This window comes from Pavona decussata, unplaced genomic scaffold (assembly GCF_977016875.1).
Source record: "Pavona decussata unplaced genomic scaffold, jaPavDecu1.1 SCAFFOLD_90, whole genome shotgun sequence".
Classification (NCBI taxonomy): Eukaryota; Metazoa; Cnidaria; class Anthozoa; order Scleractinia; family Agariciidae; genus Pavona; species Pavona decussata.
This window is the reverse complement of record NW_028145507.1, coordinates 1,345,698-1,417,786: the sequence shown is the minus strand read 5'-3', so window position 1 is coordinate 1,417,786 and position 72,089 is coordinate 1,345,698. Positions and strand designations below refer to the sequence as shown.

General features: G+C 37.9%; 3 protein-coding genes and 4 pseudogenes across 3 annotated transcripts; 4 read left to right on the top strand and 3 right to left on the bottom strand.

The window, feature by feature from the left end:
• Positions 1-12,888: 12,888 nt before the first annotated feature.
• LOC146474377 (uncharacterized) lies at positions 12,889-15,126 on the bottom strand (annotated as a pseudogene).
• Positions 15,127-23,396: 8,270 nt separating this feature from the next.
• On the top strand, positions 23,397-24,275 carry LOC146474376 (uncharacterized). Its single transcript, XM_085117157.1, has one exon. The coding sequence runs from the start codon at positions 23,469-23,471 to the stop codon at positions 24,273-24,275; it is 807 nt and encodes a 268-aa protein (XP_084973283.1). The 5' UTR covers positions 23,397-23,468.
• Positions 24,276-28,890: 4,615 nt separating this feature from the next.
• LOC146474375 (uncharacterized) lies at positions 28,891-30,891 on the bottom strand (annotated as a pseudogene).
• A 6,972-nt stretch (positions 30,892-37,863) lies between these two features.
• On the top strand, positions 37,864-39,114 carry LOC146474374 (uncharacterized). The gene has a single exon (XM_085117155.1). It carries the CDS (start codon positions 37,907-37,909, stop codon positions 38,498-38,500), a length of 594 nt encoding a protein of 197 aa, XP_084973281.1. The 5' UTR covers positions 37,864-37,906; the 3' UTR covers positions 38,501-39,114.
• A 3,921-nt stretch (positions 39,115-43,035) lies between these two features.
• On the bottom strand, positions 43,036-45,016 carry LOC146474373 (uncharacterized; annotated as a pseudogene).
• Positions 45,017-45,035: 19 nt separating this feature from the next.
• LOC146474372 (uncharacterized) lies at positions 45,036-65,787 on the top strand (annotated as a pseudogene).
• Positions 65,788-65,866: 79 nt separating this feature from the next.
• LOC146474371 (uncharacterized) lies at positions 65,867-69,057 on the top strand. The gene is made up of 2 exons (XM_085117255.1): positions 65,867-66,232; positions 67,192-69,057. Exons 1-2 carry the CDS (start codon positions 65,867-65,869, stop codon positions 68,245-68,247), a joined length of 1,422 nt encoding a protein of 473 aa, XP_084973381.1. The 3' UTR covers positions 68,248-69,057.
• The last annotated feature ends 3,032 nt before the right edge of the window (positions 69,058-72,089 follow it).

Below are 72,089 nucleotides of genomic sequence, written 5' to 3'. Positions count from 1 at the left end.
TTTTTTATCCAAAATGAAGCAAAGCACAGTTTTTAAGAAAAAGTTGTATTCCATGAGTGGATTTGATGCCAAACGCATTTTTCAGCGAGAAATGGTGAAAATTTGGAAAAACGCTTTTGTCAACCCAAAATGAAGCAAAACAAAGTTTTCAGCAAAGACTTGTATTCCATGGGGGACTTTGATGCAAAAGGCATTTTCAGAGAGAAATGGTGAAAATTTTGGCAAAACGCTGTTTTCAACCCCATATTACGGAAAACACAGTTTTCAAGAGAGAGTTGTATTCCATGAGTGGATTTGATGCAAAACGCATTTTTCAGCAAGAAATGGTGTAAATTTGGCAAAACGCTCTTCTAAACCCCCAATTGAGCAAAACACAGTTTTCAAGAAGCAGTTGTATTCTATGAGTGGATTTGATGCAAAACGCATTTTTTAGAGAGAAATGCTGAAAGTTTGTCAAAACGCTGTATTCAACCCAAAATGAAGGAAAACACAGAGTTCAAGAAACAGTTGTATTCTATGAGTGGATTTGATGCAAAACGCATTTTTTAGAGAGAAATGATGAAAGTTTGGGAAAACGCTGTATTCAACCCAAGATGGAGGAAACAACAGATTTCAAGAAAGAGTTGTATTCCATGAGTGGATGTGATGGAAAACGCCTGCGAAAAATGGTGAAAGTTTGGGAAAAAGCAGTTTTCAACACAAAATAGAGCAAAAGAGAGTTTTCAACAAAAAGTTTTATTTACTCAGTGGATTTATTGCAAAACTCTTTTTTCGGCGAGAAATCGTGAAAGTCTGGCAACCCAAAATGGAACAAATCACAGTTTCTAAGAGTGGATTTAATGCAAAACGCATTTTCAGAGAGAAACGGTGAAACTTTTTTAGAAACGCTGTTTCCAACAACCAAAATGGAGCAAAACAGAGTTTTAGAGACGGAGTTATTATCCAAGAGTGGATTTGATGCAAAACGCCTTTTTTAGCGAGAAGTGGTGAAAAATTGGAGAAACGCCGGTTTCAACCCAAAATGGAGCAAACACAGTTGTCAACAAAGAGTTGTATTCTATGAGTGGATTTGAGGCAAAATGCATTTTTCTGCATTTTTTGGCGAGAAATGGTGAAAGTTTGGCAAGTGAGTTGTGTATTCAATGAGTGGATCTGTTGCAAAACGCATTTTCACGCTAGACATGGTGTCAATTTGGCAAAACGCTCTTTTCAATCCACAATGAAGCAAAACACAGTTTTTAAGAAACAGTTTTATTCCAAGAGTGGATTTGATGCAAAATGCAGTTTTTAGCGAGAAATTATGAAAATTTGGCAAAACGCTGTATTCAACCCAAAATGGGATTTGTTGTAAAACGCATTTTTCAGCGAGAAATGGTGAAAGTTTGGAAAAAGACTGTTTTAAAACCAAAATGAAGCAAAACACAGTTTTTAAGAAACAGTGTTATTCCATGAGCGGATTTGATGCAAAACGCATTTTTCGGCGAGAAATAGTGAAATTTGGAAAAACGCTGTTTTCAACACAAAATGGAGCAAAACACAGTTGTGAACAAAGTGTTGTATTCTATAAGTGGATTTGAGGCAAAATGCATTTTTCTGCATTTTTTGGCGAGAAATGGTGAAAGTTTGGAAAGAGAGTTGTGTATTCAATGAGTGGATCTGTTGCAAAACGCATTTTTCAGCGAGAAATTGTGTAAATTTGGCAAAACGCTTCTTTCAATCCCCAATGGAGCAAAACACAGTTTTTAAGAAACAGTTGTATTCCAAGAGTGGATTTGATGCAAAACGCATTTTTTAGCGAGAAATGATGAAAATTTGGGAAAAACGTTGTATTCAACCCAAAATGGGATTTGTTGTAAAACTAATTTTTCAGCGAGAAATGGTGAAAGTTTGGAAAAAGGCTGTTTTAAAACCAAAATGGAGCAAAACACAGTTCTTAAGAAACAGTGTTATTGCACGAGCGGATTTAATGCAAAACGCATTTTTCGGCGAGAAATGGTGGAAATTTGGAAAAACGATGTTTTCAACACAAAATGGAGCAAAACACAGCTTAAGTTGTATTCCATGACTGGATTTGTTTCAAAACGCCTTTTTTAGCGAGAAGTGGTAAAAATTTGGCAAAACGGTTTTTTCAACGGCCAATGGATCAAAACAAAGTTTTCAAGAAACAGTTGTAATCTATGAGTGGATTTGAGGCAAAACGTATTTTTCAGCGGCAAATGGGGAAAATTTGGCAAAACGCTTTTTTCAACACACAATGGATCAAAACACAGTTTTCAAGGAACAGTTGTATTCAATGAGCGGATTTGAAAATTTGGCAAAAGGCTGTTTTATACCCGAAATGGAGCAAAACACAGTTTTCAAGAAAGAGTATTATTGCATGAGTGTATTTGATGCAAAACGCATTTTTAGCGAGAAATGGTAAAAGTTTGTAAAAACGCTGTTTTCAACCCAAAATGGAGAAAAACACAGGTGTCAACAAAGAGTTGTATTCCATGAGTGGATTTCATGCAAAACGCATTTTTCAGCGAGAAATGGTGAACATTTCGCAAAACGCTGTTTTCAACACAAAATGGAGTAAAACACATCTTTCAACAAAGTTGTGTATTCCATGAGTGGATGTAATGCAAATTGCATTTTTCTGCGAGAAATGCTAAAAATTTGGAAAAATGCTTTTGTCAATCTAAAATGAAGCAAACAAAGTTTTCAGCAAAGACTTGTATTCCATGAGGGGATTTGATGCAAAACGCATTTTCAGCGAGAAATGGTAAAAACTGTATTTTGCGCCATGGTGAGTTGATTACAGCCTTTCGGCACATTTTTACCAAATCTTGCTGAAATACGGGTTTTGCATTAAATCCACTCATGGAATACAACTCTCCTGAAAACTGTATTTTGCGCAATGGTGAGTTGAAAACAGCATTTCGCCACATTTTTATCAATTCTCGCTGAAATATGGGTTTTGCATCAAATCCACTAATGGAATACAAATCTTTCTTGAAAACTGTGTGCTTCATTGTGGGTTGAAAACAGCGTTTTCTAAAATTTTTACCATTTCTCGCTGTTTTTTCCTCCATTTTGGGTTGAAAAGAGCGATTTGCCAAATTTTCACCATTTCCAGCAAAAAATTGCGTTTTGCATTAAGTCCACTCATGGAATACAAATCTTTTGCGAAAACTGTGTCTTGCTCCATTGTGGATTAAAAGCCGCGTTTTACCAAATTTACAACATTTCTCACTGAAAAATGCGTTTTACATCAAATCCACTCATGAAATAAAACTCCTTTTTGGAAACTGTGTTTTGCGCTATGTGAGTTGAAAACAGCGTTTGGCCAAATTTTTACCAATTCTCGCTGACAAATGGGTTTTGCATCAAATCCAGTCATGGAATACAACTCTTTCTTGAAAACTGTCTTTTGCGCTATGGTAAGTTGAAAACAGCGTTTGGCCAAATTTTTACCAATTCTGGCTGAAAAATGGGTTTTGCATTAAATCCACTCTTGGAATACAACTCTTTCTTGAAAACTGTATGTTGCTTTATTGTGGGTTGAAAACAGCTTTTTTCAAAATTTTCACCATTTCTCGCCAAAAATGCGTTTTCTATCAAATCCACTCATAAATACCAACTCTTTCTTTAAACTGTTTCTGCCGCCATTGTGGGTTGAAAAGAGCGATTTGCCAAATTTTCACCATTTCTAGAAAAAAAAATTGCGTTTTGCATTTAATCTACTCATGGAATACAAATCTTTTTGGAAAACTGTGTCTTGCTCCATGTCGGTTGAAAGCTGCGTTTTGCCAAATTTACACCATTTCTCATCAAAAAATGCGTTTTACATCAAATCTACTTGTGAAATTAAACTCTTTCTTGAAAACTGTGTTTTGCACTATGGTGAGTTGAAAACAGCGTTTCGCCAAATTTTTACCAATTCTCGCTGAAAAATGGGTTTTGCATTAAATCCACACTTAGAATACAAATCTTTTTTGAAAACTATGTAGGTTAAATAAAATGTTATGTTTTCCTCCATTGTAGGTTTAAAAAAGCGTGTTGCCAAGTTTTCACCATTATTCGCTGTAAAATGGGTGTTGCATTAAATCCAGTCAAGGAATACAAATATTTTTTTAAAACTGTGTTTTACTTTATTTTGGGATAAAAACAGCGTTTTTCCAAATTTTCACCATTTGACCCTTATAAAAGCGTTTTGAATCAAATCCACTCATGGAATACAAATCTTTCTTCAAAACTGTGTCTTGCTCCATTGTGGGTTCATAAGAGCGTTTTGCCAAGTTTTCACCATTTCTCGCTAAAAATTGCGTTTTGCATCAAACCCAGTAATGCAATATAACTCTTTCTTGAAAACTGTGTTTTGCTCTATTGTGGATTGAAAACAGCATTTTTCAAAATTTTCACCAATTCTCGCTGAGAAATGGGTTTTGCATTAAATCCAGTCATGAAATACAACTCTTTCCTGAAAACTGTGTTTTGCACTATGGTGAGTTGATAACAGCGTTTCGCCACATTTTTACCAATTCTCGCTAAAATACAGGTTTTGCATCAAATCCACTCATGGAATTCAACTCTTTCTTGAAAACTGTGTGTTGCTTTATTGTGGGTTGAAAACAGCGTTTTTCGAAATTTTCACCATTTCTCGCCGAAAATGCGTTTTTTATCAAATCCACTCATGGATTAAAACTCTTTCTTTAAACTGTTTTTGCCTCCAGTGTGGGTTGAAAAGAGCGATTTGCCAAATTTTCACCATTTCTAGCAAAAAATTGCGTTTTGCATTAAATCCACTCATGGAATACAAATCTTTTTCGAAAACTGTGTCTTGCTCTATTGTGGGTTGAAAGCCACGTTTTGCCAAATTTACACCATTTCTCATCAAAAAATGCGTTTTACATCAAATCCACTCGTGAAATAAAACTCTTTCTTGAAAACTGTTTTGCACTATGGTGAGTTGAAAACAGCGTTTCGCCAAATTTTACTAATTCTCGCTGAAAAATGGGTTTTGCATCAAATCCACTCTTGGAATACAAATCTTTTTTGAAAATTATGTTTTCCTCAATTGTGGGTTGAAAACAGCGTGTTGCCAACTTTCCACTATGTCTCACGGAAAAAATGTGTTTGACATCAAATCTACTCGTGAAATAAAACTCTTTCTTGAAAACTGTGTTTTGCGCTATGGTGAGTTGAAAACAGCGTTTCGCAAAATTTTTACCAATTCTCGCAGAAAAATGGGTTTTTCATCAAATCCAGTCATGGAATACAACTCTTCCTTGAAAACTTTGCTTTGCACCATGGTAAGCTGAAAACAGCGTTTCGTCAGATTTTCGCCAATTCTCGCTAAAAAATGGGTTTTGCATCAAATCCACTCTTGGAATACAAATCTTTTTTGAAAACTGTGTTTTCCTCAATTGTGGGTTGAAAACAGCGTGTTGCCAAGTTTTCACAATTTCTCACAGAAAAATGCGTTTGACATCAAATCCACTCGTGAATTAAAACTCTTACTTGAAAACTGTGTTTTGCGCTATGGTGAGTTCAAAACAGCGTTTCGCCAAATTTTTACCAATTCTCGCAGAAAAAAAGGTTTTGCATCAAATCCATTCATGGAATACAAATCTTTTTTGAAAACGATGTTTTCCTCCATTGTGTGTTGAAAGCTGCGTTTTGCCAAATTTAAACCATTTCTCACTGAAAAATACGTTTTGCAACAAATCCACTCCTGGAATAAAACTCTTTCTTGAAAACTGTGTTTTGCGCCATGGTGAGTTGAAAACAGCGTTTCGCCACATTATTACCAATGCTCGCTGAAATATGGGTTTTTCATCAAACCCAGTCATGGAATAAGACTCTCTTGAAAACTGTGTTTTGCTCCATTGTGGGTTCGTAAGAGCGTTTTGCCAAGTCTTCACCGTTTCTCGCTGAAAAATCGGCTTTGCATCAAACCCAGTCATGCAATATAACTCTTTCTTGAAAACTGTGTTTTGCTCCATTGTGGGTTGAAAACAGCGTTTTTTTAAATTTTCACCATTTTTCGCTGAAAAATGCGTTTTGCATCACACCCAGTCATGCAATATAACTCTTTCTTGAAAACTGTTTTTCTCCAATGTGGGTTGAAAACGGCGTTTTTCAAAATTTTCACCATTTCTCGCTGAAAAATGCGTTTCGCATTAAATCCACTCATGAAATAAAACTCTTTCTGGAAACTATTTTTTCCTCCATTGTGGGTAGAAAAGAGCAATTTATTAAATTTTTTACTATCTCTAGCAAAAAAATGCATTTAGCATCAATCCACTCATGGAATACAACTCTTTTTTGAAAACTGTTTTCCTCAATCGTGTGCTGAATGCCGCGTTTTGCCAAATTTAAACCATTTCCTACTGAAAAATGCGTTTTGCATCAAATCCACTCATGGAATGCGCTATTTTGGGTTAAAAACAGCGTTTTTAAAAAAAAAAACCATTTTTCGCTGAAAAATGCGTTTTGCATCAGATCCAGTCATGGAAAACAACTCTTTTTTTAAAACTGTCTTGCTCCATTGTGGATTGAGAAAAGCGTTTGGTCAAATTCTTACCATATGTCGCAGAAAAATGTGTTTTGCATCAAATCCACTCATGAAATAATACTCTTTCTTGAAAACTGAGTTTTGATCCATTTTAGGTTGAAAACAGCGTGTTGCAAAAGTTTCACCATTCGTCCCTTAAAAATGCGTTTTGCATCAAATCCACTGATAGAATAAAAAACTTTTTCCAAAACTATGTCTTGCTCCATTGTGGGTTAATTAGAGCTTTTTGCCACGTTTTAACTCGTACTCGCTGAAAAATGCGTTTTGCATTAAACCCAGTCATGCAATAAAACTCTTTCTTGACAATTTTTTTTTGCTCCATTGTGGGTTGAAAACAGCGTCTTTAAAGATTGTCACCATTTCTCGCTGAGAAATGCGTTTTGCATCAAATCCACTCATGGAATAAAACTCTTTCTTGAAACTATTTTTTCCTCCACTGTCGGTTAAAACAAGCGTTTTGCCAAATTTTAATTATTTCTAGGAAATAAATGCGTTTTGCTTCAAGTCCACTTATGAAATACAAATCTTTTTTGAAAACTGTGTTTTCCTCCATTGTAGGTTGAAAAAAGCGTATTGCCAAGTTTTCACCATTATTCGCTGTAAAATGGGTGTTGCATTAAATCCAGTCAAAGAATAAAAGTATTTTTTTAAAACTGTGTTTAATCTATTTTGGGATGAAAACAGCGTTTTTCCAAATTTTCACCATTTGACCCTTAAAAATGCGTTTTGCATCAAATACACTCATGGAATACAAATCTTTCTTCAAAACTGTGTTTAATCTATTTTGGGATGAAAACAGCGTTTTTCAAAATTTTCACCATTTCTCGCTGAAAAATGCGTTTCGCATCAAATCCACTCATGAAATAAAACTCTTTCTGGAAACTATTTTTTCCTCCATTCTGGGTAGCAAAGAGGAATTTAACAAATTTTTTACTATCTCTAGCAAAAAAATGCATTTAGCATCAATCCACTCATGGAATACAAATCTTTTTTGAAAACTGTTTTCCTCAATCGTGTGCTGAATGCCGCGTTTTGCCAAATTTAAACCATTTCCTACTGAAAAATGCGTTTTGCATCAGATCCAGTCATGGAAAACAACTCTTTTTTTAAAACTATGTCTTGCTCCATTGTGGATTGAAAAAAGCGTTTTGTCAAATCTTTACCATATGTCGCAGAAAAATGTGTTTTGCATGAAATCCACTCATAAAATAATACTCTTTCTTGATAACTGAGTTTTGATCCATTTTAGGTTGAAAACAGCGTGTTGCAAAAGTTTCACCATTCGTCGCTTAAAAATGCGTTTTGCATCAAATCCACTCATGGAATAAAAAACTTTTTCCAAAACTATGTCTTGCTCCATTGTGGGTTAATTAGAGGGCTTTGCCACGTTTTAACCATTTCTCGCTGAAAAATGCGTTTTGCATTAAACCCAGTCATGCAATATAACTCTTTCTTGAAAACTGTGTTTTGCTCCAATGTGGGTTGAAAACAGCGTTTTTCAAAATTTTGACCATTTCTCGCTGAAAAATGCGTTTCGCATCAAATCCACTCATGGAATAAAACTCTTTCTGGAAACTATTTTTTCCTCCATTGTGGGTTGAAAACAGCAATTTATTAAATTTTTACTATCTTTAGCAAAGAAATGCATTTAGCATCAATCCACTCATGGAATACAAATCTTTTTTGAAAACTGTTTTCCTCAATCGTGTCCTGAAAGCCGCGTTTTGCCAAATTTAAACCATTTCCTACTGAAAAATGCGTTTTGCATCAAATCCAGTCATGGAATAAAACTCTTTCTTGATAACTGTGTTTTGCGCTATTTTGGGTTAAAAACAGCGTTTTTAAAAATTATCACCATTTTTCGCTGAAAAATAAGTGTTGCATCAGATCCAGTCATGGATAACAACTCTTTTTTTAAAACTATGTCTTGCTCCATTGTGGATTGAAAAAAGCGTTTTGTCAAATTTTTACCATATGTCGCAGAAAAATGTGTCTTGCATCAAATCCACTCATGAAATAATACTTTTTCTTGAAAACTGAGTTTTGATCCATTTTAGGTTGAAAACAGCGTGTTCCAAAAGTTTTACCATTCGTCGCTTAAAAATGCGTTTTCCATCAAAACCACTCATGGAATAAAAAATTTTTTCAAAACTGTGTCTTGCTCCATTGTGGGTTAATTTTCACCATTCCTCGCTGAAAATTGCGTTTTGCATCAAACCCAGTCATGCAATATGACTCTTTCTTGAAAACTGTGTTTTGCTCTATTGTGGATTGATAACAGCGTTTCGCCACATTTTTACCAATTCTCGCTGAAATACAGGTTTTGCATCAAATCCACTCATGGAATACAGCTCTTTCTTGAAAACTGTATTTTGCGCTATGGTGAGTTGATAACAACGTTTCGCCACATTTTTACCATTTCTCGCTGAAATACAGGTTTTGCATCAAATCCACTCATGGAATACAGCTCTTTCTTGGAAACTGTATTTTTGCGCTATGGTGAGTTAAAAACAGCGTTTCGCCGCAATTCTCGCTAAAATGTGGGTTTTGCATCAAATCCACTCATGGAATACAACTCTTTCTTGAAAACTGTGTGTTGCTTTATTGTTGGTTGAAAACAGCGTTTTTCAAAATTTTCACCATTTCTCGCCGAAAATGCGTTTTCTATCAAATCCACTCATGGATTAAAACTCTTTCTTTAAACTGTTTTTGCCTCCATTTTGGGTTGGAAAGAGAGAATTGCCAAATCCTTTACCATTTCTAGCAAAAAATTGCGTTTTGCATTAAATTGACAAAAACTTTCAAAAACTGTGTTTTGCTCCATTGTGGGTTGAAAGCCGCGTTTTCCCAGATTTACACCATTTCTTATCAAAAAATGCGTTTTACATCAAATCCACTCGTGAAATTACACTCTTTCTTGAAAACTGTGTTTTGCACTATGGTGAGTTAAAAAAGGTGGTTCGCCAAATTTTTACCAATTCTCGCTGAAAAATGGGTTTTGCATCAAATCCACTCTTGGAATAAACATCTTTTTTGAAAACTGTGTTTTCCTCAATTGTGGGTTGAAAACAGCGTGTTGCCAAGTTTTCACCATTTCTCACGGAAAAATGCGTTTGACATCAAATCCACTCGTAAATTAAAACTCTTACCTGAAAACTGTGTTTTGCGCTATCGGGAGTTCAAAACAGCGTTTCGCCAAATTTTTGCCAATTCTCGCAGAAAAATGGGTGTTGCATCAAATCCAGTCCTGGAATACAACTCTTTCTTGAAAACTGTGTCTTGGGTCATGGTAAGTTGAAAACAGCGTTTCGTCACATTTTCACCATTTCTAGGAAAAAAATACGTTTTGCGTCAAATCCACTCATGGAATACAAATCTATTTGGAAAACGGTGTTTTCCTCCATTGTGTGTTGAAAGCCGCGTTTTGCCAAATTTAAACCATTTCTCACTGAAAAATACGTTTTGCATCATGAAATAAAACTCTTTCTTGAAAACTGTGTTTTGAGCCATGGTCAGTTGAAAACAACGTTTCGCTAAATTATCACAAATTCTGGCTGAAAAATGGGTTTTGCATGAAATCCAGTCATGCAATACAACTCTTTCTTGAAAACTGTGTTTTGCGCCATAGTGAATTAAAAACAGCATTTCGCCACAATATCATTAATTCTCGCTAAAATATGGGTTTTGCATCAAACCCAGTCATGGAATAAAACTCTCTTGAAAACTGTTTTGCTCCTTTGTGGGTTCGTAAAAGCGTTTCAACAAGTCTTCACTGTTTCTCGCTCAAAAATGCGTTTTGCATCAAACCCAGTCATGCAATATAACTCTCTCTTGAAAACTGTGTTTTGCTGCATTGTGGGTTGAAAACAGCGTTTTTTTAAAATTTTCACCATTTGACCCTTAAAAATGCGTTTTGCATCAAATCCACTCATGGAATACAAATCTTTCTTCAAAACTGTGTCTTGCTCCATTGTGGGTTCATAAGAGCGTTTTGCCAAGTTTTCACCATTTCTCGCTGAAAATTGCGTTTTGCATCAAACCCAGTCATGCAATATAACTCTTTCTTGAAAACTGTGTTTTGCTCTATTGTGAGTTGAAAACAGCATTTTTCAAAATTTTCACCAATTCTCGCTGAGAAATGGGTTTTGCATTAAATCCAGTCATGAAATACAACTCTTTCTTGAAAACTGTATTTTGCGCCATGGTGAGTTGATAACAGCGTTTTGCCACATTTTTACCAATTCTTGCTGAAATACAGGTTTTGCATCAAATCCACTCATGGAATGCAACTCTTTCTTGAAAACTGTATTTTGCGCTATGGTGAGTTAAAAACAGCGTCTCGATGCAATTCTCGCTGAAACGTGGGTTTTGCATCAAATCCACTCATGGAATACAACTCTTTCTTGAAAACTGTGTGTTGCTTTATTGTGGGTTGAAAACAGCGTTTTTCAAACTTTTCCCCAATTCTCACCGAAAATGCGTTTTCTATCAAATCCACTCATGGATTAAAGCTCTTTCTTTAATTTGTTTTTGCCTCCATTGTGGGTTAAAAAAAGCGATTTAACAAATTTTCACCATTTCCAGCAAAATATTGCGTTTTGCATTAAATCCACGCATGGAATACAAATCTTTTTCGAAAACTGTGTCTTGCTCCATTGTGGGTTGAAAACCGCGTTTTCCCAGATTTACACCATTTCTTATCAAAAAATGCGTTTTACATCAAATCCACTCGTGAAATTACACTCTTTCTCCAAAACTGTGTTTTGCACTATAGGGAGTTGAAAACAGCGTTTCGCCAAATTTTTACCAATTCTCGCTGAAAAATGGGTTTTGCATCAAATCCACTCTTGGAATACAAATCTCTTTTGAAAATTATGTTTTCCTCAATTGTGGGTTGAAAACAGCGTGTTGCCAAGTTTTCACCATTTCTCACGGAAAAATGCGTTTGACATGAAATTCACCCGTGAATTAAAACTCTTTCTTGAAAACTGTGTTTTGCGCTATGGTGAGTTCAAAACAGCGTTTCACCAAATTTTTACCAATTCTCGCAGAAAAATGGGTGTTGCATCAAATCCAGTCATGGAATACAACTCTTTCTTGAAAACTGTGTTTTGCACCATGGTAAGTTAAAAACAGCGTTTCGTCACATTTTCACCATTTCTAGCAAAAAAAATACGTTTTGCGTCAAATCCACTCATGAAATACAAATCTTTTTTGAAAACGGTGTTTTCCTCCATTGTGTGTTGAAAGCCGCGTTTTACCAAATTTAAACCATTTCTCACTAAAAAATATGTTTTGCATCAAATCCACTCATGGAATAAAACTCTTTCTTGAAAACTGTGTTTTGCGCCATGGTCAGTTGAAAACAACGTTTCGCTAAATTACCACAAATTCTGGCTGAAAAATGGCTTTTGCATCAATTCCAGTCATGCGATACAACTCTTTCTTGAAAACTGTGTTTTGCGCCATGGTCAGTTGAAAACAACGGTTAGCTAAATTATCACAAATTCTGGCTGAAAAATGGGTTTTGCATCAAATCCAGTCATGCAATACAACTCTTTCTTGAAAACTGTGTTTTGCTCCATTGTGGGTTCGTAAGAGCGTTTTGCCAAGTCTTCACCGTTTCTCGCTGAAAAATTCGTTTTGCATCAAACCCAGTCATGCAATATAACTCTTTCTTGAAAACTGTTTTGCTCCAATGTGGGTTGAAAACAGCGTTTTTCAAAATTTTGACCATTTTTGAAAATTGCGTTTTGCATCAAACCCAGTCATGCAATATAACTCTTTCTTGAAAACTGTGTTTTGCTCCATTGTGGGTTGAAAACAGCATTTTTCAAAATTTTCACCAATTCTCGCTGAGAAATGGATTTTGCGCCATGGTGAGTTGATAACAACGTTTCGCCACATTTTTACCAATTCTCGCTGAAATAAATGAGGAGAAGTCCAAAGACTACTGCAAAGCTGACACAACGTAATATATTTTAAAACAATATTTCGGCTGGCCAAACCAGCCTTCTTCAGGTTTAGGTGTTAATAAATTATATAAATGAAGTTACAATATTATATTATGGAGGATGTTGCAATACATAGGAGCGGCGGAAATGACGTTTACAAGGCGGTACCAAAGGAAAAGGAAATAAGTAAAATAAAATAAAAAAATTACAATTCATCACGTCTATTCAAACCCTGGGGTTCCAAGGTCCCCGCTAAATCTATAAGAAAAGACTCTCTGGCTTTTCTGATTGAATCACGTGAGGAGTGGATAACTTCAAGTGGTATTAGTTGCATGTCAGTGTGGCAGTGGTTAGGTTGAGAAAGAAAATGTTCAGAGACAGTAGTTGGTTTAAATGTAATGTTAGTTTTGTCAACTGGGCGTCTATGTTCGTTGAATCTGTCTTTGAGACGTCGCTTAGTTTCACCTATGTATTGTAGATGGCAGCGGTTACATTGTACCATGTAGATTAAATTTTTGGTGTTACAGGTTATGTGTGAAGTGATGTTACGGGTTTCGCCTGTGGAAGAAAATGTATAATGTTTAAGACCGTTAGTAATGTAAGGACAAGTGGCGCAATTTTGTCCACAGCGGAAAGATCCTGGTGGTGAATTAGTGTTGTTAGGAGCGGTGACAGTCGGTAGCTATGCTTTAACTAAAATGTCGCGAAGGTTGGAAGTGCGTCTGTAAGCGACGATAGGTGGGTGTTTAAAAACGTCCCTGCAACGGTCGGAGGAAAGTAATATGTTAAAATGTTTGCGTAATATATTAGAGAGGTGAGGAAGTGCTGGGTTATATGTAACGACAAAAGGTATGCGGTTAATAGAGTCGTTGCGGTTAGTTTGCAGAGCGTCAGTGCGAGAAATATTAGCAGCTCGTAGGAATTGTGAGTCAAGGAAGGTGTTATGATATCCTCGTGCGAGGAGATAAGCTTTTAATTCATTAATGCGGAGTTGAAATGTAGCGTTAGTAGAAGAGATACGGCGGATGCGAAGAGCTAAGCTAAATGGAATAGATGTTTTAGTATGTTGAGGATGGCATGATGAACTAAGATGTTGGTGTTTATCTGTAGGTTTAGTGTATAGGTCAGTTTGTATCGTGCCGTTATGTAGAGATACCACTACCTCGAGAAAAGGAACGTTAGTTAATGAGTGACTGCTAGTGAATTTAATAGTGGGATGAATATTATTGAGGTAATCGATGAAAATGTTAAGATGATCTAGACCTTCAGTCCAAATCATAAAAATATCATCAAGGAACCTCCACCAGGTATGGACATAAAAAGGAGCATTAGAGAGAGCGTTAGTTTCGAAAATGCCGAGAAAAAGGTTAGCAAATAAAGGAGCCATCTTAGTACCCATGGCAGTACCATGGACCTAAAGATAGTGTTGCTGATTAAATGTGAAGTTATTCATGGTCAGTATTATGCGTAAAAGGTCACAAAGTGTCTCAGTAGGAATGTGTTTGTCCGTACGAGTTTCAAGGAAATGACGGCAAGCATCAATTCCTTCGTTGTGTGGGATGTTGGTGTACAATGATGAAACGTCGAGAGTGACAAGCATGGCGTTACTAGGTAGAGTCTCAAGGCTAGAGAGTTTGTTAAGAAAGTCAGTAGTGTCTTTAATGTGCGAATCCAAGGAAGAGACGAGAGGGTTAATGTGGTAGTCAACGAATTGTGAGATGCGTTCTGTAGGGTGGCTGTTAGATGAAACTATGGGGCGTCCTGGGTTTCCAGTCTTGTGAATTCTAGGTAAAATGTAAAAGCGCCAGGTTTAACGTCAGTTTGTATAAGGTATTGTTTCGTCTTTTCGTCAATGTAGCCGTCTTTGAGCATGCGTTGAACGTAAATAGTAACTCGTTGTTGAATTTGGTTAGTTATGTCTCCGTCTTGTTTTCTGTAGAATTTAACGTCGTTAAGCTGTCGATTACATTCGTCTATGTACCAGGTTTTGTCCATCACTACCGTCCCAGAGCCTTTGTCGGCCGGTTTGATAACGTTGTCTTGTCGTTTCTTAAGATTCCCTAATGATTGTCGTTCGTGTGGGGTTAAGTTGTCGGTTATATGATTGAGATTAGAGGTGGAGATGTCATGTTTAATAGCATCTATGTATACGTTTAATGCTGAATCTCTGTTAGTGGGAGGCGTCCATGAGCTTTTGTTGCGGAATGGGTTAGTTGGGTTAGGATTAGAGGCGTTGTTATAATCGTGAAAGTATTCCGTAAGTCGCATGCGTCGTGTGAAGTAGAATTTAACGTAGTAAAGCTGTCGATTACATTCGTCTATGTACCAGGTTTTGTCCATCACTACCGTCCCAGAGCCTTTGTCGGCCGGTTTGATAACGTTGTCTTGTCGTTTCTTAAGATTCCCTAATGATTGTCGTTCGTGTGGGGTTAAGTTGTCGGTTATATGATTGAGATTAGAGGTGGAGATGTCATGTTTAATAGCATCTATGTATACGTTTAATGCTGAATCTCTGTTAGTGGGAGGCGTCCATGAGCTTTTGTTGCGGAATGGGTTAGTTGGGTTAGGATTAGAGGCGTTGTTATAATCGTGAAAGTATTCCGTAAGTCGCATGCGTCGTGTGAAGTCATTAATGTCAGCTGACACTTCTGACCAGTTAATACGTCTGGGTGTAGGGCAAAAGGTTAAACCGCCAGCAAGAACTGATGATTCGTCGTTAGGAAGTGGAGTTTGTGACAGGTTAATGACAGAGGTTGTGTCAAGTGTGATGGTTGTGCGAGTGTTACGTGGTTTGCGTTTACGGCGATTACGTGTACCGTTGGAGGCTTGTGAAATACAACTCTTTCTTGAAAACTGTATTTTGCGCTATGGTGAGTTAAAAACAGCGTTTCACCGCAATTCTCACTGAAATGTGGGTTTTGCATCAAATCCACTCATGGAATGCAACTCTTTCTTGAAAACTGTGTTTTCCACCATGGTAAGTTAAAAATAGCGTTTCCTCACATTTTCACCAATTCTCGCTGAAAAATGGGTTTTACATCAAATCCACTCTTGGAATACAAATCATTTTTGAAAACTGTGTTTTCCTCAATTGTGGGTTGAAAACAGCGTGTTGCCAAGTTTTTACCATTTCTCACGGAAAAATGCGTTTGACATCAAATCCACTCGTGAATTAAAACGCTTTCTTGAAAACTGTCTTTTGCGCTATGGTGAGTTCAAAACAGCGTTTCGCCGCAATTGTCGCTGAAATGTGGGTTTTGCATCAAATCCACTCATGAAATACAACTCTTTTTTGAAAACTGTGTGTTGCTTTATTGTGGGTTGAAAACAGCGTTTTTCAAAATTTTCACCATTTCTCGCCGAAAATGCGTTTTCTATCAAATCCACTCATGGATTAAAACTCTTTCTTTAAACTGTTTTTGCCTCCATTGTGGGTTGAAAACAGCGATTTGCCAAATTTTCACCATTTCTAGCAAAAAATTGCGTTTTGCATTAAATCCACTCATGGAATACAAATCTTTTTCGAAAACTGTGTTTTGCTCCATTGTGGGTTAAAAGCCGCGTTTTGCCAAATTTACACCATTTTTCATCAAAAAATGCGTTGTACATCAAATCAACTCGTGAAATATAACTCTTTCTTGAAAACTGTATTTTGCGCTATGGTGAGTTAAAAACAGCGTTTTGCCGCAATTTTTCGCTGAAATGTGGGTTTTGCAGCAAATCCATTCATGGAATACTCTTTCTTGAAAACTGTGTGTTGCTTTAATGTGGGTTGAAAACAGCGTTTTTCGAAATTTTCACCATTTCTCGCCGAAAATGCGTTTTCTAACAAATCCACTCATGGATTAAAACTCTTTCTTTAAACTGTTTTTGCCTCCATTGTGGGTTGAAAAGAGCGATTTGCCAAATTTTCACCATTTCTCATCAAAAAATGCGTTTTACATCAAATCCACTCGTGAAATAAAACTCTTTCTTGAAAACTGTTTTGCACTATGGTGAGTTGAAAACAGCGTTTCGCCAAATTTTACTAATTCTCGCTGAAAAATGGGTTTTGCATCAAATCCACTCCTGGAATACAAATCTTTTTTGAAAATTATGTTTTCCTCAATTGTGGGTTGAAAACAGCGTGTTGCCAACTTTCCACTATGTCTCACGGAAAAAATGTGTTTGACATCAAATCTACTCGTGAAATAAAACTCTTTCTTGAAAACTGTGTTTTGCGCTATGGTGAGTTGAAAACAGGGTTTCGCCAAATTTTACCAATTCTCGCTGAAAAATGGGGTTTTGCATCAAATCCACTCATGGAATACAACTCTTCCTTGAAAACTGTGTTTTGCGCCATGGTAAGTTGAAAACAGCGTTTCGCAAAATTTTTACCAATTCTCGCAGAAAAATGGGTTTTTCATCAAATCCAGTCATGGAATACAACTCTTCCTTGAAAACTTTGCTTTGCACCATGGTAAGCTGAAAACAGCGTTTCGTCAGATTTTCACCAATTCTCGCTAAAAAATGGGTTTTGCATCAAATCCACTCTTGGAATACAAATATTTTTTGAAAACTGTGTTTTCCTCAATTGTGGGTTGAAAACAGCGTGTTGCCAAGTTTTCACAATTTCTCACAGAAAAATGCGTTTGACATCAAATCCACTCGTGAATTAAAACTCTTACTTGAAAACTGTGTTTTGCGCTATGGTGAGTTCAAAACAGCGTTTCGCCAAATTTTTACCTATTCTCGCAGAAAAGAAGGTTTTGCATCAAATCCACTCATGGAATACAAATCTTTTTTGAAAACGATGTTTTCCTCCATTGTGTGTTGAAAGCCGCGTTTTGCCAAATTTAAACCATTTCTCACTGAAAAATACGTTTTGCAACAAATCCACTCGTGGAATAAAACTCTTTCTTGAAAACTGTGTTTTGCGCCATGGTGAGTTGAAAACAGCGTTTCGCCACATTATCACCAATGCTCGCTGAAATATGGGTTTTGCATCAAACCCAGTCACGGAATAAGACTCTCTTGAAAACTGTGTTTTGCTCCATTGTGGGTTCGTAAGAGCGTTTTGCCAAGTCTTCACCGTTTCTCGCTGAAAAATGCGTTTTGCATCACACCCAGTCCTGCAATATAACTCTTTCTTGAAAACTGTTTTTCTCCAATGTGGGTTGAAAACGGCGTTTTTCAAAATTTTCACCATTTCTCGCTGAAAAATGCGTTTCGCATTAAATCCACTCATGAAATAAAACTCTTTCTGGAAACTATTTTTTCCTCCATTGTGGGTAGAAAAGAGCAATTTATTAAATTTTTTGCTATCTCTAGCAAAAAAATGCATTTAGCATCAATCCACTCATGGAATACAACTCTTTTTTGAAAACTGTTTTCCTCAATCGTGTGCTGAATGCCGCGTTTTGCCAAATTTAAACCATTTCCTACTGAAAAATGCGTTTTGCATCAAATCCACTTATGGAATGCGCTATTTTGGGTTAAAAACAGCGTCTTTAAAAATAATAACCATTTTTCGCTGAAAAATGCGTTTTGCATCAGATCCAGTCATGGAAAACAACTCTTTTTTTAAAACTATGTCTTGCTCCATTGTGGATTGAGAAAGGCGTTTGGTCAAATTTTTACCATATGTCGCAGAAAAATGTGTCTTCCATCAAATCCACTCATGGAATAATACTCTTTCTTGAAAACTGAGTTTTGATCCATTTTAGGTTGAAAACAGCGTGTTGCAAAAGTTTCACCATTCGTCCCTTAAAAATGCGTTTTGCATCAAATCCACTCATGGAATAAAAAACTTTTTCCAAAACTATGTCTTGCTCCATTGTGGGTTAATTAGAGCGTTTTGCCACGTTTTAACCATTTCTCGCTGAAAAATGCGTTTTACATTAAACCCAGTCATGCAATATAACTCTTTCTTGAAAACTGTGTTTTGCTCCATTGTGGGTTCATAAGAGCGTTTTGCCAAGTTTTCACCATTTCTCGCTGAAAATTGCGTTTTGCATCAAACCCAGTCATGCAATATAACTCTTTCTTAAAAACTGTGTTTTGCTCCATTGTGGGTTGAAAACAGCGTTTTTCAAAATTTTCACCATTTCTCGCTGAAAAATTCCTTTTTCATCACACCCAGTCATGCAATATAACTCTTTCTTGAAAACTGTTTTTCTCCAATGTGGGTTGAAAACGGCGTTTTTCAAAATTTTCACCATTTCTCGCTGAAAAATGCGTTTCGCATCAAATCCTCTCATGAAATAAAACTCTTTCTGGAAACTATTTTTTCCTCCATTGTGGTTAGAAAAGAGCAATTTAACAAATTTCTTACTATCTCTAGCAAAAAAATGCATTTAGCATCAATCCACTCATGGAATACAAATCTTTTTTGAAAACTGTTTTCCTCAATCGTGTGCTGAATGCCGCGTTTTGCCAAATTTAAACCATTTCCTACTGAAAAATGCGTTTTGCATCAGATCCAGTCATGGAAAACAACTCTTTTTTTAAAACTATGTCCTGCTCCATTGTGGATTGAAAAAAGCGTTTTGTCAAATTTTTACCATATGTCGCAGAAAAATAGGTTTTGCATCAAATCCACTCATGAAATAATACTCTTTCTTGAAAACCGAGTTTTGATCCATTTTAGGTTGAAAACAGCGTGTTGCAAAAGTTTCACGATTCGTCGCTTAAAAATGCGTTTTGCATCAAATCCACTCATGGAATAAAAAACTTTTTCCAAAACTATGTCTTGCTCCATTGTGGGTTAATTAGAGCGTTTTGCCACGTTTTAACCATTTCTCGCTGAAAAATGCGTTTTACATTAAACCCAGTCATGCAATATAACTCTTTCTTGAAAACTGTGTTTTGCTCCATTGTGGGTTGAAAACAGCGTTTTTCAAAATTTTGACCATTTCTCGCTGAAAAATGCGTTTCGCATCAAATCCACTCATGGAATAAAACTCTTTCTGGAACCTATTTTTTCCTCCATTGTGGGTTGAAAACAGCAATTTATTAAATGTTTTACTATCTCTAGCAAAAAAATACATTTAGCATCAATCCACTCATGGAATACAAATCTTTTTTGAAAACTGTTTTCCTCAATCGTGTCCTGAAAGCCGCGTTTTGCCAAATTCAAACCATTTCCTACTGAAAAATGCGTTTTGCATTAAATCCACTCATGGAATAAAACTCTTTCTTGAAAACTGTGTTTTGCGCTATTTTGGGTTAAAAACAGCGTTTTTAAAAATTATCACCATTTTTCGCTGAAAAATAAGTTTTGCATCAGATCCAGTCATGGAAAACAACTCTTTTTTTAAAACTATGTCTTGCTCCATTGTGGATCGAGAAAAGCGTTTTGTCAAATTTTTACCATATGTCGCAGAAAAATGTGTTTTGCATCAAATCCACTCATGAAATAATACTCTTTCTTGAAAACTGAGTTTTGATCCATTTTAGGTTGAAAACAGCGTGTTGCCAAAGTTTTACCATTCGTCGCTTAAAAATGCGTTTTCCATCAAACCCACTCATGGAATAAAAAACTTTTTTCTAAAACTGTGTCTTGCTCCATTGTGGGTTAATTAGAGCGTTTTGCCACGTTTTAACTATTTCTCGCTGAAAAATGCGTTTTGCATTAAACCCAGTCATGCAATATAACTCTTTCTTGAAAACTGTGTTTTGCTCCATTGTGGGTTGAAAACAGCGTCTTTAAAGATTGTCACCATTTCTCGCTGAGAAATGCGTTTTGCATCAAATCCACTCATGGAATACAACTCTTTCTTGAAAACTGTGTTTTGCTCCATTGTGGGTTGAAAACAGCGTTTTTCAAAATTTTCACCATTTGACCCTTAAAAATGCGTTTTGCATCAAATCCACTCATGGAATAATACTCTTTCTTGAAAACTGAGTTTTGATCCATTTTAGGTTGAAAACAGCGTGTTGCAAAAGTTTCACTATTCGTCGCTTAAAAATGCGTTTTGCATCAAATCCACTGATAGAATAAAAAACTTTTTGCAAAACTGTGTCTTGCTCCATTGTGGGTTTATTAGAGCGTTTTGCCACGTTTTAACCATTTCTCGCTGAAAAATGCGTTTTGCATTAAACCCAGTCATGCAATAAAACTCTTTCTTGAAAACTGTGTTTTGCTCCATTGTGGGTTGAAAACAGCAACTTTAAACATTGTCACCATTTCTGGCTGAGAAATGCGTTTTGCATCAAATCCACTCATCGAATAAAACTCTTTCTTGAAACTATTTTTTCCTCTACTTTCGGTTAAAACAAGCGTTTTGCCAAATTTTAATGATTTCTAGGAAATAAACGCGTATTGCTTTAAGTCCACTTATGGAATACAAATCTTTTTTGAAAACTGTGTTTTCCTCCATTGTAGGTTGAAAAAAGCGTGTTGCCAAGTTTTCACCAATATTCGCTGTAAAATGGGTGTTGCATTAAATCCAGTCAAGGAATAAAAGTATTTTTTTAAGAATGTGTTTAATCTATTTTAAGATGAAAACAGCGTTTTTCCAAATTTTCACCATTTGACCCTTAAAAATGCGTTTTGCATCAAATACACTCATGGAATACAAATCTTTCTTCAAAACTGTGTCTTGCTCCATTGTGGGTTCATAAGAGCGTTTTGCCAAGTTTTCACCATTTCTCGCTGAAAATTGCGTCTTGCAACAAACCCAGTTATGCAATATAACTCTTTCTTGAAAACTGTGTTTTGCTCTATTGTGGGTTGAAAACAGCATTTTTCAAAATTTTCATCAATTCTCGCTGAAAAATAGGTTTTGCATTAGATCCAGTCATGAAATACAACTCTTTCTTGAAAACTGTATTTTGCGCCATGGTGAGTTGATAACAGCGTTTCGCCACATTTTTACCAATTCTCGCTGAAATACAGGTTTCGCATCAAATCCACTCATGGAATACAGCTCTTTCTTGAAAACTGTATTTTGCGCTATGGTGAGTTAAAAAAAGCTTTTCGCCGCAATTCTCGCTAAAATGTGGGTTTTGCATCAAATCCACTCATGGAATACAACTCTTTCTTGAAAACTGTGTGTTGCTTTATTGTGGGTTGAAAACAGCGTTTTTCAAAATTTTCACCATTTCTCGCCGAAAATGCGTTTTCTATCAAATCAACTCATGGATTAAAACTCTTTTTTTAAACTGTTTTTGCCTCCATTTTGGGTTGAAAAGAGCGATTTGCCAACTTTTTACCATTTCTTGCAAAAAATTGCGTTTTTCATTAAATTCACGTATGGAATACAAATCTTTTTCAAAAACTGTGTTTTGCTCCATTGTGGGTTGAAAGCCGCGTTTTCCCAGATTTACACCATTTCTTATCAAAAAATGCGTTTTACATCAAATCCACTCGTGAAATTAAACTCTTTCTTGAAAACTGTGTTTTGCACTATGGTGAGTTGAAAACAGCGATTCGCCAAATTTTTACCAATTCTCGCAGAAAACAAGGTTTTGCATCAAATCCAGTCATGGAATACAACTCTTTCGTGAAAACTGTGTTTTCCACTATGGTAAGTTGAAAACAGCGTTTCGTCACATTTTCACCAATTCTCGCTGAAAAATGGGTTTTGCATTAAGTCCACTCTTGGAATACAAATTTTTTTTGAAAATTGTGTTTTCCGCAATTGTGGGTTGAAAACAGCGTCTTGCCAAGTTTTCACCATTTCTCACGGAAAAATGCGTTTGACATCAAATCCACTCGTGAATTAAAACTCTTTCTCGACAACTGTGTTTTGCGCTATGGTGAGTTCAAAACAGCGTTTCGCCAAATTTTTACCAATTCTCGCAGAAAAATGGGTGTTGCATCAAATGCAGTCATGGAATACAACTCTTTCTTGAAAACTGTGTTTTGCGCCATGGTAAGTTGAAAACAGCGTTTCGTCACATTTTCACCATTTCTAGCAAAAAAATACGTTTTGCATCAAATCCACTCATGGAATACAAATCTTTTTTGAAAACGGTGTTTTCCTCCATTGTGTGTTGAAAGCCGCGTTTTGCCAAATTTAAACCATTTCTCACTGAAAAATACGTTTTGCATCAAATCCACTCATGGAATAAAACTCTTTCTTGAAAACTGTGTTTTGCACCATGGTCAGTTGAAAACAACGTTTCACTAAATTATCACAAATTCTGGCTGAAAAATGGGTTTTGCATCAAATCCAGTCATGCAATACAACTCTATCTTGAAAACTGTGTTTTGCGCCATGGTGAATTGAAAACAGCATTTCGCCACATTATCACCAATTCTCGCTTAAATATGGGTTTTGCATCAAACCCAATCATGGAATAAAACTCTCTTGGAAACTGTGTTTTGCTCAATTGAGGGTTGGAAGAGCGTTTTGCCAAGTCTTCACCGTTTCTCGCTGAAAAATGCGTTTTGCATCAAACCCAGTCGTGCAATATAACTCTTTCTTGAAAACTGTGTTTTGCTCCATTGTGGGTTGAAAACAGCGTTTTTTAAAATTTTCACCATCTCTCGCTGAAAAATGCGTTTTGCATCAAACCTAGTCATGCAATATAATTCTTTCTTGAAAACTGTTTTGCTCCAATGTGGGTTGAAAACAGCGTTTTTCAAAATTTTGACCATTTCTGAAAATTGCGTTTTGCATCAAACCAAGTCATGCAATATAACTCTTTCTTGAAAACTGTGTTTTGCTCCATTGTGGGTTGAAAACAGCATTTTTCAAAATTTTCACCAATTCTCGCTGAGAAATGGGTTTTGCATTAAATCCAGTCAGGGGGTGTCATGCGTGGACTCGACCCGAGGGTGCGCGTTTTCTGATCGGTGCTAAAAACCTTCGCAAAATCGTAAATGTTTAACCGACATAATCTCCTAGAACGTTGAGAATTGCCGTAAAAAATAACTTGATACCCCAATGACAAGAGGAGGCCGCAAGATTAAACGAAGCGACCGTAGTTCGACTGAAGAAGAACCACATGAATCTAAACGGCAAAACATGGCGGCCAAGAGCCAACAAGAAAAGACAAGAGAAGAAGCGGAAGAGCCGAGTTTGGCCGATATTAGAAACATGCTCGGTGGAATCGAATCCAAGATATCCGCTATCCTGCCATCAAATAACGAATTATCCAGCGAACTAGCCGAACTGAAGAATGCACTCGAAGCTCAAAAGAGGAAATTAAATGACACGAAAGAGTTACTTGAGAAGACGATGAATCTTAACTTACAACTGAAAGAAGAACTTGGTCAGGCTCCAGATAAAATCAAGGAGCAGGCCGAAGAAATAGCGGAACTATATGATTTTCAAGATGAATTGGAGCAATATACAAGGAAAAATTCAGTGGAGATATGTGGCATCCCTGAGAGTGCTTACGAATCAACAGAGAAGGCGGTGTTGAAAATCTCTGGAGCTCTCAACGTTGCAATATCGCCTGAAGACATCGAGATTACCCATCATCTTAATAGGAAAGGAGTTGAAAAAGGTATCAGACCTATTATAGTAAAATTTATTAGCCACAAAGTTAAATCTAAATTGTACAAATCGAGAGCAAAACTTAAAGACGTTTGCGTACATCAGCTTTTTCCAAATTATTCGGCGGCAGTCAGCAGCAAGGAGGGCGGGCGTATCTTCATAACTGAAAACTTAACTAGTTCTAGGAGAAAGGTATTGATGAAGGCAAATCAAATGCGTAAAGACGGATTATTAGTTAGCTGTTGGACATTAGATGGGAAAATCTACATAAAAACATCGCCAGATGGAAATCCTGTCAGGATTTATGCAGAAGACGACCTTAAAAATATCTAATCCAGTAGTTCTTCTTTAAGATTGTTAAATAATTTATTGCCTTCTATATTTCTTAATTAACTTTGCGAAGGAACAGGCTAAGGTTATCGAGGAAGGGACCTCGTATATTTAGTTAATTGTTTAAGTGTATTTTGTAAGTCGCTGCCTCGACGTGTAAGTGTTAAATTTTACTGTTGTGTTTGTGTGTGAATACCATTTATAATGCAAGCAAATGAAAAATGTGCAGTTTTATCCCTTAATGTACGGGGAATAAGGGACAATGTCAAAAGGAGGAGTATCTTTTCATATCTTAAAGACCAAAATGCCTTGTTTTATTTTCTTCAAGAAACTTTCTCAGATATTAATGATGAAGCGCTCTGGAAAAACGAATGGGGAGGTGAAATTATTTTCTCTCACGGGAGTCACCATAGTAAGGGTGTTTGCATTCTCATCGCGCCATCATTACAGCTCAAGATAGATTACACATATAAGAACAATTCAGGAAGAATAGTGCTCATTAACACTACTCTCAAGTCGTTAAAGTTAACACTCTGCAATATCTATGCTCCTAATGGCCAGTCTGAACAACTAGAATTTATTCAAGAACTAAATTGGTGTCTAATTGACAAATCGGAGCTTACCACCCTTATAGTTGTCGGTGACTGGAATTATTCTTTGTCAAAGAAAGACAAAACAGGTGGTGCACCGTGGAAGGCAACCGATTATAGAAATCTTATACTAACAACCATGGAAATGCTTGATTTAGTTGATATCCAACGAGCTAAATACCCCAAATTGCGAAAGTACTCGTATGAGTCCAAGTCGCTTGGTGTGAAATCAAGAAAAGACTTCTTCTTCATCGCCAAAAATTTGGAGAAATATGTTAAAACTTGTGCAATTGTGCCAGCAATTGCACCAGATCATAAAGCGGTACAGATATCACTCTCGTGGCCTAAGGAAACTAGTCGAGGACCAGGCTTTTGGAAATTTAACAATACCTTGTTGACTGATGAGAGTTATGTGAATACAGTTCGCTCTGTTTATGCCCAAACTTGTGAACTTAGATCTCAAATCGAAGACAAACGTCTTTTTTGGGAGTTATTAAAAATGGAAATAAGAGCGGCGACGATCACATTTGCTAAAAGAAAGGCTCAAATGAATCATAATAAGGAAAATGAAATCAAGCGCCAGCTCGATGAACTAGACAACAGTTTTCCAAGAAAGAGTTGTATTCCAAACTTAAAAAGGATTTTGAGTTAATTTACGAACAAAAAGGAAAAGCAGCGATGTTTCGATCGAAATGCCGTTGGCTGGAGAACGGAGAACACCCAACTAAATACTTTTTTAACTTAGAGAAAAGGAATCACAATAAAAAAATCGTTACTGAACTTATAACCGAGAATGACAGCGCAATAAAGGATGAAAATCTAATTCTAGACAAAATTGAGTCCTTCTTTAAGGACCTCTATACGTCCAATATATCCTTTTCTGAAACAAAATACAACGAATTTATTGAAAATTTAAATATGCCGCGTCTCTCAGAGGATGATCGTGAGAAGTGCGAGGGCCTTTTAACTGACGAAGAATGTAAAAAATCGCTTGAAACCTTTCAAAATGAAAAATCTCCGGGAGAAGACGGATTCACAGTTGAATTTTACAAATTTTTCTTTGAACTATTGGGTACTGATATTGTCGCAAGTTTAAATGCCGCTTACGAATTGGGTGAGCTCTCCATCTCGCAACGGAGAGGAGTAATTACTCTCCTTCCGAAAGAGGACGGTCCTTTGTCAGCGCTCTCTAACTGGAGGCCCATTACTCTACTAAATACTAATTACAAAATAGCATCAAAAGCAATCGCTAAAAGATTAGAAACAGTTCTCTGCATCCTTGTACACACTGACCAAACTGGTTTTATAAAAGGACGATACATTGGCGAAAATATTAGACTTATTAATGACGTAATGGAACACACTAGAACCGAAAAAAAAGGAGGAATTCTAATTTCGCTTGACTTCAACAAAGCGTTCGACTCTTTAGAATGGCCGTTGATAATAAAAGTGTTAAATACTTTCAATTTTGGAACGAGCCTCAGAAAATGGGTAACAGTATTCTACTCCAACATCGAGAGTGCATTGATCAACAATGGATTTGCAACAAATTGGTTTAAATTGTCCAAGGGGGTGAGGCAGGGCTGTCCTCTTTCCCCGTATCTATTTGTATTGTCTGCGGAAATCTTGTCCAACAAAATTCGCCAGAGTAGAGATATCAAGGGAATAACGATCTTTGGAAATGAGATTAAAATAAGCCAATTCGCGGACGACACTAACCTTTTTTGTGATAATGTAACCTCTGCAGAGAACTCTCTGAAAACTGTAAACGACTTTACAGACATCTCCGGGCTGCGTCTCAACACCAAAAAAACCAAAGCGATATGGCTGGGAAAATGGTCAGCAAATAAGTCGACGCCGTTAAATGTGAAGTGGTTGCGTTGCCCCGTTAAAGTTTTAGGCGTTTATATTTCATACGATGAAAAGAAAAATGACGAACATAATTTCATGTTAAAATTAAGGAAATTGCAAACAAAATTGGATATGTGGAAAGCCCGAGACTTAACTTTATTTGGTAGAGTTATGATCATCAAATCTTTAGGATTAGCCAAATTAATTTATTCAATCTCCAACCTCAATGTACCTGATGAAATCATTCCCAATGTTAAGAAGAGATTATTTAACTTCATTTGGAAAAATAAGCGGGACAAAATAAATAGGGAAAGTCTTTACCAGGATATAACAGCAGGGGGAATTCGCATGATCAATTTTGATGTGATGATTAAAGCTCTAAGGCTAGCCTGGATTCCGAGACTACTGTCAACAGAGACTCGAAACTGGAAAACAATTCCGGATCATTTCTTCAAAAAGTGTGGTGGCCTAAATCTTCTCTTAAGATGTAATTATGATCCAAAACGTTTACCCCAAATGCCAACTTTTTATAAAGATATCCTTACCTTTTTCAATGATCTGAAAGGCTTGTATAGTGGTGACGGATTTCAAGAACTGATCCTATTCAATAACAAAGACATTTTAACTGATGGAAAATCTTTTTATTATGATGAGTGGCTAAAAGCGGGCATTCTTACAATTAAGGATCTGCTGAATGAAAATGGCGCTTTTCTTTCATTTCAAGAGTTCAGTCAAAAATATTCTTGCCGTTCAAACTTCCTTCAACTCTACTAAGTTACTAGCGCTATACCCAGGCACCTATTGATCAAAGCTAGAAGCTGTGAACAGGCAATCACGGATAATTTGCGTATGGACAACACCTTTAAATTCCTGCTTAATGATAACACTCAATTAAACCTAAACAAAATAAAGGCAAAAGATTTTTACTGGTTGTTCATCAATGGCAGTCCCCGCTGTCATACTGGCCCGATGAAATAGAGCAGGTCTCTGTCAGTAAGTGACAACGATTGGCAAACAATTTTTAAATCATTGAAGACAATTTGTAAGGAGAATAAACTCAGGGAGTTCCACTTCAAATTCATACACAGAATCATTGTAACTAAGATGAGTGCCTCTATTGTGGTGACCCTGACTCTATTGATCATTTGTTTTTCCATTGTCACTTCACAAAAGTGTTTATGGCTAATGTAATTCAATGGTTCAATAACTCAAATAATTCACATTTCTCCCCCTCGATAGAAGAAACGCTATTAGGGATGCTTTCTAGCCAACATGAGAAAAAAGTTACCAGAAAATTAAATTATACCCTTTTATTCATGCGATATTATATTTATTCTCGTAAGCTACATTCCCAAGCAATAACTCTTGAAGGTTTCAAAGATGATATCACTCTCAAATATCAAATAGAAAGCTTTTCATAACTTATATCCTAAATACTCACTTTAAAGGATGCTCTTACCTATTAAAAATGTCCTTCTCCGCGTACATTACATTATTAGAAATGCATTTACTAGATCATTTTTCTTTCTTTTCGCGTTGTAAACTGCAAAACTGTAACATTTAGTCATTAGTATTTTCAAATGTATTGTAATATGTGTCTTTCGTACTCTTGTTTTTTGTTTTTTTGGTAACGTGCGTGGTGAAAATAAAGATGCAAAGTATTTAAAAAAAAATTAAATCCAGTCATGAAATACAACTCTTTCTTGAAAACTGTATTTTGCGCCATGGTGAGTTGATAACAGCGTTTCGGCACACTTTTACCAATTCTCGCTGAAATAGATGAGGAGAAGTCCAAAGACTACTGCAAAGCTGACACAACGTAATATATTTTAAAACAATATTTCGGCTGGCCAAACCAGCCTTCTTCAGGTTTAGGTGTTAATAAATTATATAAATGAAGTTACAATATTATATTATGGAGGATGTTGCAATACATAGGAGCGGCGGAAATGACGTTTACAAGGCGGTACCAAAGGAAAAGGAAATAAGTAGAATAAAATAAAAAAATTACAATTCATCTCGTCTATTCAAACCCTGGGGTTCCAAGGTCCCCGCTAAATCTATAAGAAAAGACTCTCTGGCTTTTCTGATTGAATCACGTGAGGAGTGGATAACTTCAAGTGGTATTAGTTGCATGTCAGTGTGGCAGTGGTTAGGTTGAGAAAGAAAATGTTCAGAGACAGTAGTTGGTTTAAATGTAATGTTAGTTTTGTCAACTGGGCGTCTATGTTCGTTGAATCTGTCTTTGAGACGTCGCTTAGTTTCACCTATGTATTGTAGATGGCAGCGGTTACATTGTACCATGTAGATTAAATTTTTGGTGTTACAGGTTATGTGTGAAGTGATGTTACGGGTTTCGCCTGTGGAAGAAAATGTATAATGTTTAAGACCGTTAGTAATGTAAGGACAAGTGGCGCAATTTTGTCCACAGCGGAAAGATCCTGGTGGTGAATTAGTGTTGTTAGGAGCGGTGACAGTCGGTAGCTATGCTTTAACTAAAATGTCGCGAAGGTTGGAAGTGCGTCTGTAAGCGACGATAGGTGGGTGTTTAAAAACGTCCCTGCAACGGTCGGAGGAAAGTAATATGTTAAAATGTTTGCGTAATATATTAGAGAGGTGAGGAAGTGCTGGGTTATATGTAACGACAAAAGGTATGCGGTTAATAGAGTCGTTGCGGTTAGTTTGCAGAGCGTCAGTGCGAGAAATATTAGCAGCTCGTAGGAATTGTGAGTCAAGGAAGGTGTTATGATATCCTCGTGCGAGGAGATAAGCTTTTAATTCATTAATGCGGAGTTGAAATGTAGCGTTAGTAGAAGAGATACGGCGGATGCGAAGAGCTAAGCTAAATGGAATAGATGTTTTAGTATGTTGAGGATGGCATGATGAACTAAGATGTTGGTGTTTATCTGTAGGTTTAGTGTATAGGTCAGTTTGTATCGTGCCGTTATGTAGAGATACCACTACCTCGAGAAAAGGAACGTTAGTTAATGAGTGACTGCTAGTGAATTTAATAGTGGGATGAATATTATTGAGGTAATCGATGAAAATTTTAAGATGATCTAGACCTTCAGTCCAAATCATAAAAATATCATCAAGGAACCTCCACCAGGTATGGACATAAAAAGGAGCATTAGAGAGAGCGTTAGTTTCGAAAATGCCGAGAAAAAGGTTAGCAAATAAAGGAGCCATCTTAGTACCCATGGCAGTACCATGGACCTAAAGATAGTGTTGCTGATTAAATGTGAAGTTATTCATGGTCAGTATTATGCGTAAAAGGTCACAAAGTGTCTCAGTAGGAATGTGTTTGTCCGTACGAGTTTCAAGGAAATGACGGCAAGCATCAATTCCTTCGTTGTGTGGGATGTTGGTGTACAATGATGAAACGTCGAGAGTGACAAGCATGGCGTTACTAGGTAGAGTCCCAAGGCTAGAGAGTTTGTTAAGAAAGTCAGTAGTGTCTTTAATGTGCGAATCCAAGGAAGAGACGAGAGGGTTAATGTGGTAGTCAACGAATTGTGAGATGCGTTCTGTAGGGTGGCTGTTAGATGAAACTATGGGGCGTCCTGGGTTTCCAGTCTTGTGAATTTTAGGTAAAATGTAAAAGCGCCAGGTTTAACGTCAGTTTGTATAAGGTATTGTTTCGTCTTTTCGTCAATGTAGCCGTCTTTGAGCATGCGTTGAACGTAAATAGTAACTCGTTGTTGAATTTGGTTAGTTATGTCTCCGTCTTGTTTTCTGTAGAATTTAACGTCGTTAAGCTGTCGATTACATTCGTCTATGTACCAGGTTTTGTCCATCACTACCGTCCCAGAGCCTTTGTCGGCCGGTTTGATAACGTTGTCTTGTCGTTTCTTAAGATTCCCTAATGATTGTCGTTCGTGTGGGGTTAAGTTGTCGGTTATATGATTGAGATTAGAGGTGGAGATGTCATGTTTAATAGCATCTATGTATACGTTTAATGCTGAATCTCTGTTAGTGGGAGGCGTCCATGAGCTTTTGTTGCGGAATGGGTTAGTTGGGTTAGGATTAGAGGCGTTGTTATAATCGTGAAAGTATTCCGTAAGTCGCATGCGTCGTGTGAAGTCATTAATGTCAGCTGACACTTCTGACCAGTTAATACGTCTGGGTGTAGGGCAAAAGGTTAAACCGCCAGCAAGAACTGATGATTCGTCGTTAGGAAGTGGAGTTTGTGACAGGTTAATGACAGAGGTTGTGTCAAGTCTGATGGCTGTGCGAGTGTTACGTGGTTTGCGTTTACGGCGATTACGTGTACGTGTGGAGGCTTGTGAAATACAACTCTTTCTTGAAAACTGTATTTTGCGCTATGGTGAGTTAAAAACAGCGTTTCACCGCAATTCTCGCTGAAATGTGGGTTTTGCATCAAATCCACTCATGGAATACAACTCTTTCTTGAAAACTGTGTTTTCCACCATGGTAAGTTAAAAATAGCGTTTCCTCACATTTTCACCAATTCTCGCTGAAAAATGGGTTTTGCATCAAATCCACTCTTGGAATACAAATCATTTTTGAAAACTGTGTTTTCCTCAATTGTGGGTTGAAAACAGCGTGTTGCCAAGTTTTTACCATTTCTCACGGAAAAATGCGTTTGACATCAAATCCACTCGTGAATTAAAACTCTTTCTTGAAAACTGTCTTTTGCGCTATGGTGAGTTAAAAACAGCGTTTCGCCGCAATTTTTCGCTGAAATGTGGGTTTTGCAGCAAATCCATTCATGGAATACTCTTTCTTGAAAACTGTGTGTTGCTTTATTGTGGGTTGAAAACAGCGTTTTTCGAAATTTTCACCATTTCTCGCCGAAAATGCGTTTTCTATCAAATCCATTCATGGATTAAAACTCTTTCTTTAAACTATTTTTGCCTCCATTGTGGGTTGAAAAGAGCTATTTGCCAAGTTTTCACCATTTCTAGCAAAAAATTGCGTTTTGCATTAAATCCACTCTTGGAATACAAATCTTTTTCGAAAACTGTGTCTTGCTCCATTGTGGGTTGAAAGCCACGTTTTGCCAAATTTACACCATTTCTCATCAAAAAATGCGTTTTACATCAAATCCAGTCGTGAAATAAAACTCTTTCTTGAAAACTGTTTTGCACTATGGTGAGTTGAAAACAGCGTTTCGCCAAATTTTACTAATTCTCGCTGAAAAATGGGTTTTGCATCAAATCCACTCCTGGAATACAAATCTTTTTTGAAAATTATGTTTTCCTCAATTGTGGGTTGAAAACAGCGTGTTGCCAACTTTCCACTATGTCTCACGGAAAAAATGTGTTTGACATCAAATCTACTCGTGAAATAAAACTCTTTCTTGAAAACTGTGTTTTGCGCTATGGTGAGTTGAAAACAGCGTTTTGCAAAATTTTTACCAATTCTCGCAGAAAAATGGGTTTTTTATCAAATCCAGTAATGGAATACAACTCTTCCTTGAAAACTTTGCTTTGCACCATGGTAAGCTGAAAACAGCGTTTCGTCACATTTTCACCAATTCTCGCTAAAAAATGGGTTTTGCATCAAATCCACTCTTGGAATACAAATCTTTTTTGAAAACTGTGTTTTCCTCAATTGTGGGTTGAAAACAGCGTGTTGCCAAGTTTTCACAATTTCTCACAGAAAAATGCGTTTGACATCAAATCCACTCGTGAATTAAAACTCTTACTTGAAAACTGTGTTTTGCGCTATGGTGAGTTCAAAACAGCGTTTCGCCAAATTTTTACCAATTCTCGCAGAAAAGAAGGTTTTGCATCAAATCCACTCTTGGAATACAATTCTTTTTTGAAAACGATGTTTTCCTCCATTGTGTGTTGAAAGCCGCGTTTTGCCAAATTTAAACCATTTCTCACTGAAAAATACGTTTTGCAACAAATCCACTCATGGAATAAAACTCTTTCTTGAAAACTGTGTTTTGCGCCATGGTGAGCTGAAAACAGCGTTTCGCCACATTATCACCAATGCTCGCTGAAATATGGGTTTTGCATCAAACCCAGTCAGGGAATAAGACTCTCTTGAAAACTGTGTTTTGCTCCATTGTGGGTTCGTAAGAGCGTTTTGCCAAGTCTTCACCGTTTCTCGCTGAAAAATCCGTTTTGCATCAAACCCAGTCCTGCAATATAACTCTTTCTTGAAAACTGTGTTTTGCTCCATTGTGGGTTGAAAACAGCGTTTTTTTAAATTTTCACCATTTTTCGCTGAAAAATGCGTTTTGCATCACACCCAGTCATGCAATATAACTCTTTCTTGAAAACTGTTTTTCTCCAATGTGGGTTGAAAACGGCGTTTTTCAAAATTTTCACCATTTCTCGCTGAAAAATGCGTTTCGCATTAAATCCACTCATGAAATAAAACTCTTTCTGGAAACTATTTTTTCCTCCATTGTGGGTAGAAAAGAGCAATTTATTAAATTTTTTACTATCTCTAGCAAAAAAATGCATTTAGCATCAATCCACTCATGGAATACAACTCTTTTTTGAAAACTGTTTTCCTCAATCGTGTGCTGAATGCCGCGTTTTGCCAAATTTAAACCATTTCCTACTGAAAAATGCGTTTTGCATCAAATCCACTTATGGAATGCGCTATTTTGGGTTAAAAACAGCGTTTTTAAAAATAATAACAATTTTTCGCTGAAAAATGCGTTTTGCATCAGATCCAGTCATGGAAAACAACTCTTTTTTTAAAACTATGTCTTGCTCCATTGTGGATTGAGAAAAGCGTTTGGTCAAATTTTTACCATATGTCGCAGAAAAATGTGTTTTGCATCAAATCCACTCATGAAATAATACTCTTTCTTGAAAACCGAGTTTTGATCCATTTTAGGTTGAAAACAGCGTGTTGCAAAAGTTTCACGATTCGTCGCTTAAAAATGCGTTTTGCATCAAATCCACTCATGGAATAAAAAACTTTTTCCGAAACTGTGTCTTGCTCCATTGTGGGTTAATTAGAGCTTTTTGCCACGTTTTAACTATTTCTCGCTGAAAAATGCGTTTTGCATTAAACCCAGTCATACAATATAACTCTTTCTTGAAAACTGTGTTTTGCTCCATTGTGGGTTGAAAACAGCGTCTTTAAAGATTGTAACCATTTCTCGCTGAGAAATGCGTTTTGCATCAAATTCTTTCCTCCACTCGTGAATTAAAACTCTTTCCTGAAAACTGTGTTTTGCGCTATGGTGAGTTCAAAACAGCGTTTCGCCAAATTTTTACTAATTTTTGCAGAAAAATGGGTGTTGCATCAAATCCAGTCATGGAATACAACTCTTTCTTGAAAACTGTGTTTTGCGCCATGGTAAGTGGAAAACAGCGTTTCGTCACATTTTCACCATTTCTAGCAAAAAAGTACGTTTTGCATCAAATCCACGCATGGAATACAAATCTTTTTCGAAAACTGTGTTTTGCTGCATTGTGGGTTGAAAGCCGCGTTTTGCCAACTTTTCACCATTTCTCACGGAAAAATGCGTGTGACATCAAATCCACTCGTGAATTAAAACTCTTTCTTGAAAACTGTGTTTTCCACCACGGTAAGTTGAAAACAGCGTTTCGCCAAATTTTTACCAATTCTCGCTGAAAAATGGGTTTTGCATCAAATATACTCATGGAATACAACTCTTTTTTTAAAATTATGTTTTCCTCAATTGTTAGTTGAAAACGGCGTGTTGCCAACTTTCCACTATCTCTCACGGAAAAATGCGTTTGACATCAAATCCACTCGTGAATTAAAACTCTTTCTTGAAAACTGTGTTTTGGGCTATGGTGAGTTCAAAACAGCGTTTCGCCAAATTTTTACCAATTCTCGCAGAAAAATAGGTTTTGCATCAAACCCAGTCATGGAATACAACTCTTCCTTGAAAACTGTGTTTTGCCCCATGGTAAGTTGAAAACAGTGGTTCGTCACATTTTCACCAATTCTTGTTGAAAAATGGGTTTTGCATCAAATCCACTCTTGAAATACAAATCTTTTTTGAAAACTGTGTTTTCCTCAATTGTGGGTTGAAAACAGCGTGTTTCCAAGTTTTCACAATTTCTCACAGAAAAATGCGTTTGACATCAAATCCACTCATGGAATAAAAGTCTTTCTTGAAAACTGTGTTTTGCGCCATGGTGAGTTGAAAACAGCGTTTTGCCACATTATCACCAATGCTCGCTGAAATATGGGTTTTGCATCAAACCCAGTCATGGAATAAAACTCTCTTGAAAACTGTGTTTTGCTCCATTGTGGGTTCGTAAGAGCGTTTTGCCAAGTCTTCACCGTTTTTCGCTGAAAAATTCGTTTTGCATCAAACCCAGTCATGCAATATAACTCTTTCTTGAAAACTGTGTTTTCCTCCATTGTGGGTTTAAAACGGCGTTTTTCAAAATTTTGACCATTTCTCGCTGAAAAATGCGTTTTGCATCACACCCAGTCATGCAATATAACTCTTTCTTGAAAACTGTTTTTCTCCAATGTGGGTTTAAAACGGCGTTTTTCAAACTTTTGACCATTTCTCGCTGAAAAATGCGTTTCGCATCAAATCCACTCATGAAATAAAACTCTTTCTGGAAACTATTTTTTCCTCCATTGTGGGTAGAAAAGAGCAATTTAACAAATTTTTTACTATCTCTAGCAAAAAAATGCATTTAGCATCAATCCACTCATGGAATACATATCTTTTTTGAAAACTGTTTTCCTCAATCGTGTCCTGAAAGCTGCGTTTTGCCAAATTTAATCCATTTCTCTCTGAAAAATGCGTTTTGCATCAAATCCACTCATGGAATAAGACTCTTTCTTGAAAACTGTGTTTTGCGCTATTTTGGGTTAAGAACAGCGTTTTTAAAAATTATCACCATTTTTCGCTGAAAAATAAGTTTTGTATCAGATTTGATCATGGAAAACAACTCTTTTTTTTAAACTATGTCTTGCTCCATTGTGGATTGAAAAAAGCGTTTTGTCAAATTTTTACCATATGTCACAGAAAAATGTGTTTTGCATCAAATCCACTCATGGAATAAAAAACTTTTTCCAAAACTGTGTCTTGCTCCATTGTAGGTTAATTAGAGCGTTTTGCCACGTTTTAACTATTTTTCGCTGAAAAATGCGTTTTGCATCACACCCAGTCATGCAATATAACTCTTTCTTGAAAACTGTTTTTCTCCAATGTGGGTTTAAAACGGCGTTTTTCAAAATTTTGACCATTTCTCGCTGAAAAATGCGTTTCGCATCAAATCCACTCATGAAATAAAACTCTTTCTGGAAACTATTTTTTCCTCCATTGTGGGTAGAAAAGAGCAATTTAACAAATTTTTTACTATTACTAGCAAAAAAATGCATTTAGCATCAATCCACTCATGGAATACATATCTTTTTTGAAAACTGTTTTCCTCAATCGTGTGCTGAATGCCGCGTTTTGCCAAATTTAAACCATTTCCTACTGAAAAATGTGTTTTGCATCAAATCAATTCATGGAATAAAACTCTTTCTTGAAAACAGTGTTCTGCGCTATGTTGGGTTAAAAACAGCGTTTTTAAAAATTATCACCATTTTTCGCTGAAAAATGCGTTTTGCATCAGATCCAGTCATGGAATAAAACTCATCTATAAAACTGTGTTTTGCTCCGTTTTCCGTTAAAAAAAGCCTTTTTCAAAATTTTTCCCATTTTTCGTTGAAAAATGCTTTTCGCATCACATCCAGTCATGGAAAACAACTCTTTTTTGAAAACTATGTCTTGCTTTATTGTGGATTGAAAAAAGCGTTTTGTCAAATTTTTACCATACGTCGCAGAAAAATGTGTTTTGCATCAAATCCACTCATGAAATAATACTCTTTCTTGAAAACTGAGTTTTGATCCATTGCATCAAATCCACTCATAGAATAAAAAACTTTTTCCAAAGCTATATCTTGCTCCATTGTGGGTTAATTAGAGCGTTTTGCCACGTTTTAACCATTTCTCGCTGAAAAATGCGTTTTGCATTAAACCCAGTCATGCAATATAACTCTTTCTTGAAAACTGTTTTGCTCCAATGTGGGTTGAAAACAGCGTTTTTCAAAATTTTGTCCATTTCTCGCTGAAAAATGCGTTTCGCATCAAATCCACTCATGGAATAAAACTCTTTCTGGAAACTATTTTTTCCTCCATTGTGGGTTGAAAAGAGCAATTTTTTAAATTTTTTACTATCTCTAGCAAAAAAATGCATTTAGCATCAATCCGCTCATGGAATACAAATCTTTTTTGAAAACTGTTTTCCTCAATCGTGTCCTGAAAGCTGCGTTTTGCCAAATTTAAACCATTTCTCTCTGAAAAATGCGTTTTGCATCAAATCCACTCATGGAATAAGACTCTTTCTTGAAAACTGTGTTTTGCGCTATTTTGGGTTAAGAACAGCGTTTTTAAAAATTATCACCATTTTTCGCTGAAAAATAAGTTTTGTATCAGATTTGATCATGGAAAACAACTCTTTTTTTTAAACTATGTCTTGCTCCATTGTGGATTGAAAAAAGCGTTTTGTCAAATTTTTACCATATGTCAGAGAAAAATGTGTTTTGCATCAAATCCACTCATGGAATAAAAAACTTTTTCCAAAACTGTGTCTTGCTCCATTGTGGGTTAATTAGAGCGTTTTGCCACGTTTTAACTATTTTTCGCTGAAAAATGCGTTTTGCATTAAACCCAGTCATGCAATAAAACTCTTTCTTGAAAACTGTGTTTTTGCTCCACTGTGGGTTGAAAACAGCGTCTTTAAACATTGTCACCATTTCTCGCTGAGAAATGGGTTTTGCATTAAATCCAGTCAGGGGGTGTCATGCGTGGACTCGACCCGAGAGGGCGCGTTTTCTGAGCGGTGCTAAAAACCTTCGCAAAATCGTAAATGTTTAACCGACATAATCTCCTAGAACGTTGAGAATTGCCGTAAAGCATAACTTGATACCCCAATGACAAGAGGAAGCCGCAAGATTAAACGAAGCGACCGTAGTTCGACTGAAGAAGAACCACGTGAATCTAAACGGCAAAACATGGCGGCCAAGAGCCAACAAGAAAAGACAAGAGAAGAAGCGGAAGAGCCGAGTTTGGCCGATATTAGAAACATGCTCGGTGGAATCGAATCCGAGATATCCGCTATCCTGGCATCAAATAACGAATTATCCAGCGAACTAGCCGAACTCGAAGCTCAAAAGAGGAAATTAAATGACACGAAAGAGTTACTTGAGAAGACGATGAATCTTAACTTACAACTGAAAGAAGAACTTGATCAGGCTCGAGATAAAATCAAGGAGCAGGCCGAAGAAATAGCGGAACTATATGATTTTCAAGATGAATTGGAGCAATATACAAGGAAAAATTCAGTGGAGATATGTGGCATCCCTGAGAGTGCTTACGAATCAACAGAGAAGGTGGTGTTGAAAATCTCTGGAGCTCTCAACGTTGCAATATCGCCTGAAGACATCGAGATTACCCATCATCTTAATAGGAAAGGAGTTGAAAAAGGTATCAGACCTATTATAGTAAAATTTATTAGCCACAAAGTTAAATCTAAATTGTACAAATCGAGAGCAAAACTTAAAGACGTTCGCGTGCATCAGCTTTTTCCAAATTATTCGGCGGCAGTCAGCAGCAAGGAGGGCGGGCGTATCTTCATAACTGAAAACTTAACTAGTTCTAGGAGAAAGGTATTGATGAAGGCAAATCAAATGCGTAAAGACGGATTATTAGTTAGCTGTTGGACATTAGATGGGAAAATCTACATAAAAACATCGCCAGATGGAAATCCTGTCAGGATTTATGCAGAAGACGATCTTAAAAATATCTAATCCAGTAGTTCTTCTTTAAGATTGTTAAATAATTTATTGCCTTCTATATTTCTTAATTAACTTTGCGAAGGAACAGGCTAAGGTTATCGAGGAAGGGACCTCGTATATTTAGTTAATTGTTTAAGTGTATTTTGTAAGTCGCTGCCTCGACGTGTAAGTGTTAAATTTTACTGTTGTGTTTGTGTGTGAATACCATTTATAATGCAAGCAAATGAAAAATGTGCAGTTTTATCCCTTAATGTACGGGGAATAAGGGACAATGTCAAAAGGAGGAGTATCTTTTCATATCTTAAAGACCAAAATGCCTTGTTTTATTTTCTTCAAGAAACTTTCTCAGATATTAATGATGAAGCGCTCTGGAAAAACGAATGGGGAGGTGAAATTATTTTCTCTCACGGGAGTCACCATAGTAAGGGTGTTTGCATTCTCATCGCGCCATCATTACAGCTCAAGATAGATTACACATATAAGAACAATTCAGGAAGAATAGTGCTCATTAACACTACTCTCAAGTCGTTAAAGTTAACACTCTGCAATATCTATGCTCCTAATGGCCAGTCTGAACAACTAGAATTCATTCAAGAACTAAATTGGTGTCTAATTGACAAATCGGAGCTTACCACCCTTATAGTTGTCGGTGACTGGAATTATTCTTTGTCAAAGAAAGACAAAACAGGTGGTGCACCGTGGAAGGCAACCGATTATAGAAATCTTATACTAACAACCATGGAAATGCTTGATTTAGTTGATATCCAACGAGCTAAATACCCCAAATTGCGAAAGTACTCGTATGAGTCCAAGTCGCTTGGTGTGAAATCAAGAATAGACTTCTTCTTGATCACCAAAAATTTGGAGAAATATGTTAAAACTTGTGCAATTGTGCCAGCAATTGCACCAGATCATAAAGCGGTACAGATATCACTCTCGTGGCCTAAGGAAACTAGTCGAGGACCAGGCTTTTGGAAATTTAACAATACCTTGTTGACTGATGAGAGTTATGTGAATACAGTTCGCTCTGTTTATGCCCAAACTTGTGAACTTAGATCTCAAATCGAAGACAAACGTCTTTTTTGGGAGTTATTAAAAATGGAAATAAGAGCGGCGACGATCACATTTGCTAAAAGAAAGGCTCAAATGAATCATAATAAGGAAAATGAAATCAAGCGCCAGCTCGATGAACTAGACAATTTAATTTGTAACAACTTCCAACACCCGGATATAAATAACATATTGGAGAAGTATTCCAAACTTAAAAAGGATTTTGAGTTAATTTACGAACAAAAAGGAAAAGCAGCGATGTTTCGATCGAAATGCCGTTGGCTGGAGAACGGAGAACACCCAACTAAATACTTTTTTAACTTAGAGAAAAGGAATCACAATAAAAAAATCGTTACTGAACTTATAACCGAGAATGACAGCGAAATAAAGGATGAAAATCTAATTCTAGACAAAATTGAGTCCTTCCTTAAGGACCTCTATACGTCCAATATATCCTTTTCTGAAACAAAATACAACGAATTTATTGAAAATTTAAATATGCCGCGTCTCTCAGAGGATGATCGTGAGAAGTGCGAGGGCCTTTTAACTTATGAAGAATGTAAAAAATCGCTTGAAACCTTTCAAAATGAAAAATCTCCGGGAGAAGACGGATTCACAGTTGAATTTTACAAATTTTTCTTTGAACTATTGGGTACTGATCTTGTCGCAAGTTTAAATGCCGCTTACGAATTGGGTGAGCTCTCCATCTCGCAACGGAGAGGAGTAATTACTCTCCTTCCGAAAGAGGACGGTCCTTTGTCAGCGCTCTCTAACTGGAGGCCCATTACTCTACTAAATACTGATTACAAAATAACATCAAAAGCAATCGCTAAAAGATTAGAAACAGTTCTCTCCATCCTTGTACACACTGACCAAACTGGTTTTATAAAAGGACGATACATTGGCGAAAATATTAGACTTATTAATGACGTAATGGAACACACTAGAATCGAAAAAAAAGGAGGAATTCTAATTTCGCTTGACTTCAACAAAGCGTTCGACTCTTTAGAATGGCCGTTGATAATAAAAGTGTTAAATACTTTCAATTTTGGAACGAGCCTCAGAAAATGGGTAACAGTATTCTACTCCAACATCGAGAGTGCATTGATCAACAATGGATTTGCAACAAATTGGTTTAAATTGTCCAAGGGGGTGAGGCAGGGCTGTCCTCTTTCCCCGTATCTATTTGTATTGTCTGCGGAAATCTTGTCCAACAAAATTCGCCAGAGTAGAGATATCAAGGGAATAACGATCTTTGGAAATGAGATTAAAATAAGCCAATTCGCGGACGACACTAACCTTTTTTGTGATAATGTAACCTCTGCAGAGAACTCTCTGAAAACTGTAAACGACTTTACAGACATCTCCGGGCTGCGTCTCAACACCAAAAAAACCAAAGCGATATGGCTGGGAAAATGGTCAGCAAATAAGTCGACGCCGTTAAATGTGAAGTGGTTGCGTTGCCCCGTTAAAGTTTTAGGCGTTTATATTTCATACGATGAAAAGAAAAATGACGAACATAATTTCATGTTAAAATTAAGGAAATTGCAAACAAAATTGGATATGTGGAAAGCCCGAGACTTAACTTTATTTGGTAGAGTTATGATCATCAAATCTTTAGGATTAGCCAAATTAATTTATTCAATCTCCAACCTCAATGTACCTGATGAAATCATTCCCAATGTTAAGAAGAGATTATTTAACTTCATTTGGAAAAATAAGCGGGACAAAATAAATAGGGAAAGTCTTTACCAGGATATAACAGCAGGGGGAATTCGCATGATCAATTTTGATGTGATGATTAAAGCTCTAAGGCTAGCCTGGATTCCGAGACTACTGTCAACAGAGACTCGAAACTGGAAAACAATTCCGGATCATTTCTTCAAAAAGTGTGGTGGCCTAAATCTTCTCTTAAGATGTAATTATGATCCAAAACGTTTACCCCAAATGCCAACTTTTTATAAAGATATCCTTACCTTTTTCAATGATCTGAAAGGCTTGTATAGTGGTGACGGATTTCAAGAACTGATCCTATTCAATAACAAAGACATTTTAACTGATGGAAAATCTTTTTATTATGATGAGTGGCTAAAAGCGGGCATTCTTACAATTAAGGATCTGCTGAATGAAAATGGCGCTTTTCTTTCATTTCAAGAGTTCAGTCAAAAATATTCTTGCCGTTCAAACTTCCTTCAACTCTACTAAGTTACTAGCGCTATACCCAGGCACCTATTGATCAAAGCTAGAAGCTGTGAACAGGCAATCACGGATAATTTGCGTATGGACAACACCTTTAAATTCCTGCTTAATGATAACACTCAATTAAACCTAAACAAAATAAAGGCAAAAGATTTTTACTGGTTGTTCATCAATGGCAGTCCCCGCTGTCATACTGGCCCGATGAAATGGAGCAGGTCTCTGTCAGTAAGTGACAACGATTGGCAAACAATTTTTAAATCATTGAAGACAATTTGTAAGGAGAATAAACTCAGGGAGTTCCACTTCAAATTCATACACAGAATCATTATAACTAAGAAAGAATTACACAGATTTGGGATAAAAGATGACGATAAGTGCCTCTATTGTGGTGACCCTGACTCTATTGATCATTTGTTTTTCCATTGTCACTTCACAAAAGTGTTTATGGCTAATGTAATTCAATGGTTCAATAACTCAAATAATTCACATTTCTCCCCCTCGATAGAAGAAACGCTATTAGGGATGCTTTCTAGCCAACATGAGAAAAAAGTTACCAGAAAAGTCAATTATACCCTTTTATTCATGCGATATTATATTTATTCTCGTAAGCTACATTCCCAAGCAATAACTCTTGAAGGTTTCAAAGATGATATCACTCTCAAATATCAAATAGAAAGCTTTTCATAACTTATATCCTAAATACTCACTTTAAAGGATGCTCTTACCTATTAAAAATGTCCTTCTCCGCGTACATTACATTATTAGAAATGCATTTACTAGATCATTTTTCTTTCTTTTCGCGTTGTAAACTGCAAAACTGTAACATTTAGTCATTAGTATTTTCAAATGTATTGTAATATGTGTCTTTCGTACTCTTGTTTTTTGTTTTTTTGGTAACGTGCGTGGTGAAAATAAAGATGCAAAGTATTTAAAAAAAAATTAAATCCAGTCATGAAATACAACTCTTTCTTGAAAACTGTATTTTGCGCCATGGTGAGTTGATAACAGCGTTTCGGCACACTTTTACCAATTCTCGCTGAAATAGATGAGGAGAAGTCCAAAGACTACTGCAAAGCTGACACAACGTAATATATTTTAAAACAATATTTCGGCTGGCCAAACCAGCCTTCTTCAGGTTTAGGTGTTAATAAATTATATAAATGAAGTTACAATATTATATTATGGAGGATGTTGCAATACATAGGAGCGGCGGAAATGACGTTTACAAGGCGGTACCAAAGGAAAAGGAAATAAGTAGAATAAAATAAAAAAATTACAATTCATCTCGTCTATTCAAACCCTGGGGTTCCAAGGTCCCCGCTAAATCTATAAGAAAAGACTCTCTGGCTTTTCTGATTGAATCACGTGAGGAGTGGATAACTTCAAGTGGTATTAGTTGCATGTCAGTGTGGCAGTGGTTAGGTTGAGAAAGAAAATGTTCAGAGACAGTAGTTGGTTTAAATGTAATGTTAGTTTTGTCAACTGGGCGTCTATGTTCGTTGAATCTGTCTTTGAGACGTCGCTTAGTTTCACCTATGTATTGTAGATGGCAGCGGTTACATTGTACCATGTAGATTAAATTTTTGGTGTTACAGGTTATGTGTGAAGTGATGTTACGGGTTTCGCCTGTGGAAGAAAATGTATAATGTTTAAGACCGTTAGTAATGTAAGGACAAGTGGCGCAATTTTGTCCACAGCGGAAAGATCCTGGTGGTGAATTAGTGTTGTTAGGAGCGGTGACAGTCGGTAGCTATGCTTTAACTAAAATGTCGCGAAGGTTGGAAGTGCGTCTGTAAGCGACGATAGGTGGGTGTTTAAAAACGTCCCTGCAACGGTCGGAGGAAAGTAATATGTTAAAATGTTTGCGTAATATATTAGAGAGGTGAGGAAGTGCTGGGTTATATGTAACGACAAAAGGTATGCGGTTAATAGAGTCGTTGCGGTTAGTTTGCAGAGCGTCAGTGCGAGAAATATTAGCAGCTCGTAGGAATTGTGAGTCAAGGAAGGTGTTATGATATCCTCGTGCGAGGAGATAAGCTTTTAATTCATTAATGCGGAGTTGAAATGTAGCGTTAGTAGAAGAGATACGGCGGATGCGAAGAGCTAAGCTAAATGGAATAGATGTTTTAGTATGTTGAGGATGGCATGATGAACTAAGATGTTGGTGTTTATCTGTAGGTTTAGTGTATAGGTCAGTTTGTATCGTGCCGTTATGTAGAGATACCACTACCTCGAGAAAAGGAACGTTAGTTAATGAGTGACTGCTAGTGAATTTAATAGTGGGATGAATATTATTGAGGTAATCGATGAAAATTTTAAGATGATCTAGACCTTCAGTCCAAATCATAAAAATATCATCAAGGAACCTCCACCAGGTATGGACATAAAAAGGAGCATTAGAGAGAGCGTTAGTTTCGAAAATGCCGAGAAAAAGGTTAGCAAATAAAGGAGCCATCTTAGTACCCATGGCAGTACCATGGACCTAAAGATAGTGTTGCTGATTAAATGTGAAGTTATTCATGGTCAGTATTATGCGTAAAAGGTCACAAAGTGTCTCAGTAGGAATGTGTTTGTCCGTACGAGTTTCAAGGAAATGACGGCAAGCATCAATTCCTTCGTTGTGTGGGATGTTGGTGTACAATGATGAAACGTCGAGAGTGACAAGCATGGCGTTACTAGGTAGAGTCCCAAGGCTAGAGAGTTTGTTAAGAAAGTCAGTAGCGTCTTTAATGTGCGAATCCAAGGAAGAGACGAGAGGGTTAATGTGGTAGTCAACGAATTGTGAGATGCGTTCTGTAGGGTGGCTGTTAGATGAAACTATGGGGCGTCAGTTTGTATAAGGTATTGTTTCGTCTTTTCGTCAATGTAGCCGTCTTTAAGCATGCGTTGAAAGTAAATAGTAACTCGTTGTTGAATTTGGCTAGTTACGTCTCCGTCTTGTTTTCTGTAGAATTAAACGTCGTTAAGCTGTCGATTACATTCGTCTATGTACCAGGTTTTGTCCATCACTACCGTCCCAGAGCCTTTGTCGGCCGGTTTGATAACGTTGTCTTGTCGTTTCTTAAGATTCCCTAATGATTGTCGTTCGTGTGGGGTTAAGTTGTCGGTTATATGATTGAGATTAGAGGTGGAGATGTCATGTTTAATAGCATCTATGTATACGTTTAATGCTGAATCTCTGTTAGTGGGAGGCGTCCATGAGCTTTTGTTGCGGAATGGGTTAGTTGGGTTAGGATTAGAGGCGTTGTTATAATCGTGAAAGTATTCCGTAAGTCGCATGCGTCGTGTGAAGTCATTAATGTCAGGTGACACTTCTGACCAGTCAATACGTCTGGGTGTAGGGCAAAAGGTTAAACCGCGAGCAAGAACTGATGATTCGTCGTTAGAAAGTGGAGTTTGTGACAGGTTAATGACAGAGGTTGTGTCAAGTCTGATGGTTGTGCGAGTGTTATGTGGTTTGCGTTTACGGCGATTACGTGTACGTGTGGAGGCTTGTGAAATACAACTCTTTCTTGAAAACTGTATTTTGCGCTATGGTGAGTTAAAAACAGCGTTTCACCGCAATTCTCGCTGAAATGTGGGTTTTGCATCAAATCCACTCATGGAATACAACTCTTTCTTGAAAACTGTGTGTTGCTTTATTGTGGGTTGAAAACAGCGTTTTTCAAAATTTTCACCATTTCTCGCCGAAAATGCGTTTTCGATCAAATCCACTCATGGATTAAAACTCTTTCTTTAAACTGTTTTTGCCTCCATTGTGGGTTGAAAAGAACGATTTGCCAAATTTTCACCATTTCTAGCAAAAACTTGCGTTTTGCATTAAATCCACGCATGGAATACAAATCTTTTTCGAAATCTGTGTTTTGCTCCATTGTGGGTTGAAAGCCGCGTTTTGCCAGATTTCCACCATTTCTCATCAAAAAATGCGTTTTACATCAAATCCACTCGTGAAATTAAACTCTTTCTTGAAAACTGTGTTTTGCACTATGGTGAGTTGAAAACAGCGTTTCGCCAAATTTTACCAATTTTCGCTGAAAAATGGGTTTTGCATCAAATCCACTCTTGGAATACAAATCTTTTTTGAAAATTATGTTTTCCTCAATTGTGGGTTGAAAACAGCGTGTTGCCAAGTTTTCACCATTTCTCACGGAAATATGCGTTTGACATCAAATCCACTCGTGAATTAAAACTCTTTCTTGAAAACTGTGTTTTGCGCCATGGTAAGTTGAAAACAGCGTTTCGTCACATTTCTCGCTGAAATGTGGGCCTTGCATCAAATGGAATACAACTCTTTCTTGAAAACTGTGTGTTGCTTTATTGTGGGTTGAAAACAGCGTTTTTCAAAATTTTCACCATTTCTCGCCGAAAATGCGTTTTCTATCAAATCCACTCATGGATTAAAACTCTTTCTTTAAACTGTTTTTGCCTCCATTGTGGGTTGAAAAGAGCGATTTGCCAAATTTTCACCATTTCTAGCAAAAAATTTCGTTTTGCATTAAATCCACTCATGGAATACAAATCTTTTTCGAAAACTGTGTCTTGCTCCATTGTGGGTTGAAAGCCGCGTTTTGCCAAATTTAGAGCATTTCTCATCAAAAAATGCGTTTTACATCAAATCCACTCCTGAAATAAAACTCTTTCTTGAAAACTGTGTTTTGCACTATGGTGAGTTAAAAACAGGGTTTCGCCAAATTTTACCAATTTTCGCTGAAAAATGGGGTTTTGCATCAAATCCACTCATGGAATACAACTCTTCCTTGAAAACTGTGTTTTGCGCCATGGTAAGTTGAAAACAGCGTTTCGTCACATTTTCACCAATTCTCGCTGAAAAATGGGTTTTGCATCAAATCTACTCTTGGAATACAAATCTTGTTTGAAAACTGTGTTTTCCTCAATTGTGGGTTGAAACCAGCGTGTTGCCAACTTTCCACTATGTCTCACGGAAAATTGCGTTTGACATCAAATCCACTCGCGAATTAAAACTCTTTCTTGAAAACTGTGTTTTGCGCTATGGTGAGTTGAAAACAGGGTTTCGCCAAATTTTACCAATTCTCGCTGAAAAATGGGGTTTTGCATCAAATCCACTCATGGAATACAACTCTTCCTTGAAAACTGTGTTTTGCGCCATGGTAAGTTGAAAACAGCGTTTCGTCACATTTTCACCAATTCTCGCTGAAAAATGGGTTTTGCATCAAATCCACTCTTGGAATACAAATCTTTTTTGAAAACTGTGTTTTCCTCAATTGTGGGTTGAAAACAGCGTGTTGCCAAGTTTTAACAATTTCTCACGGAAAAATGCGTTTGACATCAAATCCACTCGTGAATTAAAACTCTTTCTTGAAAACTGTGTTTTGCGCTATGGTGAGTTCAAAACAGCGTTTCGCCGAATTCTTACCAATTCTCGCAGAAAAGAAGGTTTTGCATCAAATCCACTCATGGAATACAAATCTTTTTTGAAAACGGTGTTTTCCTCCATTGTGTGTTGAAAGCCGCGTTTTGCCAAATTTAAACCATTTCTCACTGAAAAATACGTTTTGCAACAAATCCACTCATGGAATAGAACTCTTTGTTGAAAACTGTGTTTTGCGCCATGCTCAGTTGAAAACAACGTTTTGCTAAATTATCACTAATTCTGGCTGAAAAATGGGTTTTGCATCAAATCCAGTCATGCAATACACTCTTTCTTGAAAACTGTGTTTTGCGCCATGGTGAGTTGAAAACAGCGTTTTGCCACATTATCACCAATGCTCGCTGAAATATGGGTTTTGCATCAAACCCAGTCATGGAATAAAACTCTCTTTAAAACTGTGTTTTGCTCCATTGTGGGTTCGTAAGAGCGTTTTGCCAAGTCTTCACCGTTTCTCGCTGAAAAATTCGTTTTGCATCAAACCCAGTCATGCAATATAACTCTTTCTTGAAAACTGTGTTTTGCTCCATTGTTGGTTGAAAACAGCGTTTTTCAAAATTTTGACCATTTCTCGCTGAAAAATGCGTTTTGCATCACACCCAGTCATGCAATATAACTCTTTCTTGAAAACTGTTTTTCTCCAATTTGGGTTGGAAACAGCGTTTTTCCAAATTTTGACCATTTCTCGCTGAAAAATGCGTTTCGCATCAAATCCACTCATGAAATAAAACTTCTTCTGGAAACAATTTTTTCCTCCATTGTGGGTTGAAAAGAGCAATTTAACAAATGTTTTACTATCTCTAGCAAAAAAATGCATTTAGCATCAATCCACTCATGGAATACAAACCTTTTTTGAAAACTGTTTTCCTCAATCGTGTGCTGAATGCCGCGTTTTGCCAAATTTAAACCATTTCTCACTGAAAAATGCGTTTTGCATCAAATCCAGTCATGGAATAAAACTCTTTCTTGAAAACTGTTTTGCGCTATTTTGGGTTAAAACAGCGTTTTTAAAAATTATCACCATTTTCCGCTGAAAAATTCGTTTTGCATCAGATCCAGTCATGGAATACAACTCATCTTTAAAACTGTGTTTTGCTCCTTTTTCGGTTAAAAAAAAGCCTTTTTAAAAATTTTCACATTTTTCGTTGAAAAATGAGGTTTGCATCAGATCCAGTCATGGAAAACAACTCTTTTTTTAAAACTATGTATTGCTCCATTCTGGATTGATAAAAGCGTTTTGTCAAATTGTTACCATATGTCGCTTAAAAATGTGTTTTGCATCAAATCCACTCATGAAATAATACTCTTTCTTGAAAACTGAGTTTTGTCTATTTTAGGTTGAAAACAGCGTGTTGCAAAAGTTTCACCATTCGTCGCTTAAAAATGCGTTTTGCATGAAATCCACTCATGGAATAAAAAAACTTTTTCCAAAGCTGTGTCTTGCTCCATTGTGGGTTAATTAGAGCGTTTTGCCACGTTTTAACTATTTCTCGCTGAAAAATGCGTTTTGCATTAAACCCAGTCATGCAATAAAACTATTTCTTGAAAACTTTGTTTTGCTCCATTGTGGGTTGAAAACAGCGTTTTTCAAAATTTTCACCATTTCTCCCTGAAAAATGCGTTTTGCATCAAATCCACTAATGGATTACAACTCTTTCTTGAAAACGGTTTTCCTCCATTGTGTTGAAAGCCGCGTTTTGCCAAATTTTCACCATTTCTCGCTGAAAAATGTGTTTGTCATCAAATCCACTCACGGAATAACACCCTTTCTTGAAAACTGTGTTTTCCTCCATTGTGGGTTGAAAACAGCGTGTGGCCAAGTTTTCACCATTTCTCACCAAAAAATGCGTTTGACATCAAATCCACTCGTGAAATACAACTCTTTTTGGAAAACTGTGTTTTGCGCCATGGTGATTTTTTTAAAAATAAAAACTAGTGAGCAGCACAGAGCAACGAATCTTGTCAACTTGTTTTATTATCCTACCGGTTTCGTGTGATAACTACACACTTCGTCAGGGTTGAACAAGATAGTTAGGGGAACTTATTTTATGCCTAAATTTTACAGTACAAATGACGTTCCACTAGGGTGTGAACAGTAAAAACACCCACACATATACGTGCAGGATGTTACAAAAATCCTGCCGCTAGGTGTGTAATGTATAATTTCCGGGCTCACGGACTTAACGTTAAATCCGTGAGCCCCAAAATTATGAGTTGCACATGAGCATCAGCAGTTATTTCTGTCGAGTAGCGCATGAGCATGAGCAGTTATTACTCTCAAGTAAGGCATGAGCATGAGCAGTTTTTACTCTTGAGTAACACATGAGCATGAGCAGTTATTACTTATGAGTTGCCCATGAGCATGTGCAGTTATTAGTTATAATTTCTGCATGAACATGAACAGTTATTACACTTGAGTAACGCGCTAGCATGAGAAGTTATTACTTATAAGTTGCGCATGAGCATGTGCAGTTATTAGTTGTGAATTCTGCATGAGCATGAGCACTTATTACTCTTGAGTAACACATGAGCATGAGCAGTTATTACTTATCAGTTTCCCATGAGCATGTGCAGTTATGAGTTATGAGTTCTGCATGAGCATGAGCAGTTATTACTGATGAGTTGTGCATGACCATGAGCAGTTATTACACTTGAGTAACGCATTAGCATGAGAAGTTATTACTTATAAGTTGTGCATGAGCATGAACAGTTATTACTTATGAGTTGAACATTAGCATGACAAGTTATTACTTATGAGTTGCGTATGAGCATGTGTAGTTATTATTTATGAGTGTCGCATGAGTATGAGCACTTATTACTCTGGAGTAACGCATGACCATGAGCAGTTATTACTTATGTGTTGCGCATGAGTATCAGCAGTTATTACTGTTGAGTAAGGCATGAGCATGAGCAGTTATTACTCTTGAGTATCGCATGAGCATGAACAGTTATTACTCTTGAGAAACACATGAGCATGTGCAGTTATTAGTTGTGAGTTCTGCATGAGCATGAGCAGTTATTACTGATGATTTGCGCATGAACATAAGCAGTTAGTACACTTGAGTAACGCATTAGCATGAGAAGTTATTACTTATAAGTTGTGCATGAGCATGAACAGTTATTACTTATGAGTTGAGCATGAGCATGAGCAGTTATTACTTATGAGTTGCGTATGAGCATGTGCAGTTATTACTTATGAGTTTCGCTTGAGGGTGAAAACTTATTACTCTTGAGTAACGCATTACCATGAGCAGTTATTACTTATGAGCTGCGCATGAGCATCAGCAGTTATTACTGTTAAGTTACGCATGAGCATGAGCAGTTATTACTCTTGAGAAACAGATGAGCATGAGCAGTTTTTACTTATGAGTTGCCCATGAGCATGTGCAGTTATTAGTTATGAGTTCTATAATAATAATAATAATAATAATAATAATAATAATAATAATAATAATAATAATAATAACAATCTTTATACAGGGAGCCCTCATAACGAAAGTGATATTCAGTGGGGCCCTGTAGATTGAGAAATGATTTAAAAATTACAATGATTTTAAAAATTACAATTACTTAAAAGTAGAAAATACAAAGTCAGCGGTAAGAAATAAAAATAAGAATTAAGAATTAAAAACTAGCTAAAAACACGCTCTTTGATACGTTGCTTAAAAATTAAAAACGATTTTATGTCTTTGAAAGAGAGTGTTCTAAAAGGTTCCATTCGTTAATACCCTGGTAAAGGAGTGTCTTCTTTCCGTAGTTAGTTCATACTTGTGGAAGACGGAAATCATTCTTTCTCCGGGTATTATAGGAATGGATGTCGCTGTTCTTAGGAATATTAAAATTATAATCTAAAAGTCCATGAATATACTTAAAAGTGATCATGTATCTATTTACAAGGCGACGTTGGGACAAGGTTGGCCAGCCAAGTGACTTGAGTGCATCGGTTGATGAGGCATAGCCAGGCAAATCAAGGATACCTTTTGCTACCTTATTTTGCAGAATCTGCAAATCGCCCATAAGTGTAGTGTTATCTTTGTCACCCCAGATAACATCAGCATAGTCGAAAAGGGGACTAATCAAAGTGTTATACAGTGTAATCCGTGCATCTGCCGGTAACAGAGGCTTGACACGTTTCAATAGGCCAATCCTTTGATTCACTTTGGTAATTAATGAATCGATTTGCTCATTCCAAGTCATGTTTTTGTGAATTTCACGCCAAGGTACTTGATTGAATCTGAATTCTCGAGGCAAACATTATCCATAACAAGCTTGACATCATGGCAACTTTGCAATTTACGATTGCTGCCAAACAGTACGAACTTAGATTTGGACGTGTTTAAAGTTAGGTAATTGTTATCAAACCAATGGGCTAACTTGCCAAGGTCGGCATTTGGATGCGATTAAATTTCGTGGCAGCTTTTCCCACTATAGTATAACACAGTGTCGTGTGCATACATGACAACTTTGCAGTACTCCAAGCAGTGTGGGAGGTCGTTTACGTAGCTTAGAAATAGAAGTGGACCAAGGATGCTCCCTTGCGATACGCAAACGCGAACTTCGTGAGAAGGGGACAGACAGTTTTCAATTGATGTTACTTGATGTCGGTTATTCAGGTAAGACACAAACCATTTTTCGACTTTTTCAATAGACTTGAGTTTTCTTACAAGAATCTCATGATCCACTGTATCGAATGCGTTCGAAAGATCTATGAAAACTGCACCGGTCATACAGCCGCTGTCTAAGCTCTGAAGAATGTTGTCGGTAAAATGGGCGAGAACAGTTACAGTAGACAGTTTAGGGTGAAAACCGAATTGGTTTTGGGTGAGCAGTTTGGACTCAGACAAGTAACCATACAGCTGTATGTGCACAGCCCGTTCAAGAATGTTGCTAATGGTTGGGAGAACAGTAATGGGCCTATAGTTATTACAGTCAGTGTGCTCTCCTGCTTTAAACAGAGCGGTTACTTTACCCTGCTTCCAGATTGCTGGGAAGGCGCTTGTCTGAAGAGACCGGTTGAATAGTCTGGTCAGAACAGGTGCTATACAATCAGCAGAGTCTCTCAACAATCTACCACTGATGCGGTCTAATCCTATGGCATTATTAGTTTTTAAAGCCTTAAACTGCTTGAGAACGAACGATTCAGTGATATATAAAAAAGAAAACGAATTTTCTTCGGTGGTACTTCCAGAAGGCGAGAAACACGTAGTAACATTACTGACCACAGATTGAACCTTTTCTTTTATTTTGGTTGCCAGTTTAAGACCGATCAGGAAGAAATGCGTATTCAAAAGGTTTGCTTTAGATTCATTATCAGTGTACAAGATGTCGTCTGACTCACTGATAGGATTGACCTGTGAACTGGACTTTCTTGAGGTGATTTCGTTAAATGTCTTCCAAAGTACACGAGGATTACCTTTGCATGAGCATGAGCATGAGAAGTTATTACTGATGAGTTGCGCATGAACATGAGCAGTTGTTACAGTTGAGTAACGCCATTAGCATGAAAAGTTATTACTTATAAGTTGAGCATAAGCATGAGCAGTTATTACTTATGAGTTTCGCATGAGCATGAGCACTTATTACTCTTGAGTAGCACATGGGCATGAGCAGTTATTACTAATAAGTTGCGCATGAGCATGAGCAGTTATTACACTTGAGTAACGTATTAGCATGTGCAGTTATTACATATATGAGTTGCTCATGAGCATGAGCAGTTATTACTTACGAGTAACGCATGAGCATGAGCAGTTATTACTTATGAGTTGCGCATGAGCATGTGCAGTTATTACCGATGAGGATCGCATGAGCATGAGCAGTTATTACTGACGACTTGCTCATGAGCATGAACAGTTATTACTGATGCCTTGCGCATGAGCATGAACACTTATTACTCTAAGGTAACGCATGAGCATGAGCACTTATTACTTATGAGTTGAGCATGAGCATGAGCAGTTATTACTCATGACTTGCGCATGAGCATGAGCACTTATTACTCTTGAGTAACGCATGATCATGAGCAGTTATTACTTATGAGTTGCGCATAAGCATGAGCAGTTATTACATATGAATTGCGCATGAGCAAGAGCAGTTATTACTGATAACTTGCGGATGAGCATGAACACTTATTACTCTTGAGTAACGCATGAGCATGACCAGTTATTACTGACGAGTTACTCATGAGTATGAGCAGTTATTACTGATGATTTGCGCATGAGCATGAGCAATTATTACTCTTGAGTAACGCATGAGCATGAGCAGTTATTACTTATGAGTTTCGCATGAGCATGTGCAGTTATTACTTATGACTTGCGCATGAGCTTGTGCAGTTATTACTGATGAGTTGCTCATGAGCATGAGCAGTTATTACTGATGAGTTTCGCATGAGCATGAGCACTTATTACTCTTGAGTAACACATGAGCATGTGCAGTTATTACTTGAGTTCCGCATGAGCATGAGCAGTTATTACTGATGAGTTGCTCATGAGCATGAGCAGTTATTACTGATGAGTTCCCCATGAGCATGAGCACTTATTACTCTTGAGTAACGCATGAGCATGAGCAGTAATTACTTATGAGTTGCGCATGAGCATATGCAGTTATTACTTATGAGTTGCGCATAAGCTTGTGCAGTTATTACTGATGAGTTGCTCATGAGCATGAGCAGTTATTACTGATGAGTTGCGCATGAGCATGAGCACTTATTACTCTTGAGTAACACATAAGCATGAGCATTTATTACTTATGAGTTCCGCATGAGCATGAGCAGTTATTACTGATGACTTGCGCATGAGCATGAACACTTATTACTCTTGAGTAACGCATGATTATGAGCAGTTATTACTTATGAGTAACGCATAAGCATGAGCAGTTATTACTCTTGAGTAACACATAAGCATGAGCAGTTATTACTTAAGAGTTGTGCATGAGCATGTGCAGTTATTAGATATGAGTTCTGCATGATCATGAGCAGTTATTACTGATGAGTTGTGCATGAACATGAGCAGTTATTACACTTGAGTAACGCTTTAGCATTAGCATTAGCATGTGCAGTTATTACATGTGGGTTGCGCATGAGAATGGGCTGTTCGTAATTATGAGTTGCACATGAGCATGAGCAGTTATTAGTGATGAGTTGTGCATGATTATGAGCACTTAGTACTCTTGATTAACGCATGAGAATGAGCAGTTATTGCTTATGAGTTGCGCATCAGCATGAGCAGTTATTACCTATGATTGCGCATGAGCATGTGCAGTTATTACTGATGAGTTGCTCATGAGCATGAGCAGTTATTAGTGATGAGTTGTGCATGATTATGAGCACTTATTATTCTTGAATAACGCATGAGAATGAGCAGTTATTGCTTATGAGTTGCGCTTGAGCACTTATTACTCTTGAGTAACGCATAAGCATGAGCAGTTATTACTGATGAGTTGCGCATGAACACAAGCAGTTATCACACTTTAGTTGCGCATGAGAATGCCCTGTTCTTAATTATGAGTTGCGCATGAGCATGAGCAGTGAATACTTATCAGTAACGCATGAGCATGAGCAGTTATTACTGATGAGTTGCACATGAGCATGTGCAGTTATTACTTATGAGTTCCGCATGAGTATGTGCAGTTATTACTCTTGAGTAACGCATGAGAATGAGCAGTTATTGCTTATGAGTTGCGCATCAGCATGTGCAGTTATTACTCTTGACTTAGGCATGGGCATGAGCAGTTATTACTTATGAGCTTTGCATGAGCATGAGCAGTCATTACTTGTAAGTTGCGCATGAGGATGAACAGTTATTACTTATGAGTTGAGCATAAGCATGAGCAGTTATTACTTATGAGTTTTGCATGAGCATGAGCACTTATTACTCTTGAGTAACACATGAGGATGAGCAGTTATTACTAATTAGTTTCGCATGAGCATGAGCACTTAATACTCTTGAGTAACGCATGAGCATAAGCAGTTATTACTCATGAGTTGCGCATGAACATGAGCAGTTATTACTCTTGAGTAACGCATTAGCATGTGCAGTTATTACATATAAGAGTTGGGCATGAGAATGCGCTGTTCTTAATTATGAGTTTCCCATGAGCATGAGCAGGTATTACTTATGAGTAATGCATGAGCATGAGCAGTTATTTTTTATGAGTTGCGCATGGGTATGTGCAGTTATTACTTATGAGTTCCGCATGAGCATGAGGAGTTATTACTGATGAGTTCCTCATGAACATGAGTAGTTATTACTGACGACTTGCGCATGAGCATGAGTTCTTATTACTCTTGAGTAACGTGTAAGCATGAGCAGTTATTGCTTATGAGTTGCGCATGAGCATGTGCATTTATTACTCTTGACTAACGCATGAGCATGAGCAGTTATTACTTATGAGCTCCGCATGAGCATGTGCAGTTATAGCTGATGAGTTGCTCATGAGCATGAGCATGAGCACTTTTTTCTCTTGAGTACCGTATGAGTACGAGCAGTTATTACTTATGAGTTCCGCATGAGCATGAGCAGTTATTACTCTAGAGTAACGCATGAGCATGAGCAGTTATTACTTATGAGTTGCGCATGAGCAATAGCAATTATTAGTTATGAGATTCGTACGAGCATGAGCAGTTATTACTTATGTGTTGCGCATGAGCATGAGCAATTATTACTTTTGAGTTACCCATGAGTATGAGCAATTGTTACTTATTAGTTGTGCATGAGCATGTGCAGTTATTACTTATGAGTTTTTTTTTTAACAAAATTAGACTTTATTTTCAAGAACATATTACTTACATTATATTACAATGCGTTCACTACAGACTACTTACACTACTAATAATACAAAACTCTATTTGCCATTAAAATAGTGTTTCAAACATACAATTACTTAGCTTAATTACTAACAATGTGGCTGTATATACTATTAACTACTTTTCATTTACTACTAACTTCACTTACAACATTACTAACACCGTAAACAAAACAAAATATAGATATATATATATATATATATTGATTAGGTAAATATCATAAAAAATTTTGATCACTCATTTTGTAGAACACACCTTAGAGAAAGAAGAACTAAATATTTTGTAAGAAATCCCACTTTTTGATATATTTAGCTTGTGTGCCTGGTTTACTCGTGATGTATCGTTCCAAAACTAATTTGTCGCGAACTAGAGATTTAAATTCACCAAACTGAACTTTATTTCTGGCATTGGAGTTGATGTATAAATAGTATTTTCCTATGATGATGAGATGATTTAGGGCTAAACAGTATCGAGAGGAGTGAAATACACCATATAAAACATCTAAGTTCGAAAGATGGAGTTTCGTTCCACTTTGGTTACCATACCAGTCTTGAATTTCTACCCAGAAAAGAGTTGGCTTGCGAACATTCTATAAACAAGTGCCAAATAGTATGGATCTCGGAAGGGCAAAATGGGCAATTTGGAGAGTCAACTTTCTTTATTTTATGCAATAAACTATTTGTGGGTAGAATGCGATGAAGGATCTTATACTGGAACATCGTCAATTTTGTTTCCTTTGTGACATTAAAGGGTAAGAGGTACACTTTACTCAAATTATTCTTTGTAAACCATATTATATAAGTTTTTTTTCTTTCGTGGGTGGTGGTAACGTTTCCAGAGATAGTAGTTTTTCATATAAAGCTTTGCATGACAATAAGTCGCTAATTGAGTTAACAGATGCGATGTGGGGTCGTTCACTAGAATTTAATAGCTTTTTCCAGGAGGCAGGAACAGAAGAAAGCATGCTGTAGTATTGGAGAAAATTAAACTTTGCGTTATATTTTTCGCAGAGGGAGTTAAAAGATAGAAAACAGTTCTTTTCTGCGTCAAATAAATCTGAAATGTAAATGATTCCAGTCTGATGCCAGCGCGGAAAATAGATCGATTTTTTATCAACAATTAAAAACCTATTGTTCTAGATCACTTGATTTAACACCTCAACGTTGTTTTGGGGACAGCTTACAGCAATTTTCTGCCAATAGGTAATGATATCTTTGTAAAATCTGGTGAGGTGTTCACTTAGGCAAAGAAGTTTGCAGTCATAATTACACTGAAATAAGAAGGCGCCACCGACATTAGCAAGAAGAGAGGTTGGAATATATTTCCATGGAGCGTCATGGTCTGAACATAGACGGTTTACCCAGTTTAGTTTTAAAGCTTTGTCAAAGATAACGAAATCTTTCATTTCCAAGCCACCTTCTTTCTTAGATTTTATTAAAGTTGACTTTATGATTTTCGCGGGTTTATGATTCCATACGAAGTCGAAAATCTTTCTGTTCACTTCTTCTACGAAGTAAGGTGGTGTCTCCAAAGAACTACAGATAAAATTGACCTTCGAAAGGGCTCATGTTTTGACAATATTTATTCTTCCATAAATTGAGATGTCCCTTTGGGACCAGAAATTTAAGGTTTTCTGTAACTTTGTTAGCTTGTCGAGGAAGTTTCTCTGGTCTGATAACTTTTCATCATACGAGAAGTGAGTACCTAAAGCGTACACAGGTTCATCTCTTACTTGAATATTTAAAATTCCGTCTTTCCTATGTGTCATTGAGCCGAGCCATAAAATCTCAGATTTTGATACATTTATCTTTAGTCCCGCGCATCTTTCAAATCGGGAGAGCAGAGCAAAAAGGTTACTAACGGAATGAACATTGGCGAGAATAGCTGTAGTGTCGTCTGCGTATTGAGATAATTTAACTATTCTATTATCTTGAATTTTTATGCCTTCTATATCATTGGAATTTCTTATTCTTTGAGCTAACACTTCTATTGCAATAATAAAAAGCATACCTGAAAGGGGGCAGCCTTGACATACTCCTCGTTCTAGGAAAAAGTGATTTGATGCGTACCCATTATTTAAAACGCAACTAGTAATGTTGTTGTAAAAAATGCTAACCCAACGCCTAAGTTGTGGGCCGAAATTGAAAGATTGAAGACATTTTTGAAGAAAGTCCCATTCTACTGAATCGAAAGCTTTCTCGAAGTCTAGGAAAACAGCGATCCCAGGCAAGTTATTTACTTTTGTGAAATCCATTACGTCTTTGATTAATCTTATACTTTCGCCAATGTATCTCCCTTTTACGTAACCGGATTGACTAGAAGAAATAATTTTCGCCAATACCTTTTCTAACCGGAGAGCGATAACCTTAGTTAAAATTTTATAATCTACGTTCAAAACTGAGACCGGTCTCCAGTTTTTTAAAAACTCTAAATTATTTTTCTTTTTTGGAATAAGGGAAATTACCCCTTGTCGCTGAGAGATGGAAAGAATTCCGTTTTGAAATGCATAGTTGAAACTTTCGATCATATAGTGTCCTAACAAGTTCCAAAAGTATTGATAACACTCCGTGGTAAAACCATCTGAGCCTGGGCTTTTGTTAGCAGCCATTATCTTAAATGCATTGTAGCATTCCTCGAGCTTTACTTCACCCTCACAGGTTGCAGCTTCTTCTTGTGATAACGTACACTCGATATTTTCAAAGAGATCACTGAATTCAGGAAGTTGTGGGTTCATATTTTTAGAGGTGTATATTTCTTTAAAGAAGAGTTCCATTTCTTGAAGAATCTGTTTTGGATCTGTTATCCTCTTATCTTCGTGATTAATTATAGAACTCACATGTTTTCTTCTATAGTTTGTTTTTTCTAAGCTATAAAAATATTTGCTATTTTTCTCGCCGTGCTCATACCACCGTGCTCTACTACGGACGATTGTGCCTTCTGTTTTGATAGCCTCTATTCTGGAGAGTTTGGCTTTCAGTTTGTCCATTTCTGCTTTGTCGCTTTCATTGTAGTTTACTTGCAGCTTATTTTGAATATCTATTAGCATTGTTTGCAGAGCTTTTTCCTCATCGCGCTTTTTCTTTGCTTTACGTTTCGAATATTTGATCGTGAAAGCCCTGATTTCCATTTTGATCATTTCCCAGAACAAACCTTTATCACTTACTTCGCAATGTTTATTTACAAATTCAGGGAGTATAAAAGTTAGCAATTCAACATAGTCGCTATCCATCAAAAGCGAATTATTAAACTTCCAGAAGCCTGGTCCGCGTGTAGGACTGTCTTCGTTAAGGGCAATTTTTAGCAGTACAGCAGAATGGTCGGAATGGATGTTTGGAAGTATATTACGCTCTCGAATAAGTCTGCACAAGCTTTTAGAAACAAAGAGGTAATCTAGCCGACTTTGGATTTTTTGAGAGGCATTGCTCCAAGTAAATCCGCCCGAGTCGGGATTCTTAAAACGCCATCAATCGACCAAATTGTTTGTTTTGATCAGGGTTTGGAGTTCAATGACTGACACCTTTCTTGCATCGAACGATTTGCCACCTTTCTTGTCTAAGCTGTTAATTACACAGTTGAAATTACCTCCGAGTACAACATTCTCGTTAATGTATTCTTTAAGAAAAGAATTGAAAAGTTCATTTAGGAAGGAAACCTGATGCCTCGCTTCATTAGGTGCGTAAACGTTAACAAATATCGTTTTCGTATCGTCTAGGGTAGTTTCAATTAAGACACACCTCCCATAATTATATGTGATGATCTTTTCAATGCACACGTCAAGTCGCGGTTTGAACAAAATCATTACTCCTCTACTGTGTGAAGAACCATGACTGTAAGCAACTTTGCCACCCCACTCTGTTTCCCATGTTTTAATTGTCTGAGGAGTGGAATATGTTTCTTGAAGAAAAATAATATCGGGCTGTTGACGGTGCAGCCATCGAAAAACTTGTCTTCTTTTTCTAGAACTGTTTCTCCCTCGAATGTTCAAAGATAGAATCTTATACATTTAGCTCTTCTTTTTTCAAATGTAGTATTAATGATGACTGAATAATAATAATAATCGACCAAACGAATACTGTTTTGGTAGGATGTGTTCTGCGAGATTTACTAGTCATAGTTCCAGTGATTTTACTTAATAGAAAGTTATTTGAAATTAACACAAAATAAAAGACAATAAGCAAAAAAACGAAAGAGTAACTAAAGGAAAACAAGAGCACAAACTGGATACGAAACAACTTAACTATTAAAGACTTACGTAATCGTTTGTTCGGCATTTTAGCTGACCGGTTTTGAGCGAAGGCGAGCGTTAGCCGCCATAATATAGCCAAGATTAATTTCAGAGAAAATAGCTGTTACATTTACTGCTTTAAATGTCCATTAAACGTCCGTACAGTGGAAATTCCTTACTGAGTTTCGCATGAGCATGAGCACTTATTACTCTTGAGTAACGCAAGACCATGAGCAGTTATTACTGATGAGTTGCGCATGAGCATCAACAGTTATTTCTGTTGAGTAACGTATAAGCATGAGCAGTTATTACTTATCAGTAACGCATGAGCATGAGCAGTTATTACTCTTGAGTAACACATGAGCATGAGGAGTTGTAATTTAAGAGTTGCGCATGAGCATATGCAGTTATTAGTGATGAGTTCTGCATGAGCATGAACAATTATTACTTATTACTTATTACTATCGCATGAGCATAAGCACTTACTACTCTTGAGTAGCGCATGACCATGAGTAGTTATTACTTATGAATTGCACATGAGCATGAGCAGTTATTTCTGTTAAGTAACGCATGAGCATGAGCAGTTATTACTCTTGAGTAACGCATACGCATGAGCAGTTATTACTCTTGAGTAACACATGAGCATGAGCATTTATTACTTATAAGTTGCACATGAGCATGAGCAGTTATTACATATGAGTTGCGCATGAGCATGAGCAATTATTACTGATGAGTTGCGCATGAGCATGTGCAGTTATTACTGAAGAGTTAGGCATGAGCATGAGCACTTATTACTCTTGAGTAACGTTCCGCATGAGCATGAGCAGTTATTACTCTTGAGTAACACATGAGCATGAGTAGTTATTACTTATGAGTTGCGCTTGAGCATGAGGAATTATTACTGTTGAGTTGGGCATGAGCATGTGCAGTTATTAATGTAGACTTGCGCATGAGCATATGCAGTTATTACTGAAAAGTTGCGCATGAGCATAAGCACTTATCACTCTTGAGCTACGCATGAGCATAAGCAGTTATTACTTATGAGCTTTGCATGAGCATGAGCAGTCATTACTTATGAGTTGCGCATGCGCATGTGCAATTATTACTTATGAGTTGTGCATGAGCATCAGCAGTCATTACTCATGAGTTGCGCATGTGCATAAGCACTTATTACTCTTGAGTAAAGCATGATCATGAGCAGTTATTACTTATGAGTTCCGCATCAGCATGAGCAGTTATTATTTATGAGTTGCGCATGAGCATGAGCAATTATTACTGATGAGTTGCGCATGAGCATCAGCAGTCATTACTGATGAGTTGCGCATGTGCAAAAGCACTTATTACTCTTGAGTAAAGAATTATCATGAGCAGTTATAACTTATGAGTTCCGCCTGAGCAGTTATTACTCTTGAGTAACGCATGAGCATAAGCAGTTATTACTTATGAGCTTTGCATCAGCATGTGCAGTTATTACTCTTGACTAACGCATGAGCATGAGCTGCTATTACTTATGAGTTGCGCCTAAGCATGTGCAGTTATTACTTATGAGTTCTGCATGAGCATGAGCAGTTATTGCTGAATAGTTGATCATGAGCATGAGCAGGTATTACTAATGACTTGCGCATGAGCATGCGCAATTTTTACTCTTGAGTAACGCATTAGGATGAGCAGTTATTGCTTATAAGTTGTGCATGAGCATGTGCAGTAAATACTGATGAGTTGCTCATGAGCATGAGCAGTTATTACTGATGAGTTTTGCATGAGCATGAGCACTTCTCAATCTTGAGTAACGCATCAGCATGAGCAATTATTACATATGAGTTCCGCATGAGCATTAGCAGTTATTACTCTTGAGTAACGCATGAGCATGAGCAATTATTACTCATGAGTTGCGCTTGAGCATGTGCAGTTATTACTGAACAGTTGAGCATGAGCATGAGCAGTCATTACTCTTAAGTAACGCATAAGCATGAGCAGTTATTACTTATGAGCTTTGCATGAGCATAATCAGTCATTACTTATGAGTTGGGCATGAGCATGAGAAATTATTACTAATTAGTTGCGCATGAGCATGTGCAGTTATTACTTATGAGTTGCGCATGAGCATCAGCAGTCATTACTGATGAGTTGCGCATGTGCATAGGCACTTATTACTCTTGAGTAAAGCATGATCATGAGCAGTTATTACTTATGAGTTCCACATGAGCATGAGCAGTTATTACTCTCTAGTAACGCATGAGCATGAGCAGTTATTACTTATGAGTTGCGCATGATTATGAGCAATTATTACTGATGAGTTGCACATGAGCATGTGCAGTTATTACTGAAGAGTTGCGCATGGGCATGAGCACTTTTTACTCTTGCGTAACGCATGAGCAGGAGCAGTTATTTCTTATGAGTTGTGCATGAGCATGTGCAGAAATTACTCTTTACTAACGCATGAGCATGAGCAGTTATTACTTATTAGTTGCGCATGAGCATGCGCACTTATTACTCTTGAGTAATGCATGAGCATGAGCAGTTATTTTTTATGAGTTGCGCATGAGCAGGTGCAGTTATTACTCTTTACTAACGCATGAGCATGAGCAGTTATTACTTATTAGTTGCGCATGAGCATGTGCAGTTATTACTGATGAGTTGCTCATAAACATGAGCAGTTATTACTGATGAGTTCCGCATGAACATTAGCAAATATTACTCTTGAGTAAGGCATGAGCATGAGCAGTTATTACTTTTGAGTTGTGCATGAGCATGAGCAATTATTACTGATAAATTGCGCATGGGCATGTGCAGTTATTACTGAACAGTTGTGCATAAGCATGAGCACTTATTACTCTTGAGTAATGCATGAGCATGCGCAGTTATTACTTATGAGCTTTGCATGAGCATAATCAGTCATTACTTATGAGTTGCGCAGAAGCATGAAAATTATTACTAATTAGTTGCGCATGATCATGTGCAGTTATTACTTATGAGTGCGCATGAGGATCAGCAGTCATTACTGATGAGTTGCGCATGTGCAAAAGGCCAACATTATGACATAAGCATAATGTGATTTTATCTCGAGGCCCGTGATAGTTAAGTATTTAGGTGTGCCGTTGCATGGGGCAAGGACCGTTGTCAATCATAGAACTTAAGCCAATGAAATGATGTCATATCTAATAACACCGAGGTTATAGGCAAGATCAATTTATCTCGTGGTCCTTCTCGCCTTCATTCCCATCGTGTTAACATCCGAACGCAGATCTCCGGTACTGTAGAAAAATTATTTTTTCAGGCAAGTTAAACATTTTTCTTTTTCTTCGTTTTTCTTTTCTACTTTGGGGTTCTTTTGTACCGTTTGACCTCAGCTGCGCAGGTTTTTTCGGGCAATAGTTGGGACATGTGTAACTCCACCCCCCGTGTATTGATTCTCGGGCATTCCTCTATTAAGCGCTTAAAGCAGTTCGTCCGGAATAATTCCAACGATTTTGATCTTGACTTTCAAATCTCTTTGCCTGTCCTAATACGTTGGCATGGAGTTGGGGGTAGAACAGTCGAAAAGACGTTAAAATTCGACACACATGTCCTGTCGTCATTCTCCAACTAGGCAGTAATGACCTCGTTACTCTTTCGCCCTTACGTGTTGGTTCAGCAATCGATGAGTTTGTCCATTTCCTACACGATTCATGCGGGGTGCAGTTGGTGTGCGTGTGCCAGACTATTCGCCGATTCTCAGCTGAGGCTTTTAACACAAAGGTCGGCATGTTAACACGATACCTAAGGGTTGTGTTAGATCCTATACCATATGCCATGTTTTGGGGCCATAGAGGGTTTTGGCAGGCGAAAGACAATTTTTATACACCCGATGGCGTTCATTTGAACTCTAGGGGACAGCGTAAGCTATATCGTAGTCTCAGAGGGGCAGTCCTGCGATCTTTGCGCCTTTTGCCAAGTTCTCCCTCCTCGGAAGGAGTTTGTTAAGTTTGCTTCATTCTGATACCGATCTTTACATGTTTTGCCAGCTCTCAGTTGTGCCCTATGCCGAGCCTTTGATGTTTTATTGACACGTTCACCTATTGTTTGTGTCGGCCTTATATATTTGCTGTAAGCCATCGCCCCTTTTTGGGCGCGGCTACGTTTGACTCAGCTACAAAGCTGTTTGATTGCACGACTTGTTATACAGGCGCGGCTACGTTTGAGTCAGCTACAAAGCTGTTTGATTGCACGACTTGTTATACAGTCGTATGTATGTACGTATGTACTCCTTTTTGGCTGTACACGTATAATTATTTTACTGGCTCTGGCTCAATGTTAGGTGCTGGCAGTTACCGCATGAGTGTACAATCCTTTCCGACCGCTCAGTTTTTGGGTGTGTCCTTTGCGCTCGGTATTCTGCCTTTGCCTTAGGCACTGTAGTACTTCTGGCGCTAAATGATCTGATAATTTTTTCGTTCATTTCCGTCGCTATGAAGCGCATTATTTCCAGCGCTGTCCCTCTGCGGTTTACGTTATTATTTTTATTTTATCGTAATCTAGTTTCTTATCTAAGAAATTTTATTGATAAGCCATGCCACCCAAGTAGCGTGCACATTCCGATCAGTCCAACACGCAAAGGAGAACGAAACGCACGCGAGGCTCCGACCTTTCTGAAGTTTCTCCAGACGACGCTGTTGCTTCTCAAAACCAGAGCAACCATCACAACCAGAACTTGATCTCAGTTGATCTGCAAACGCTATCCACCTCCATCTCGACGACCATTTCCCAGGCAATACAACAGGCGTTGGGACCCAGGGGCACCCGCAGCTTGACTCAAGACCTCAGAGCTTCTTCATTTCCTCCTGTTGAAAATGATGGGGAACGTTCCGCCAGTGAGGCCATTCAAGGGGATATCACAGCTATAACACAAGGTACTCAGCCTCAGAGTTCCCCTCGGCAGCCATTTTCAAGCATAGCCATAGCTCTCGGCTCTAGAGTCAACCCAAAACTCAAAGCAAAAATTTGGGGTAACGAATATGTTGATTTTGGCGGGTTGCTTTCGTTGTCCCCAAATACCGATCGTTATTCCCTGTCCCTAACTCCCTCAAGTACGTCGTCTACTCAGCCCCAGTTGACACTAGAACCTAGCCAGCCACCTAAGAAGATTCATAACCTCAGTCAGTGGTTGTCAGCTTTTAATACTTTTGTCGCTATTTATGTCGAGAAATTTCCTACTGAGGCTCCTAGGTTGATGAAATACTGCGAGGTCGTGAGGGACATTGCGTCCAAACCAGGTGACTGGTCATTTTATGACGACCAGTTTCGTTACATAAGACAGTCAGCTCCCGACCAATACCCTTGGGATACTATTCATTGGGAACTATGGCTAAGGGCAGTGACAAATTTTCGTGCTCGACCGCACTCTCTCGCGCTCTCGGAACCGCCAGTCGTTTCCGAAGGGAACTTGTTGGGCATTTCACGCCGGGCGATTCTGTGGTGGGTGCCGCTACGACCACGTTTGTTTCAAATGTGGTTCACCCCACCCCTCAAGTCACTGTTCGTCCCCTAGTTCACAACGCGCCCCCCCTGCCAGCCCCGGAGCCAAACAAGCCCATCCCCCTACTCAGCAGTCCGGTTACCCCCGTAAGGGTGGAAAGGCTTGATTTTCTTTTGCAGGGTTATGCTCCAGCTTTAAAACAATATTTGATTGATGGCTTTTCTTTTGGTTTTCGAATTAAGTTTATGGGGGAAAGGCGCCCTTTCGAATCCCCTAATTTGAAGAGTGCACAAGAGCAACCCCACGTTGTTACCGCTAAACTAGAAAAGGAGCTCGAAGCGGGCAGAATAGCCGGCCCGTTTTCTTCACCCCCTTTTCCGAATTTACGCTGTTCTCCCTTAGGCATCGTTCCCAAAAAGGATCCCTCTGAATTTCGCTTAATTCATCATTTGTCGTATCCTAAGGGTTCATCTGTTAACGATTACATTCCTGAAGAATTCTCATCAGTTCACTATGCGTCTATTAGTGATGCCATATCTGTCATCAAGAAGTTAGGAGCTGGCTGTTTTATGGCTAAGACCGATATTAAATCTGCATTTCGCATCATCCCGGTTCACCCTAAGGATCATGCTCTATTAGGCATGAAATGGGCTAACCAGTATTATTTTGATCGCGCTCTGCCAATGGGATGTAGTTCCAGCTGTGCGATTTTCGAAGCTTTTAGCTCAGCTCTCGAGTGGCTATCTAAAGATTTGTTCAATGCCTCAGGTGTTGTGCACATTTTGGATGACTTTCTCTTCATTGCCCCTACGAAGGAAAAATGTCAATCCGATCTTGACAATTTCCTTCGCATATGTAGCTATCTCGGGGTTCCAATAGCACAGGAGAAAACCGTCGGGCCATTCAACACGCTACAGTTTGCTGGTATCACTCTCGATTCGGTGCGACAGGAAGCTAGGTTACCGGAAGATAAGCTTCAAAAATGCCAGCTGCTACTACATCATTTTTATACGAGGCGTAAAGTAACGCTTCGAGAGCTTCAGTCTTTACTAGGCCTTTTGAATTTTACCTGCTCGGTTGTCATCCCCGGCCGCGCTTTTCTTCGCCGAATGATCAATCTTACCAGGGGCATCCAGCGCCCTCATCACCGTATTCGCTTGACTAAGGAAACGAAATTTGACATTCAGGTTTGGCTTTCTTTCTTACAAAACTTTAATGGTAAGACCTTTTTCTATACTGAGTTATGGGAGGTCTCGAATCCTTTCGAGTTATTTACTGACGCCGCCGGCTCGAAGGGCTATGGCGCTATCTTTGGTAAGCATTGGTTCTTCGGCGCGTGGCCGGAAACATGGAAGCATTTTAATATCACCTTTTTAGAATTCTTCCCGATTGTTATCGCTCTACGCATCTGGGGGCCTTTGATGGCCAACAGATGTGTCATTTTTAACACCGATAATGCTGCTTTGGTTGACATCATTAATCATCACACTTCTAAACACAACTTGGTGATGATATTGGTCCGTGACCTGGTGTTAACCTCTCTGCGACACAACATAATGTTTCGAGCTAGGCATATTCAAGGTGTTCACAATACTCCCGCCGATTACATTTCCCGGTTTCAGGTCGACAAGTTCAAGGTATTGTGTCCGGGGGTGGACGAATTTCCGACGACTGTGCCCGAGAGCCTTCTGCCGGAGAGTTGGTCACTAACCTGAGTGCTCTGCTTGAGTCCTCCTTATCTTCTGCTACTCGGAAAATGTATCAGAGAACTTGGGCAGTCTTTACCGAGTTTTACACACACTATTTTAATTCAGCTCCCCCTTCGCTCCCCCTGACCTGCGCTTCCTTGGCCCTTTTCATTTCCTATCTTAACGCCCGAAAATTGGCACCCGCAACCGTAACGTCTTATCTCTCCGCTATTAGTTATGTACACAAAATAGCCGGTGTCCACGATCCTACCAAAACATTCGTCATTCAAAAACTTATGAGGGCTATCAGTCGCTCGAAGTCGGCTGATATTAGGCTGCCCATTACACGATCTGTTCTCCATCAACTGGTCCGCTCATTGCAGCATACCAACTCTTCGGCCTCTCAGCGCACTACGTTTTCCACCATGTTTTTATTAGCTTTTTACGGGTTTTTCCGTGTCGGAGAGCTAGCGACCAAAAGCCTCGATTGTCCTGATAGCGTTGTTCAATACTGCAACGTCAGCTTCCTTACGAGTTCAGCTGACATCCGCAGAGTCAAGATCACACTTGCTTGCTTTAAACATAACACGGACAATCGGCCCCATGATATCATTATTGAACGCGAAGATTCTCTTCCATTCTGCCCGGTAAAATCGCTCCTCGAGTATTGTCGGTTAAGAGGCAATAAGCCCGGGCCACTTTTCTGCTGTTCTGATGGGAGCCCTATTACTATCACCCATTTCAATTCTGAGCTACGTCGTTGTTTAACTTTTTGTGGGCTTGACACTTCTCGATATAAAAGTCATAGTTTCCGCATAGGGGCCGCTTGTCTTGCAGCTGAGAATGGTTACTCCGACGCTCAAATCCGGGCTCTTGGTCGCTGGAAGTCCGACGCATTCAAGCTCTACATCAGGTCGGGCACTTTACATGCCAACTAACTACTAAGTAATATATTTAGGGATGAATGGGTCATGGCGTAGTTCAGACATGGGCTGCTACCCTTTCTTATTTCTTGCCTGCGGTGCATTCGCCTTTGCGTTACTTATAAATTCTACGGCTCTCAATTCCTAAATAACGCGGGTAGGCAACTTAGGTCAGTCATGGGCTGCTAATTCGCCGCTTCGGTGCATTCGCCTTTGCGTCGATTATAAATTCTACGGCTTTAAATTCCTACATAACGCGGGTAGGCGCCTTAGGTCAGTCATGGGCTGCTAATTCGCCGCCTCGTTTTAGAATAATTTGTTTTTCACGCTCGTCAAGCTGACAATTGTTTACAGATTGAGTCCAGGATGAATTGAGTCAGACATTGGGCTGTCGGTTCATCCTCGGCATTCATTTTTCTGATTGCTTAGCGATTTCGAATAGTAGTATTTGATTATGTTGTCTTTAATTTTTCCTAGATCTAGATACTGATATGGTTTTCTTAGCTTGCTCCAGACTGCTTCAATTGTTTGTCTCTTTCACGGGCTGTGCCTGCCACCGTTTATATCATTTACACTGCTATATCGTTTTCATGTTGAACGTAACGTTGGTCAGTCATGGGCTCGCATCGTTACCGTTACCGTTCTCTCGGTTTGTCACCGGTGATATCCAGGCTCTGCTTTTCGTCTTGGTGGGGTTGCCACATTTTTGTGGCGGTGGCCGATATTTAACCCCACCTTTGCTTAAGAGATTGCGTGATGTTTATTATATCGATATTCTTGATGTCGGGTGAAATAAAAGCGTCACTTTGTGGCCAATTTATCCCACATTAGCAGTTATCATTTTATCTCCCGTCAATCTCGTCAGCAAACTAGTGCGACGTAACGCAGAGCTTCGGGTCCCGTTTCAGTAGAGACACGCGGGTTTCGTGATAAAAGGCCAACATTATGACATAAGCATAATGTGATTTTATCTCGAGGCCCATGATAGTTAAGTATTTAGGTGTGCCGTTGCATGGGGCAAGGACCGTTGTCAATCATAGAACTTAAGCCAATGAAATGATGTCATATCTAATAACACCGAGGTTATAGGCAAGATCAATTTATCTCGTGGTCCTTCTCGCCTTCATTCCCATCGTGTTAACATCCGAACGCAGATCTCCGGTACCGTAGAAGAATTATTTTTCCCGCCCCCTCCCCATGCTCCGGCCTTTCTTTTTAGGCTTTTGTTGCCTTTTAATATGACTTGGCTCTTTGCCGATGTTTAACCCCACCTTTGCTTAAGAGATTGCGTGATGTTTATTATATCGATATTCTTGATGTCGGGTGAAATAAAAGCGTCACTTTGTGGCCAATTTATCCCACATTAGCAGTTATCATTTTATCTCCCGTCAATCTCGTCAGCAAACTAGTGCGACGTAACGCAGAGCTTCGGGTCCCGTTTCAGTAGAGACACGCGGGTTTCGTGATAAAAGTATTATTTACTCTTTAGTAAAGCATGATCATGAGCAGTTATTACTTATGCGTTCCGCATCAGCATTTCCAGTTATTACTCTTTACTAACGCATGAGCATGAGAAGTTATTACTTAAGAGTTGCGCATGAGCGTGTGCAGTTATTACTGATGAGTTGCTTATGAGCATGAGCACTTCTTACTCTTGAGTAACGTATGAGCATGAGCAGTTATTACTTATGAGTTGCCCATGAGCATCAGAAGTTATTTCTGTTCAGTAAGCATAAGCATGACCAGTTATTACTCTTGAGTAACGCATGAGCATGAGCAGTTATTACTCTTTAGTATAACATGAGCATGAGCAGTTATTACTTACAAGTTGCGAATGAGCATGTGCAAATATTACTTAACAGTTCTCCATGAGCATGAGCAGTTATTACTGATGGGTTTCTCATGAGCATGAGCAGTTATTGGTTATGAGTTGCGCATGAGCATGTGCAGTTATTACTGATGAGTTGCTCATGAGCAGAGCAGTTATTACTAATGAGTTTTGCATGAGCATAAGCACTTCTTACTCCTAAGTAACGCATCAGCATGAGCAGTTATTACTTATGAGTTCCGCATGAGCATTAGCAGTTATTACTCTTGAGTAACGCATGAGCATGAGCAGTTATTACTTGTTAGTTGCGCATGAGCATGAGCAATTATTACTGATGAGTTGCGCATGGGCATGTGCAGTTATTACTGAACAGTTGCGCATGAGCATGAGCACTTATTACTCTTGAGTAACGCATGAACATGAGCAGTTATTACTCTTGAATAACAGATGAGCATGAGAAGTTATTACTTACGAGTTGCGCATGAGCATGTGCAAATATTACTTATGAGTTCTGCATGAGCATGAGAAGTTAGTACTGATGTGTCTCTCATGAGCATGAGCAGTTATTGGTTATGAGTTGGGCATGAGCATGTGCAGTTATTACTGATGAGTTGTTCATGAGCATGAGCAGTTATTAGTAATGAGTTTTGCATGAGCATGAGCACTTCTTATTCTTGAGTAACGCATCAGCATGAGCAGTTATTACTTATAAGTTCCGCATGAGCATTAGCAGTTATTAGTCTTGAGTAACGAATGAGCATGAGCAATTATTACTGATGAGTTGCGCATGGGCATGTGCAGTTATTACTGAACAGTTGCGCATGAGCATGAGCACTTATTACTCTTAAGTAACGCGTGAGCATGAGCAGTTATTACTTATGAGCTTTGCATGAGCATAAGCAGTCACTACTTATGAGTTGCGCATGAGCATAAAAATTATTACTAATTAGTTGCGCATGAGCCTGTGCAGTTATTACTTATGAGTTGCGCATGAGCATCAGCAGTCATTACTGATGAGTTGCGCATGTGCATAAGTACTAATTACTCTTTAGTAAAGCATGATCATGAGCAGTTATTACTTATGAGTTCCGCATCAGCATTTCCAGTTATTACTCTTTACTAACGCATGAGCATGAGAAGTTATTACTTAAGAGTTGCGCATAAGCGTGTGCAGTTATTACTGATGAGTTGCTTATGAGCATGAGCACTTCTTACTCATGAGTAACGCATAAGCGTGAGAAGTTATTACTCTTGAGTAACGCATGAGCATGAGCAGTTATTACTCTTTAGTAACACATGAGCATGAGCAGTTATTACTTACCAGTTGCGCATGAGCATGTGCAAATATTACTTATGAGTTCTGCATGAGCATGAGCAGTTATTACTGATGGGTTTCTCATAAGCATGGGCAGTTATTGGTTATGAGTTGCGCATGAGCATGTGCAGCAATTACTCTTTACCAACGCATGAGCATAAGAAGTTATTACTTAAGAGTTGTGCATCAACATGAGCAGTTATTACTGATGAGGTTTGCATGAGCATGAGCACTTTTTACTCTTGAGTATGAGCATGAGCATGAGCAGTTATTACTTATGACTTCCGCATTAGCATTAGCAGTTGTTACTCTAGAGCAACATATGAGCATGAGCAGTTATTACTTATGAGTTGTGCATGAGCATGAACAATTATTACTGATGAGTTGCGCATGAGCATGTGCACTTATTACTGAAGAGTTTCGCATGAACATGAGCACCTATTACTCTTGAGTAACGCATGAGCATGAGCAGTTATTACATATGAGTTCTGTATGAGCAAGAGCAGTTATTACTCTTAAGTAACGCATAAGCATGAGCAGTTATTACTTATGCGTTGCGCAGGAGCATGAGCAATTATTAGTGATGAGTTGCGCATGAGAATGTGCAGTTATTACTGAAGAGTTGCACATGAGCATGAGCAGTTATTACTTATGAGTTGCGCATGAGCATGAGCAATTATTACTGATGAGTTGCGCATGAGCATGTGCAGTTAT

Excerpts from the sequence above, each read along its gene's own strand:
- LOC146474376 (XM_085117157.1), top strand. The coding sequence starts at position 23,469 with ATGGCGGCCAAGAGCCAACAAGAAAAGACAAGAGAAGAAGCGGAAGAG.
- LOC146474374 (XM_085117155.1), top strand. The coding sequence starts at position 37,907 with ATGAATCTTAACTTACAACTGAAAGAAGAACTTGATCAGGCTCGAGAT.
- LOC146474371 (XM_085117255.1), top strand. The coding sequence starts at position 65,867 with ATGGGGGAAAGGCGCCCTTTCGAATCCCCTAATTTGAAGAGTGCACAA. Across the intron at positions 66,233-67,191 it reads CTGCATTTCGCATCATCCCG|GCATATTCAAGGTGTTCACA; the intron begins GTTCACCCTAAG and ends GTTTCGAGCTAG.